Below are 72,089 nucleotides of genomic sequence, written 5' to 3' on the forward strand. Positions count from 1 at the left end.
AGTCCTGCTTCCTCAAACACCAACACTGTGGATCCTGAAGAAAGTAGTTGCAGAGACACGTGTTCTGGGGAACTGGGACCCCAGGCAGGCTGCACTGAAAAACCAGGGTGACTGTATGCTTAATCCAGGGTATAATTTTTTGAGGATGAAAATGGCTAATGTATGCAAAACTTATATGTCAACTGTAATGGTTTATAAAGATTATTTATTACACTAGGTATATGAATCTATTACTAAAACATCCCAGCATTAATTTATTGATTAGACATATTTTGATATAGGAAAACAATTATCATTGATTTTGAATATTTAGTGATGAAAAGAAATAGAGGTCCAATTAATGTGCACAGATTCTGTATCATAAGCAGCACCATTGCCGATTTCCTGCAGTTCCTCATACAGTTCTGACGTAGGAGCCAACTTCACAAGATTACGAAGTGTGCCAGGTGAGTCATAAGACTTGGAAGTTGAGAGCTGGGTACATCTCACCATCTTTTCCTTGCTGATTCAGTCCTTCACTTAATTACACAAAGTTCTAGGAAACTTCCTCAGGGTCTTCTGCTTCCTTTTCTTCTCTTTCTGCACAAGAAATCGAGGACGCTTTCTTAAATCCATCCCCTGTCCTTTCTAACCATAATTTAGGTTGCCATGATACCTTGTCTAGACTATGTATTAACTTTCTGCTTTCCCTTCTATTTTTCTCCTTAAAATCACTTCTCCACTGAGAGATCACAGATACAAGACAACCAGTCTAAAGGGTCTAAGTTCCATGACCCCAAACTACCATTTCCAGCTGCTCCAAACTCTGCCTTCCCCCTCCTTTCCAAATCTCTTGCCATCTTTGGCTTGTGCTCTGTTGCCCACTAATATCACATGGTGAGAGTGTCCAGAGAAAGTAAAAGCTTTTGTTAACACTCTTCCTGTAGTAACTGCTGCTCACCCTCCAAGACGCTCCACTCCACAAACTGGGTTACATTGTCTGAGGGCCACATTCTGCTTCCTCTATAGTTACTCTCATGACAGTGAAATGAAATGGTCTCTTTGTGAATTTCTTCCGGTCAGTATACTGCGACCTGTTTTCAGTCATGGAAGATGCCTTTCTCATCATCCTTTTACCCCCAGTACCAAATACAATGTTGTAGACACACATGAAGCATCGTGCTTTGAAATGAAACTTATGGTCCTTGATCTTGCCTTTCCAAATATGCAAGAAGTATCCACAAATGTATAAGTGACTCACACTGCAATCCCTGTGATATCTACACCCAGGGAGAGTCTACATTGCCATTTGGACTTTCCCATTTCCCCTCTATTACACTCACTTTGACACTGAACATGTTAATAAACTATACTCCTGCCACTTCCATAGATGTGGGACTGGGGGATTTCCAATCCACTGTGGACCTACTGAGCAATTTTCTGTGTTAATGTAGTTCTAGGTCGTCCTTGCTTCAACAACGGAGCTGATCACGATGCAGAATACATACTGCACGAATTGGATCTACCTTTATTTCTTTTAGTCATTAAATGTTCAAAAGTAGATGATAAATTTTCTCTACTTCAATATATTTCCCTGACATAAAAAGCACTAAAAAGGAATTAAAGTTTCATAAAATCTCTAATATGCACTGTACATATTTCCTTGTCAGACAAGCTGTTTTTAGTAAAGGCTTGTAGGATATTTGGTTTCAATCAGTGTAAATTTAAATAAATTCATTTCAATCCTCACTTTCCCTTCCAGCTGTAAATCTGGGGAGACCTACAGAATTAATCTGATCTCATTCTCAATGTAAGATCAATGGGGAAGACATTTTATTGATATTAAACAGAAAATTACGATAGGTGGTTAAATTAAATCTCTGGGTTGGAAGATATAATAATAGAATTAAATCAAATTCTGTCACCTTAAATCAAGATATTTAAGTGTAAAGTCCTGTTGTCAAGGAAAGATAAATCTACCCCAAGGATGATTTTTAATGTACTGTAAAAAAAAAAAAAAAAAAAAAGAGAGAGAGAATTTGCTGGTAAAGAGAAAGGGGAAGTTTTGCACATGTGTAGCCAATGTCACCTCTAAATGTACATCATCACATTTACTTGATTCACAAGACATAGAGTGTTGACCCAAGTAGGTAGTTTATTCTTCTGTTCATTTCACAGCAAAGACTGGGTGGTGTAGTACAAGAGATAATGATCATCAGCCTTCAGGTTTAAACCAAGCCATCTTCAGGATCCTTCCAGCTCTGACATTCTGAGATTGTAACTAACCACACCAGTACAAACATTGCAAACAATAGCTCTGCTGTGGAATCACAGGACAAACTCACACCAGTACAAACATTGCAAACAATAGCTCTGCTGTGGAATCACAGGACAAACTGAAAGTTGAAAGCAAAATCACAACCTGCAAATAAATCTGTACTACGATTTTCCAAGCAAATTAACCAAGCCAACCATGAACACATTAAGTTGAAACCCTTGGAGCAAAAGCTCATTTGCTGCCATATGTTTTAGATCAGACCACATCAAAGAGATCTGACAATATCACAGGACTGTTATAAAGATTAAATAAGCTTGTGCACCTGATACAATGTGAGTTTTAATAGTGTCAGATATTGCTACTGGGCAGTTATCAGTGTATTAACTCTGAACTCCAAAGCCACCCGTCACTGCCCTGCTTTGTGGTGTGGAGCTGGTCCCTGTCATTATTCCTCTTTGGTAGCTGGCACGATGCTGGCTCAATGGCTCGTGGGCAGGACTCCCTCTGCGTCACCCCCAACAGAAGTTTTTGTGCTCACCAGGCCCAAGGAAGCTTTCCTGCTCCTTGGTCTTGCCCCACAGCCTATGGACAGGTCCAGCCAAGGCAGCCGGCTACCTTCTCCACCAGCTCTGGGTCACAGCCACACCCTTGCCAGCAAGGTCTAAATCCAGCCTTGGGGAGGGAACCCACCTCCACACCTGCTCCTTCCTCTGGGGCTCTCTTTCAGCCTTTGGGTTTCTTCAGAGTTCTCTTTTATTCCTTCCCTTCCTAGCAGGCAGGAAGCCTCCAGCAGGAATGCTGGAAAAGTAGCTGGAGGGCGTTGTCATGGGGCCGTAGCAACCACCAAAGAGAAACGTTCCCAGTCAATAATTCTTTACATTAAAATGTCCCTGTTTAAATGACTGATGTGTTTTCTGTCTCCTGACTAAACCCTGAAAAATGCAGCTACTTGAATATTGCTTGTTCAAATGGAACCATATTTACATGGATTTACTTCCAGACTTCTTGATATCTCTTACTTTTTATGGTCCCTTGACTTCTGACCAGTGAAACCTCAACACTTAACCTGACACCTAATGTGGGGCTGTCTTAAGTTTTAATACCTTGCTACTCCCTACCTATATGATCCCTTTGCCAAGGTAAGAGTTCGGATCAGCAATTTTCCTTCAAGACTGGTTGGGGGAGTTTCTGGTAAAATGCCAAGCTCTGCTTTGACCTCATTTTCAAGAAATAATGCTTGTATTGTAATAACATCTAGGTATTGATCGCTATGTGTCTTACCCTCTGCTTGTCTGCACAAATCTCATCTTTCTTCCTAATAAAGGAATAGGTAGCCCTAATAAAGGAATAGATAGGTGATGTAAATAATAATATTAATAATAATAACAGCAGTACTTTTTTCTCAGACACTGTGCTAAATATATTTTATTTAATTTCCATAATAGTCCTGTTAGTTAGATATTATTCTATATCCATATTATAAACAGAGATAGTGAAGCTTGGAAAAATTTAGTGTCTTGGCCAAGATCAAGCACCTAATAAGTGGCAGATTTAAGACAATGTAAACCATGGGTAATTATTCAAAATTAAACTATTATTATTTAGCTCACGCTGTTCTAATAGTGGTCACAATTTCACTTCCAGGTGATTTTTAAAACCTGTTATATTTCAAATAAATATTCTATAATTACTGAATTTATTCATTGCTCATTGTATTTCAATGAGTATCACTGTTTAAATACACTGTTACAGTAATATTTGCTTTAGTAATTATTACAAAAAATGATAAAAATTTCTCAAATGTGTGTGAAACTGTTTTGATTGACTTATATAATGTCAGTGAGTGCAAATATTTTGCCCTGAGGACGCCAGCTACTAAATTTGGGTGACAGAAAGATCACTGACTACATTTTTAGTTCAATTTAATTAATTAAACTAGACTCTGTTCATTGAAATGATGAATTGTTTTTTGAAATGTAGTTCATAAGCTCATGTCTAGAGTATATTTAATCAATTTTAAAATGAACTGTTGCTGTTTGGGTAGACCAAATGAGTAAATCATTTTAAAATATAATTATACAGGGCTACCATATAAATGGGAGGAGTTGTGAGGTTACTAACCAGCAAATAGACGATAAATGCAATTAATTAGCTTTTATACAACGAAGGATACAGTTTAATTTCCATTAGATCAGGTAACACAATAGGCCAGTTTACTCTCCTTCACAGGTTTAATTGAGAATAAATTCATATTCATGCATCATTTAGGAGAAGCTCATCATTTAGGAGAATGAAAACAAGGGTCTGAAAAAGTAACATCTTCTTCATCGGCATTTTCGGTAACTTTTTCCAAGTATAATTTGAGGTGGGTATCGCAGGGCTATGGTAGGTGTCCAATGATATTATGAGCATGTGAGTGTGTATGTGTGAAAATAGAAAGCATTATACAAATATAAATGCGCAGTAGTAGCATGCTGCTGTAAACCTTCAATCTTGTTCATTTTTCCTACTGCCTCAATCTTATATTCATAACTTGCTTATTGTTGGTTTCAATTTTTCCTCAACATCTCCAGTTTTAATACACTCCAAAATCTTTAGAGCTCCTTATTTCTTCTATAAGTCTGAAGTCTACAATCTTTGTAGCTTATATAATAAACTAAAATAGAAACACTCTAAATCCTCCATATGACAGAAAGAGATATATTACATCCAAGTTTATGACATTCACAATATCTCTATTTTGAATTTACATTTGGTAAATTTCACTTTTTAAGGTTTACAATTCTGTGTTTTTAACAGCTTTATTAAGAGGTAATTGATTAAAAAATTGCACATATGCAATGTGTATAATTTGATGAGTTTGGACATAGACAAATGCCTGGGGTGCCAGCATCACAATCAAGATGACAGATGTCAAACACTTCCCAAAGTTTCCTTGTGTCCCCTTATTTTTTGATTTGTTTGTTTGTTTCGTGGCAAGAACACATAACAGGAGACAAGTGCACGACACCATATTGTTTACCATAGGTTCTGTGTCACGCGGCAGACCTCTAGGACGTACTCATCTAGCGTAGCTGAAAATTTACCCTCGTTGAATCACAACACCTGGTTTTCCCCACTCCCCAAGCCCTGGCAACTGCTACTGTATTCTCTGCTTCTATGAGTTTTACTAATTTAGATACCTTCTGTAAGTGGAATCATGCAGCATTTGTGCTTTTGTGACTGGCTTGTCTCACGGAGCATAATGTCCTCTTGGTTCATCCATGTTGTCACAAACGGCAGGATTTTCTTTTTTTAAGGCTGAATAATATCCCATTACGTGTATATACTACATTTTCTTTATCCATTAATCTCTTCAGGGACACCGGTTGCCTCTGTATCTTGGTTATCATGAATAATGCTGCAATGAACATGGGAGACCAGATATCTCCCATACGCCTGGGATTGTATAACCACCATCAACATCATTATAGAGCATGGTTTCATTTCCACAAGAATTCCCTTTGTTCTGCCCCTTCCTAGTCAAACCCACCCCTCACCTTTACCTCCTGGCAATTACGTCTGCTTTCTCTCTCTGTACTTGTGCATTTCCCAAAATGTCATGTAAATGAAATCACACCTATGTAGCCTTTTGGGTCTGACTACTTTCATTAAATATAGTGCAACTGATATTGACCACAAATTTCCAGGCGTCAATAGAACATTACTTTTTATGTTTGAGTAGTGTTTTATTATATAGATTTATCAGACTTTATTCATCTGTTGATGAATATCTGAGTTATTTCTTGTTTGGGGCAGTTATGAGTAATGCTGCTATAGTCATTTTTGTGCTTTTGTGTGGACAGAATTTCTTAGTTTTCTAGTATAAATACTTGGGGAGGGAATAGCTGAGTCCAATGGTTAGTGTAAATTTAACTTTATAAGCATCTGCACACCTCTTGTAAAATATGGGTTCACCATTTTGCATTCCCTCAAGCAATGAATGAGATTTCAAGTTGATACAAACCCTCAACAGCACTTGGAAATGTCAAAATTTTAAAATTTTTATTATTTCTAATAGATGAGAAGTGGTACTTATTGTTTTAATTTGCATTTCCCAAATAATAATGACACTAAACATCTTTTTACATGATTATTCTCCAACTATGTATCTTCTTTGGTGAAGTGTCTTTTCAAATTTTTTACCCTTTTTTAGCTAGGTTGTTTGTCTACTTATCATTGAATTTTGAGAGCTTTTTGTATATTCTAGACACAAATGATTTGTTGAATATGGGAACTGTATACCTCCTCCTGGTCTGTAGCTTGTCTTTTTATTTTCTTAGCAATGTTTTTCCACAGTGCAATGGTTTTATTTTTTGTTTTTGGTTTTTTGGGTTTTTTTGCAGTACACGGGCCTCTCACTGTTGTGGCCTCTCCCATTGCGGAGCACAGGCTCCGGATGCACAGGCTCAGTGACCATGGTTCATGGGCCCAGCCGCTCCGTGGCATGTGGGATCTTCCCAGACTGGAACACGAACCCACGTACCCTGCATCGGCAGGCAGACTCTCAACCACTGTGCCACCAGGGAAACCCCAATGGTTTTATTTTTGATACATCCAAACAATCACAGGTTTTCTTCTATATTTCCTTTAAAGTGATGTCCTTTATCAAGATAAGGGAATTCCCTTCTATTCTTAGTTTTCTGAGAGTTTTTATTATGAATAAATGTTAAATTTTTTTTCTGAATTTTTTTTTCATCTATTGAAATTATCATGTATTTTCTAATATGGAACATTTTATTGACTTTTCAAATGTTGAACCAATCTTCCACTCCCAGTATAAATTCAAATTGGTAGTGATGGGGTTTCTTCATTTTATATATTGACTATTTGATTTGTTAATATATTGTCGAGAATTTTTGTGTCTAAATTTATAAAGAATATTTGTCTATAGTTTTCTTTTCATGCACTGCTTTTCTATGGTTTTGTCATCAAGATAATGCTAGCCTCATAAAATGAGTTGTGAGTTACTCCTATTTCCTGGAAGAGATTATATAGAATTTCTATTATTTTTTCCATTTATGTTTGGTAGACTTAACTGATGAAACCAGTTTGTCCTGGAGTTATCTCTTTCAGAAGATTTTTAACTACAAATTCAATTTCTTTGATAGATATAGTAGTATTTTTGTTATCTGTTTCTCCTTGAATAAACTTTATGGTATTTATCTAATGAGTATTTTGTCCTTTTAATCTAAGTTGTCAAATTTTTGCATAGAGTTATTGGTACTATTCACTTATTATCCTTTTGATATCTTTGAGTTCTATGGTAATATCCTCTCTTTAATTTCTGGTATTGGTAATTCATGTCACATCTTTTATTCCATTATTCTTTGAAGTTTATCAATTTCACTGATTTTTCAAAAAAAGACCATTTGGTTTTATTGATTTTCTCTGTTGGTTTTATTTTTTCAATTTTATTGATTTGTACTGTAATATTTATTTTTTCAATTTCTTTGCTTTATTTTGCTCTCTCTTTTTTTAAGTTTCTCAAGGTGAAACGTAAGATTATGAATTTGAGACCTATGCTAGTTTATAAGTTTAATGTTATAAATTTCCTCCTAAACATTGCTTTAGTTTTACCTCCCGAAAGTTCATGTTTTATTTTCATTTCAATTCAGTTCAAACTATTTTCTAATTTCCACTGAGACTTGTTTGACCCATGGATTATGTGGAAGTTTGCTGTTTAAGTTCGAAATATTTGGAAGATTTTCTAGTTATCATTGTGTTACTGCTATCTAGTTAATTTTCATTATGTCAAAGAATATATATTTTCACTTTTCAATTATTTTAAATTTAAGGTTTTGTTTAAGACTGAGGATATGTCTACATAAATATTCCACATGAACCTGAAACAGTCTGTCTTCTGCTGCTGTTGGGTAGAGCATTCTAAAACTATCAGTTTGGTTTAGTTGGTTCATGTTGTTTTTTAGGTCTTCTGCCAGCTTATTTTATCACTTAATGGGATACTTTCCATTTTTCCTTTCAGTTTTACCAGTTTTTGTTGTATGTGTCATATGCTGTTATAAGCTCTGTTATGAGGTGCATGTTTATGCAGGATTTGTAGTCTTCTTGGTGAACTGACTCTTACCATGTTTAATGTCCCTTGTTATCACTGATGCTTTTTCTTCTTCTGAGGTCTGATTTGTCTGATATTAATATACCCATCACAGCCTTCTATTGATCACTGTTTCCAAAGTTGATCTTTTTTTTTTCTCTCTCCTTTTACTTTTTTATTGTATCTTTGATCCCAGTTAGTATCCAGCTGCAAGTCTGACTCACCTTCTGTAGTTACATTGTGGGTTCAGTGTTTAAAGTCTGAGCAGAGATATTCAAATGTGCTCTGTATGAGCTCTATCCAGAACACAGTCAGCTTCCTAGTTGTTGGTTTACCTCATAGTTCATTTCTCAATTTAACTTGGGTTGTTGTTTTAGGTCGATTCTATGCATCTGTACCCCAGAATGTCACACACAGCTCAACAGAATCTCTTTCTGGAGATCCCTCCCCTCTATAATTTCCTCAATTCTCCAGCACTCAGTAGCCTCTTTTTCTTGTCTACTCATTATAAACTATGGATTTGTCCATCCCCACACCCTCATCTTATCACACACTTCCTGAAACTGGGTCTACCTCTGGGCTAAAGCAGCAGGAGGACAGAAAGAAGTAAAAGGTAGCAAAAATCCTCCTTCACTGATCAGAAAACAGAGGATTCTTTTCCCAGTCAATCTGGTCAGGAAGGAGGATTTTCCTCCCAGAGTTTTAGCTGTTTTAGCAACAGATATTGTCATTAACTCCACATAAAGGTATTTTGGGGATTGAGTCTTATTTAGTGGCTAGGCTAGGAAAAAACTAAAACAACGCACAATAAACAAAGAAACAAAGCAGAGGATGTCCCTCTCTCCATCCCTTAGGCAACCTGGTCCTCGAAACAGAAAGGGTTTATCTTGGAGATTTTCTGATCGTGAGCATTGAACAGCCAGCCGTTTAAGCTGCCCTGAGTCTAAGCCAAGGGATTCAGGAGGAAAAACACAAACACCACACGTACACACACATTCACACCACATGCGCCCACACACATACATCACACAACCACACGAAACATACTGCCCTCCAATCATTGTCTTAGGTTTCCAACCAGGACTTTTGGTTGCAGTCAGCAGAAAAGATAATGTAAAATATCCTTATTCCATCCTTAGAAAAACCAAACCACTCTCTGTGTCCTTGACCTTGTTGCTTTTAAGACTGTGTATGATGCCCTTTACAGTTTATTTGACACTTCCTCCTGAAAGGTTTGGTTTTGGGGAGATACCACCACCAGCACAACCATCCCCACCTTCAGCTTCATTGTACCCACAGGAATTGGTAGACAGTCACACAGCAAAGAGCAGGGGCATTTTAATAAGCCCCAGACCAAAGTTCTAACCCAGATTCAAAGGCCTCATGCATTGGAATATCAGCCCACAGATGCCGCCCTTTCAATGCAACGGGAGTTGCCTAGGAGAGGAGGGATCCCTCACTGTGGCAGGTAAGTTGGGTCAGGAGACTTGTGCTTTATCCCAGAGAGTTTGAAGTGAATAACTAACCCTCCTGAATCTAGGCCTTGAGAAGTGGTTTCTCTTTTGCTTTGTGTCTTGAATCTAAGCTTCAGGCAACTGAAGCTTTTGTGGGGTCCTTCCTCACTCACTAGGGTTTTATAAAGGGCTGCTTTTTCAGTTGTTCATGGCTTTCTATCAAATATTTCCTTCAGGCACCTAACAGGGAGGCAGAGATCTCTAGAATGGCACCCCAGTTTCCTAACTCTGTTACCTATCTTCCACTTAATCATATGTCCTCTTTTAATGACTTCAGTGGTTGCTAAAACTAAGTGCTGTTTTCCGCACTCTTCCTCACCACGCTAACAGACCCTTAGTCATGTCGGAGCTTCTGCATTGTCCCACAGCTGAGCAGAGCCCTTCTCTGCCCTGACCAGGAGTTGCAGTCTCTCTGTCCCATCAGGGAAACCATCAGCAGACTTTAACTCAAGTCACAGCCCCACTGAACTTGACTTTGCCATGTAAGCTTTTTGAGTTGTCATGCTCACATCTGTATAAGAAAAATAGTATTCTCTGTGTCACTGATTTGGGTAGGTGCAATGAGGAAATGCATATTAAAGCACCTAACACCCATAGTTGGTACCAAATTAATCCTCAAAGAAAGCTAATTGACCTTCTCTTCCTTAAAATCTACTTCTAGGTCAGGATTTTCCAGAGTGCTCTATACAACACCCATCCTGTGAAATGGTGTTTTAGGGGGCTAGGGTAGGGGAGGAGCCAAGAATTCTAGGGTCAAAAATGTCAGAGTTCTGATAAGTACCTGCACTTAAACTTGAAGACTCATGACTCATATTGACATATTGAGGGTTCTGAAGAGTCCTCAGGTAACAAGCGCAACCACTTTATTTATTCCTGGGAAGCCCACGCCAATTCAGAGTTGCAACCTTTTTTCTCATTTGATTTCCCTTAATTTCTGGTGAAACTATGTCGCAGGTTTTCCCTCTTGAGTCACCACTGGCAGTGCTGGGGTTCAGGCTTAGCACCCCTCCACTAACTCCCAGGGCACACGGCTCGCAAAAGCCGTCCCGAGCGACTCGTGGGAATATGTGTTTGCTTCTCCTCCACCAGCCTGTGCACAGGAGTCCTCTGGGGGCTCTGCAACTTCTGCCTTTGAGCCAGTCTGCCTGCTCACCCTTCTTACCCACTGTTAATCTCCACTAATCTGCAAGGTGTTGTGATTAGCACAGTAATTATCATAGCGACAGGATGACAGCCCCAAAGCATCTGAGCTTTCAAGCGGTTTTTATGAAAATTTTGCCCAGAAAGATGATGAGAGAGATGAACGAGGAAAGGATTACTGGGCCTTCCCAAATGCCATCTGGCTCTGTTGAGTCATTCTGCAATTCTGGTTGACTCCTTCTGGGTAACGAGGTTGTTCCTTCCTTTCCATTCTAGAACTGTGGGTGTTCTTACCCTACTTCTAAATTAAGCAAATATTCATTGAGTCCTATGTAAGGGACTGCAGAAGACAGAGAAAGAATAGCATTCGTTTGTCCTTCCAAAGTCAAATTCTAGCAGACATCACAGATTATAAGTAGGCATAGTCAAAGGATGGTTTTGATGAAGGTCTCATCAGGCCCACAGGAAACAGCTAGGAGGGCGAGGGAAAGATAGACCTTACTACTTCCTGGAGGTTTGTGAACAAACTTCTTAGAAGGAGTGCGATGTGACCAAGATTGAAGGGAATTCTCTATTAGACTAATCACAGCAAGGGAATTTCCTGCTGGAGTTTCTCCAGCGTATAGCACAATGCTTGGGTCCATTGCAGATTCCTATAAAGTTTTGGGTTCTGTTATAAAATGCCCAGAATCTTGAAGATTAAGTTTGCTAACATGGAGGGCAGGGCAGAGAGAAAATCCCAAATAAAAGTACAGATACTGCAGTGTTCCGAGTGGCTGTAGGGGTCAGGTAAGACAGACCACTGGAGAAAAGTAGTAGAAGTCCCACTTTGCACACTCAAACTCTATAAATATGGTTGAGACGTATAATCTCACTATACCTCTGTTTCCTCAATTAGAAGGTAGAGACAATAATATCAACTCGTGTAGTTGTTTGTAACCACAGTTCCCTGGATCCTGACCTCTATGAAGATTATCCCAGGTGTGGACATTCCGTTGATAGAATGTGGACATTCCAAAGATGTGGACATTTGGAGCTGAGCACTCACACAGTTGATTCCAGCTTTAGTCATCTGAAATGTAGTTGTTTTTTTTGGTTGGTGGTGTTATGGTTTGTTTGTTTTCCTCATCTGTAAAAATGAAGATAATAGTATTTTCTTCATGGGGGATTCTTTTGCTAATTAAATCTGATGGTAAATGTGAGAGACTAGCAGGGAATAGAGTATTAGACCCTTAACAGAGCTCATTCCTTCCTGGCAAGATTTCCTTCCACGGCTGTCAGTTGGGGTGGCTGTTTCTTACTTTTCAGCGTAGCTTCCAGGGGAAGGGTAATGGGTTGTTTGAATTTGGATGGAAGTGAGTGAAAAGTCTTCAAAATCAATTTTGCTCCAATCCTTGTTCCCCCAAATATTCATTTTTTACCAGTTACAAAACATGGGGCAGTTTAATCCATTTTATGAGATTCTGTTTCCTCACCTTAGGAAGAAATACGTAGTACCGAACTGTTAAAATTAGCAGATGACTGTTAAGCAAAGCTCCACGGCACCTTCTAGCACCCAGAGCAGGGGCAGGAGAATCGCCTTCCTGCTCTGTCCCACACATTCCTCGAGGAATACTTTCCATCAGGGCATTGCCTGCCTGTGAGTTTCAGTAAACTGAACTATATATATGGAGATACAGTTTCTCCCTGAATGTTTAACTGGGACAAAATGAATATCTCCTAATTAGTGTGAAAAAATAAATTGGAGCACTTGAAGAGGGCCTCTGAGGCCAAGCATCAGGACGACCAAATCTACCCCTGTGAACTCCATCCCAAGCGCCTGAGAAGCATAATATCACCAGTGAGGAGAAATCACGTCCTGTCCTTTTCTTTGATTTTCTAGAAGAGTTTCAAAATTACATTCTCACTTCACAGACGAGAATAATCTGAGACTATTTTTTAACATGAAAAAGATTATCTTAATTAAAAAAAGAGGGAAAGTATTCGGTATATATACCTCTGGTGAATTCATTCACGCAAGGTAGATGTGAACAACGATTTTCAGAGATGTGGAAGAATTTTTCTCATGAGAACCAAATATAGGAGAATTTTAAATAGAAAACTAGGCCATGAGCTCCTAATTAGGGGATGTTAAGTAAGAGTTCCAGAACCTAGGACTAACCTATTCAAATTCTGCATTTGGGGAATGTGAAATTCAGCCCAGTTAGGACCATGGTCAGAAGTGACACAGCAAGGCGGCAGCCCGAGGAAGATGGGACCGGCTGCTTTGCTCTGCAGCCTCTGTGCCAACTTGGACACTTGTTAATTAAACAGATCTTTGGGCCATCATGGCAGCCATAGGCTCTGCAGAAAGAAATCTGGTTATAAAGTATGATTTTTTTAAATTTATAAGAAACATCAAAGGAATTCCATTTTTTAACAGTCCAAATTTTATCAAAAATTGGCTATGCTTTTGCTTGCTCCTGGCAAGTTCACAGCTGTAAGGCAAATCCCCAAATGATGCCCTTCCACTTCCCACCTTTGATGGAGTTAATCCAATTCCTGTTCATCCCTTCTACCAGTGGCTCAATTCCTGCCATTCTGACTCCCCCTTGTATGGCAAGATCCCTCTCTAGGACCTTCCTGCCACCTCCTGTCTGCTCCAACTGTCACGGGAGAAATATTTTATTACAGTTGCACATCTCATTCCATTCCTACTCAAAGGCCTCCTTTGTCCATATCTTCAGGATGAGTATAAGATGCTCTGCTAACACGACGCAGCTTCAGCTCTTCAAGAGATACCCCTAACTCACACTCTAGCTGTTCTCAAGACATTTCTAATTTAACACATCACCACCAAAAAATAATCATTTCTAAATATCCTTTTTCAAGTCCTTATGCCTCTCGTTTGCCTGGGAAGCCGTATGCAACTTTACCCCCTGGCAAATTTCTACCTGTGATTGGAAACCCATCTGAGGTGCAGGAGTGCTCCTTCAGGTCCTGGTCTTGGCTCAGCAGTCACACTGGACTGGAAGACACCTGAGCCCTTTCTAGAGCCTTCCACAAAGCCAGGGGCTGACACTTCTTGGCAGGTGAGGGACATGCTGGTATTTAATGAGGGAAGGCAGGAGGGGTAGATGGATCTACATTCTGACATTAGCAGGGGAAAGGCTGCAACACTGCAGACGATGCTGACATTAGAATAGCCTTCTTGCTCATTTTGGAAGAACCCTGGTTGTGTTGCATGAGTCTGATCTCTTCCACTGCAAGATTTTTCTAGAGATGCCTCATTTTAAAAGTGGGTTATTTAAAGACGCATCATTTTATTTCATGCCAAAAATAAAACATGAAGTGGTCACTGGTCTGAAACCTTTACATTTAACTTCCAAAATATCTCAGGAGAAGGGAGTTCTGGAGTTCTCAAGGCTTCCGTGTGTGTGTGTGTGTGTGTGTGTGTGTGTGTGTGTGTGTGTGTGTCTGTGTGTGTGTCTGTGTCTGTGTGTTTCATAACAAAATGTGCTAAGGACTTTCGATTGACACAGGCAAACATTTCCCCTGAGGTTTATTAACAAGCCCCTGTGGAGTTGAAAGCTGCTCAGAATAAGTAAACGAACTGCTAGGAAATATTGTCAGTAAAAACCTCATTTATAAAACACATGCTTTATTCTAAATTCTGGTAAAATCTCACTTTTGCCAGGAAGCTTATGCTACTGTAAGAGCAAATACAAACCTTAAAATAAATTTTTTAAATTTTCCTAGTGAAAAGAGGATAGAGGTCCCCCTGCTTTCTTCCTAGAGTACTTCCTTTAGACAATGTAATTGCAAATCCTTTCTCTGTCCCTTTGAGATGCATGTAGACCTTTTTAAAAGCTAAATGGGCTTCTCTCCAGTTTTACAATCAAGAATGTTTTTCTTGAGGGCCTGGAAGCCATCTCTTTGAAATAGGTGCTGTATCTCTCCTTCTCCTGGGAGGATGAGAGTTTAACCTATGTTTAACTTGGTGCCAAGCTCCAAGTTGTAAAACTACCTGCTGGTCATAGAGATAGAAGAAGTTCTAATTTTGCTCTGGATAAAGGCAATTAGCAGACACAGATGGCCATTTTAATTATCATGTTAATTTAGGATAAAGTATGTGTGACAATTTGTGCTACCATATTCTCCTGCTTGAGAACTAGTCTTCACAAGTATGCTATTTCCTCCCTTCAAGAAGCTTTTGAAACTGCAGTGAAATTTCAGAGTCCCACAATATCATTTAAGTGAAGGTAAATCTGTTACTTGTACTGTGATGAGGTGCTTTAACCAATGAGAAGATGGAAGATTAAGTGATCTAACACGATGGGTCGGATTGTCGAATCAAAGATCTCACCAAGGATTAAGCGTTACTAACAATTTCAAGGATACAGTCAGAGATCCGGGACATCTTACACGGCTTCCTAAAGCCGACCTTCCCACCCTGGACACTCACTGCCTGACTCAAGTTGAAATGAGGTCTCTAGCAGAGACTTGTGGCCACCTCACACAGTGGCAAGAATTCACATTATGAAACAGCTCCATTTTGTAGACTCTGAGAGTAATTTATCTTGTATGACATTCTCTGAAGAGCCAGCCCTCAAAAATCATATTGTTAGTTTGTTTTCCATAAACAATCCTAAACCAGAGATACCCAGGTCTTAGATAAGGCTTCTCCTTTGATCAAATATCATTGCTTTTATTTCCAAGGGGTCAAATTACCAAGTTATTTTTACAAGTTGATCAAACCAAGTCATCAACCTTCTTTTCTTTCCAGAAAAGAAGTATATAACAGATCAACAGCTTTAACTCCATCCTGCCCAGGTGGTAACCAGACTAGATGCATATCTGCGTTCTACCACTTGATGGCTGTCTGATCCGATCTGTCTTCTCTGAATCATAGCTGTGGATATCAGCATTTAACTTTCTGGATTTTCATTAATGTTAGTTGTGATAACTACCACCAGAACCAGGATATCTACATCCTTGAATTAAGTCTCAGCATCTACCACCACCCATCCATAATAGAGACACGAAGTAGAGGGGAGATTTTCAAAATTTCATCTCTCACCATCTGCGTCGTATCACCTGGAGGATTTTGTGGGGTTTTTAAATATATGGGGCTCCATCCCAGAACTATTCAATCAGGATCTTTTGTGGTAGAACCACCAGGAAACTGCATTTTAAAATTTCCCAGTGTGATTTTTACACACACAAAATCTAGACCACCTGCCTTAAATGGGCATCAGAGTGGTGCACTCTGGTGAAAAAAACAGACAGTATGTAATACATGTTCATCACAGTTCTCAGCACAGAATATACTCTGAATATATATACTCTGAACCATCACCTCTTTAGGTAGAACTGGAAGTGACAGGGATAAAACAAAAATAAAAGATTTTGGCTCAAAGAAACCTTGCAACACTTTCCTAATAATCTGTTCTCAGCAGAAATTTATTGGGACATAGAAGCTGCATACATTTAGAGCTTGCTTTATCACCCAAAGCCATGTGGACCTGAGCTAGAATGAACTAGCTGTCCCATTTTGATGGAGCGTTCTTTAATCTCACAGGGCCTGGATGTGCAGTTCCTGAAAGTTAGAGGACAGGGCAAAAAGAAATCAGTGACTCACCCACTGCATTTCTCTATGTTTAGCTTTCAGGCTGCAGTAGACACGAGGAAAGAGGACCTGGTTATAAATCTGAATCCAGGTCCTCTGGGCCTTAAACATGTATTTTTCCTTTTATCTTTCTGAAAGTTATACTTCATACGGTGCCTAAACACAAAATAAGGAAATACTCATGAAAACACCTAGCATAACGCCTGACATGGTAGGCACTCCAGAAAAATAGTTTTCAGGTGCTATTTCAGGGTTAGTTACAGCAAAATAGCATACAATAATATTCTTTCATAATTTTCTTGGCCAAAATTCATTCTCACTTGCTTAGATCTTAAAATGTAGGAAGACTCGAGTGAGAGTGATTGTTAACGCTGGTTTTAAAACTGAGTTTTGATCACAATTGACTCTTTCATCCTCTCCTCCTCCATTTATCACTGAGTGTTTTTTTTTGTCTCATCTGACATTTGGCTCTGTGACTGACCACGGCCTCGTTCACACATCAGATGTGTCCTGAGCAGCCTCCATCCACCTACTTCCCGTGGGTCCCTCACTGCCCCACCACCCTGTGACCTTGATCTTGTTGTTTCAGGGGAATACTGGGCTCCTCCAGCCTTTGCTGCCACCTGAGTTCCTAGGTTTCTGTCTGACTGATGATGTGTGTATATATATATATATACATATATATATATATATATATATGCACTTAATTTAATGCTATAACATTGTATATAGATGAATTAATCATTTGAAAGCTTTTCTGTGTACTTTAAAATCTCTGCTGATGCATATTTTATTTGTTTGTGAGAATGAATGCATCTCAAACTTATTAATATTTTATTTAAGTACTTTTTAAAAAAAACTCAATTTCTCCTTTGTTAAACTTTTAATTCTTAAACAGTTGATTCAGTCTTGATAAAGTGCCTCAGTGATGTGTTAAATGTTGCAACTAGTTTTTAAAAGTTGTACAAATAACTATACAGAAGTACATTTATGGGTGTTTGACTTTTGACAAAGATTCTAAGGTAATTCAATGGGAAAAGGACAGTTTTTCAACAAACGAAGCCAGAAAAAAATGGATATCCACAAGTAAATTAGTAAGCTGGACCTCTACCACACACACCACACACAAAAAAATAACTCAAAGTGAATCATAAAAGTAAATATAACAGCAAAAATTATAAAATTTTTAAAATAAAATATAAGAGAAAATCTTCATGACTTTGGTTTGGGCAAAAAGTTCTTAGATCTGACACCAAATTCATGATACATAAAATAATAGATTGGTAAACTGAACTATATCAAAAATATATAATCTTGTGCTTCAAAAAACATCATTAAGAAGATTAAAGGTGACAATCATCTACAGGAAGACACTGGAACTCACCAAAAACGATACCCCACATCCAAAGACAAAGGAGAAGCCACAATGAGATGGTAGGAGGGGCACAATCACAATAAAATCAAATCCCATAACTGTTGGGTTGGTGACTCACAAACTGGAGAACATTTATACTACAGAAGCCCACCCACTGGAGTGAAGGTTCTGAGCCCCATGTCAGGCTTCCCAACCTGGGGGTCCTGCAATGGGAGGAGGAATTCCTAGAGAATCAGACTTTGAAGGTTAGTGGGATTTGACTGCAGGACTTTGACAGGACTGGTGGAAAGAGAGACTCCACTCTTGGGGGGCACACACAAAGTAGTGTGCACATTGGGTTGCAGGGGAAGGAGCAGTGACTCCATAGAGACTGAACCAGACCTACCTCCTAGTGCTGGAGAGTCTCCTGCAGAGGTGGGGGGTGGTTGTGGCTCACCACATGGACAAGGACACAGGAAGCAGAAGTTCTGGGAAGTACTCTTTGGCGTGAGCCCTCCCAGAGTCTGTCATTAGCCCCACCAAAGAGCCCAGGTAGGCTCCAGTGTTGGGTTGCTTCAGTCCAAAAAACCAACAGGGAGGGAACACAGCCCCACCAATCAGCAGACAAGTGGATTAAAGTTTTACTGAGCTCTGCCCACCAAAACACAGCCAGCTCTACCCACCCAGTCCCTCCAATCAGGAAACTTGCACAAGCCTCTTAGATAGCCTCGTCCACCAGAGGACAGACAGCAGAAGCAAGAAGAACTACAATTCTGCAGCCTCTGGAACAAAAACCACATTCAAAGAAAGATAGACAAGATGAAAAGGCAGAGGACTATGTACCAGATGAAGGAACAAGATAAAACCCCAGAAAAACAACTAAATGAAGTGGAGATAGGCAACCTTCCAGAAAAAGAATTCAGAATAATAATAGTGAAGATGATCCAGGACCTTGGAAAAACAATAGAGGCAAAGATTGAGAAGATGCAAGAAATGTTTAACAAAGACCTAGAAGAATTAAAAAATAAACAAGCACGGTGCTTTGTGACCACCTGGAGGGGTCGGATAGGGAGGTTGGAAAGGAGGGAGATGCAAGAGGGAAGAGATATGGGAACATATGTATATGTATAGCTGATTCGCTTTGTTATAAAGCAGAAACTAACACACCATTGTAAAGCAATTATACTCTAATAAAGATGTAAAAAAAAAAAAAACAGAGATGAACAATAGAATAACTGAAATGAAAAATACACTAGAAGGAATCAATAGCAGAATAACAGAGGCAGAAGACAGAATAAGTGACCTGGAAGACAGAATGGTGGAATTCACAGCTACAGACCTGAATAAAGAAAGAAGAATGAAAAGAAATGAAGACAGTCTAAGAGACTTCTGGGACAAGATTAAATGCAACAATGTTCGCATTAGAGGGGTCCCAGAAGGAGAATAGAGAGAGAAAGGACCAGAGAAAATATATGAAGATATTACAGTCAAAAACTTCCCTAACATAGAAAAGGAAATAATCACGCAAGTCCAGGAAGTACAGAGACTCCCATACAGGATAAACCCAAGGAGAAACACGCCAAGACACACAGTAAACAAATTGGCAAATATTAAAGACAAAGAAAAATTACTGAAAGCAGCAAGGGGAAAATGACAAATAACATACAAGGGAACTCCCATAACAGCTGATTAAATCAGCAGAAAATCTTCAAGCCAGAAGGGAGTGGCATGACATATTTAAAGTGATGAAAAGGAAGCACCTACAACCAAGATTATTCTACCCAGCAAGGAACTCATTCAGATTCGATGGAGAAATCAAAAACTTTACAGACAAGTAAAAGCTAAGAGAATTCAGCACCACCGAACCATTTCTACAATAAATGCTAAAGGAACTTCACTAAGTGGGAAACACAAGAGAAGCAAAGAACCTACAAAAACAAATCCAAAACAATTAAGAAAATGATAATAGGAACATACATATCGATAATTACCTTAAATGTGAATGGATTAAATGCTCCAACCAAAAGACACAGGCTTGCTGAATGGATACAAAAACAAGACTCATATATATGCTGTCTACAAGAGACCCACTTCAGACCTAGGGACACATACAGACTGAAAGTGAGGGGATGGAAAAAGATACTCCATGCAAATGGAAATCAAAAGAAAGCTGGAGTAGCACTACTCATATCAGTTAAAATAGACCTTAAAATAAAGAATGTTACAAGAGACAAGGAAGGACACTACATAATGATCAAGGAATCAATACAAGAAGAAGATATAGCAATTATAAATATATATGTACCCAACATAGGACAACCTCAACACATAAGGCAACTGCTTTAGCTGCAAAAGAGGAAATCGACAGTAACACAATAATAGTGGGGGAATTTAACACCTCACTTATACCAATGGACAGATCATCCAAACAGAAAATTAATAAGGAAACAGAAGCTTACATGACACAACAGACCAGATAGATTTAATTGATATTTATAGGACATTCCATCCAAAAACAGCAGATTACACTTTCTTCTGAAGTGTGCACAAAACATCTCCAGGATAGATCACATCTTGAGTCACAAATCAAGCCTCAGTAAATTTAAGAAAACTGAAATCATATCAAGCATCTTTTCTGACCACAACACCATGAGATTAGAGATCAATTACAGGGGAAAAAATGTAAAAAAACAAACACATGGAGGCTAAACAATACGTTACTAAATAACCAAGACATCACTGAAGAAATCAAAGAGGAGATCAAAAAATACCTAGAGACAAATGACAATGAAAACACGACGATCCAAAACCTATGGGATGCAGCAAAATCAGTTCTAAGAGGGAAGTTTATAGCAATACAATCCTACCTCAAGAAACAAGAAAAATATCAAATAAACAATTTAACCTTATACCTAAAGGAACTAGAGAAAGAAGAAAAAACAAAACCCAAAGTTAGCAGAAGGAAAGAAATCATAACGATAAGAGCATAAAAAATTGAAATAGAACCAAAGAAAACAATAGCAAAGATAAATAAAACTAAAAGCTATTTCATTGAGAAGATAAACAAAATTGATAAACCATTAGCCAAACTCATCAAGAAAAAGAGGGAAAGGACTCAAATCAATAAAATTAGAAATGAAAAAGGAGAAGTTACAGCAGACACTGCAGAAATACAAAGCATCCTAAGAGACTACTACAAGCAACTCTATGCCAATAAAATGGACAACCTGGAAGAAATGGACAAATTCTTCAAAAGGTATAACCTTCTAAGACTGAACCAGGAAGAAATAGAAAATATGAACAGACCAATCACAAGTAATGAAATTGAAACTGTGATTAAAAATCTTCCAACAAACGGAAGTCCAGGACCAAATGGCTTCACAGTGAATTGTATCAAACATTTAGAGAAGAGCTAACACCCATCCTTCTCAACTCTTCCAAAAATTGTGGAGGAAGGACCACTCCCAAACTTATTCTATGAGGCCACAATCACCGATACCGAAACCAGACAAAGATACTATAAAACAAGAAAACTACAGACCAATATCACTCATGAATATAGATGCAAAATCCTCAACAAAATACTAGCAAACAGAATCCAACAACACATTAAAAGGATCATACACCATGATCAAGTGGGATTTATCCCAGGGATGCCAGGATTCTTCTATATACGCAAATCAATCAATGTGATGCACCATATTAACAAATTGAAGAATAAAAACCATATGATCATCTCAATAGATGCAGAGCAAGCTTTTGACAAAATTCAACACTGATTTATGATAAAAGCTCTCCAGAAAGTGGGCATAGAGGGAACCTACCTCAACATAATAAAGGCCATATGAGACAAACCCACAGCAAACATCATTCTCAATGGTGAAAAACTGAAAGCATTTCCTCTAAGATCAGGAAGAAGACAAGGTTGCCCACTCTCGCCACTACTATTCAACATGGTTTTGGAAGTCCTAGCCATGGCAATAAGAGAAAAAAGAGAAATAAAAGGAATACAAATTGGAAAAGAAGAAGTAAAACTGCCACTGTTTGCAGATGACATGATACTATACATAGAGAATCCTAAGGATGCCAACAGAAAACTACTAGAGCTAACCAATGAATTTGGTAAAGTTGCAGGATACAAAATTAATGCACAGAAATCTCTTGCATTCCTATACACTAATGATGAAAAATCAGAAAGAGAAATTAAGGAAACACTCCCATTTACCATTGCAAGAAAAAGAATAAAATAACTAGGAATAAACCTACCTAGGGAGACAAAAAACCTGTATGCAGAAAACTATAAGACACTGATGAAAGAAATTAAAGATGATACCAACAGGTGGAGAGATATACCATGATCTTGGATTGGAAGAATCCATTTTGTGAAAACGACTATACTACCCAAAGCAATCTACAGATTCAATGCAATTCCTTTCAAATTACCAATGGCACTTTTTATGGAACTAGAACAAAAATATCTTAAAATTTGTATGGAGACACAAAAGATCCCGAATAGTCAAAGCAGTCTTGAGGGAAAAAAAACAGAGCTGGAGGACTCAGACTCCCTGACTTCAGACTATACTACAAAGCTACAGTAATCACGACAATATGGTACTGGCACAACAACAGAAACATAGATCAATGGAACAAGATAGAAAGCTCAGAGATAAACTGACACACCTATGGTCAACTATTCTATGACAAAGGAGGCAAGGATATACAATGGAGAAAAGACATTCTCTTCAATAAGTGGTGCTGGGAAAACTGCACAGCTACATGGAAAAGAATGAAATTTGAACACTCCCTAACACCATACACAAAAATAAACTCAAAATGGAATAGAGACCTAAATGTAGCACTGGACACTATAAAACTCTTAGAGGAAAACATAGGAAGAACACTCTTTGACATAAATCACAGCAAGATCTTTTTTGATCTACCTTCCTAGAGTAATGGAAATAGAAACAAAATAAACAAATGGGACCTAATGAAACTTCAAAGCTTTTGCACAACAAAGGAAACCATAAACAAGACCAAAAGACAACCCTCAGAATGGGAGAAAATATTTGCAAACGAATCAACAGACAAAGGATTAGTCTCCAAAATATATAAACACCTCATGCAGCTCAATATTAAAAAAACAAACAACCTAATCCAAAAATGGCAGAAGACCTAAGTAGACATTTCTCCAAAGAAGACATATAGATTGCCAACAAACACATGAAAGAATGCTCAACATCATTAATCATTAGAGAAATGTGAATCAAAACTACAATGAGATATCATCTCACACCGGTTAGAATGGCCATCATCAAAAAATCTAGAAACAATAAATGCTGGAGAGGGTGTGGAGAAAAGGGAACCCTCTTGCACTGTTGGTGGGAATGTAAATTGATACAGCCACTATGGAGAACAGTATGAAGCCTCCTTAAAAAACTAAAAATAGAATTACCATATGACCCAGCAATCCCACTACTGGGCATATACCCAGAGGAAACCATAATTCAAAGAGACACATACCCCCCAGTGTTCGTTGCAGCACTATTTACAATAGCCAGGTCATGGCAGCAACCTAAATGCCCATTGACAGATGAATGGATAAAGAAGATGTGGTACATATATACAGTGGAATATTACTCAGCCATAAAAAGGAACGAAATTGGGTCATTTGTTGAGACGTGGGTGGATCTAGAGACTGTCATACAGAGTGAAGTAAGTCAGAAAGAGAAAAACAAATATTGTATATTAATGCATATATGTGGAACCTAGAAAAATGGTACAGATGAACCAGTTTGCAGGGCAGAAATTGAGATACAGATGTAGAGAACAAACGTATGGACACCAAGGGGGGAAAGTGTTGGGGGGGTGGGAGTGGTGGTGTGATGAATTGGGCGATTGGTATTGACATGTATACAGTGATGTATATAAAATGGATGACTAATAAGAACCTGCTGTATAAAAAAATAAATTAAATAAAATTCAACACAGTAAAAAGATAAAAGATTAAAGGGAAGTCATAAGCTAGAAGGAAACACTTGCAAATCATGTATTTGATAGATTGTAAAGAACTCAACTTTTCAATTATAACTAAATAAAATTCTCAATTTTAAACTGAGCATAAGTTTTAAAGCCATCTCATCAAAAAAGATATCTGAATGATAAATAAGCAAATAAAAAGATAGTTTCGTTAGTCTTTAGGAAGGTACAAATTAAATCAAATGTCCATTAGAGTATCTGTAATAAAAAGACAGACAGTACCAAGTGTTGGTAAGGACACAGAGAAACAAGAACCCCTGTGCATTGCTGATAGGAATATAAAATGGTACAGCCATCTTCAGGGGCTCCCATAGAGCAGCGTTTTAGGGAATAAATAAATGCACAAATTTTAAAAATAAAAGTTTTAATTATAAACCTAATGTTAGTCAACAGAGTGATGTGATTCAAAAATCCTTACTGTGACCCTCAGATGCACAGAAAACATGCCTTAAGAATAGGCAACAGCCCTGTCCTATACTTGGCTTTTCTTGGTCTAATTTGAGGGTCCTGTCAGTAGCACGAGCAAATCCCCTTAAGAGACACTGGTGAGTGGTCTGTGAAGTCCATTAAATGAAGAGACTGAATGGAGGAATGGAAACATTTACAGATAATTGTAGAGCTGTCACATGGATATTAACTTTTTTCTTTTCCGCAAGGTCTGTGACAAAGACCATTGAAGGGAAGTGAAGGGCATATTGGTTTTAGTTCAGGTAGCACTTTACCTCAGAACAGATGACCAAATATGAAACAGGATGATTTTGATTACCAGTCACTGGAAGTGTTGAAAATGATCAAGGTGACAGGTTACACCTCGGCAAAGCACTGGCAAATTTTAAGCATTAAATGGAAGTGTTGACTTGGGTGACTGATAACATTTCTTTGGGTCAAGAGCCTCCCTGGTAAAGCAGGACTTTGTGCCTAAATGCAAATCAATTGTTATTTAATGAAACCATCAGAAATGTGACCTAGTAACAAACTGCAACTTGCCTTAAAAAGTTAAACTTAACCTAAAGTAGATTTTATGGTGAGCCAACGATAAAAGCCACATGTAAATGCCACTATGCAAAACTCGTAGGTGGTTTATAATTTAGCACAAATCAGAGAAGAATTCTTCAATACCTTGGGGAATTAACTCAGCTAAAATAAAAATGGATTTTAGTAAGGGAAAACACAATCACTTAAGCATAAGAAAGCCTGTTCTAATAAAAAATTAATAATAAGCAAACTAACAAAGTGTATTTTGAAATTTCTTACCATGGAGTTAAATAATACGGAAAAAGAGAAATACTGATACTGTACTAGGAACAAAATGAGGAAAGGATGACCCCAAAAGAGATGTCATGTACAGATTCCCCTAGAGGTGCTGTGTCTTGAACAAGGGAGGAAATATGTAACTAAAATGACACTTATGTCAGATGTAAAGCAAAGTAAATGTGCCCAGAGACAGGGAGGTGGGGAAGAAGGGGAAACGCCTCCCCGTAAAGAGGACCTACTCCTAACACTGGGAGGGGCTCAAGTGTCAAATATCAAAATGTATCAAGTCTTCTATCCGAACCTTTGCCATTTCTCAATATTGGAGGGAAGAAGAAAGAAAGGAAAGAATGAGAGTGAGTCATCTTTGTGCAAAGTGGGGGATGGTTGGGCTCCCTTAGGCTTTACATAGGAGATAGTCCCAGAAAATGAACAGTTAAGGCTTTCATGTTCACAAGGATTTAACCAATGACTGTTGACAAGCTCATGAGCACGACATCAGCTCAGGCCCCCATGCCCTTCCAGGCCCCAGGTGTGCGGTGGTCTCCCATGTGCATTCATCTCCAAGGCTCCCTCATCCTAGGCCCTCAGCTATGCTTCCCACAGCCTAAGTGAAATTCTGCAAGTATCTGCCCTAAACCCCTGCAGCTCATAGCTCCTTTCTGCGGGCCCTCAACACCTGCTCGTTTTTATCTGTTGAACATACTCACCTCTGGGTCTGCTCGCAGTTATTCACTTACATCCACAACTTATTAACTCTGTTATAGTCACAGGCATAAAGAATTTGGATGCGATTCCAGAATTTGCTGTTCTTTTTGAGATTTATTTCCAGGCACTTTGTGACCCTGTAACTTTGAAAGGCCCATATGAAAGAAAGTTTATTATTAGAGCTACAACCAGCAGGGTGTCTTTCGTTACAGGCCTGGCAGCAAGCGGTATGATGAAAGATTTCTCTTTTTAGCTCAGTTAAAATTTAACAAGTGCAAATTCAAGCAAGCAGAGATTTTGTGTTAACAAAATGTCATTCTATGAGTTTGTTTCTTCTGAGATAAAGTCAAGTTTCATAAAAAAGTAAAGCATGCCAGATGTCTAATAGTTCTATCGTCCTTTTCTATAGTTTAAAATTTAGCTGTAACTTCCTAAGGATCAGTATAAAAATGGTGGGATAGAATAATGACAATGAATTATTCATAATAAAAATCTGGGGCCTTAATTTTGCAGGTTATTTATAATTTCCTTTCTTCTTATGGAAACATCATCTTTAGAATTATAGAAGATGTGGGACAATTAAATTGAAAATCATCTGTCGTTGACACAATGACATGTACCTGTACTAAGCACTAAGTGACGGCAACAGTGGAATTCATTATCAGTATTCAGTTCCCATGAGGGTGGCCAGTTTTGCCAAAGGCATTATATGACCATCGCATGTCAATCCTTTGAAAGCTATTTTATCAACGCTAAGGAAATGCACCCTTTTCCTCTTACTGTGGAAATGCAGCTTTCTTTTGTTCACACAATAGCAATTATATCTAATAGTGAATCATCCAGATTTTTGCAAAATCAAATCCATCTGCTTTTATCAGAAAGTAAGTTATTGGCATAGATATTTATGATTGAGTCAGGAACCTTAGACTTCAGTCCTGGCAATTAGCAAAATTCCTAACTGTACTAAACTCTTCTATCAAACAGGAGAATGACTGCACTCAGACGATTTCATTAAGATGCTGAAGGAGAAAATAACGTGCTCCTTGGTTCAGGCCTCTCAAGGAATCTAGGGGTCCCAAGATCACCACCAATCTCACAGTCCTGCACCCAGAAACACATCTGAAACCGTGCAACTTCTTCAACACTTGTGCAGTAGGTTAAAAAAACCCTGAAATCCATAGATACCTTCCTAAGTTCTGTGAGTTTCCCATGAGTACTGTCTCATTCTGTGTTTCCATTTTGATGAGGATAATAAAAACAGATCTTAAAGCGTTTAAAGCCACCACACAATGCTGTACTGTTATATAATTAAGTGCCTCACATTTGTATGTGTTTGTGATCAAATTCATTACAAAACTTACTTTAATTTTAATGTACTAATAAGTGAAGAATGAAGGTAGATTTAACATGCAAATTGTGCATTCTTCCCAAATTACTTTTTGTATGCTGTTCAAATAACTGTCTCACATTTCTCAATTCAACACATTTTTTTTGGAGTGGTTTCTCATCATCAGCCACTCCTCTGTACCCAGAACTGAAGAAATAATGTTGAATGAGAAAACATACTCTTGGGGAATATACATCCTCTCAAGTCAGACAGAGAGGAAGTAAGTGAATCAATACATAAATAATGCCCTTCTTTCATTGATCAGAAAGCTAAAAGATGGTGCTATCTGGTAAGAAGGGGATGGAACCGTTCGGTTGGAACCATCTGGCCAGAAAGCTGCCTCTGATTTCTGATTGTTGGGAAGGAACCTGCAGTGTGAATGTCATTGGAAAGAGGATGCCAGGCTGGGAGCACCTCCAGGTATGAAGCCCTTACCTCGGAAACACGGAATTCCACATACAAAAAGTCCGTATGGCTGGTGTGTCAGTGACTGGCTTACGGCTGCTGTGGGATGAAGCTGGAGCAGTAGCAAGGGGAGGCATGCAGAGCTGTGTAAATCTGGGCAAAAAGGTAGAATATTATGTCAAATGTGATGGGAAACATTCGGATAGCTTTATTATTTTTAAGGTTTATTTTTAAATTTTTATTGAGGTACAATAAGCACATAAAATTGTAAGATATGAAAATATACATTGTGATCACTTGATATGTATAACTTATGAAAGGATTCCTCCCATCTAGCTATTTAAGACCTCCATCACCTCACATAATTATTTTTCTTTTTAGTGAGAACATTTAAGTTTGACTCTCCTAGAAAATTTTAATTCTAGAATACAGTGTTATAAGCATAATACATATAACACATTATTGTGTATGTTTTATTACTGTTTTGGCTTGACATCTTTGGGCTCGTAAATGTGGTTGGAACAATGCCATAGAACCTGGGTTCAAATCCTGTCTCCAGCACTTAATTATGTGATCTGAGTCTGTAACCTTGGTATATATGAATCTTCAATAATTTCATGAAGAGATTTTCTAATTCAACACATATTTGTGAAAAACACCTGTCTACCAGACATTGTGTGTGCTAGGGATTTCCTTACATCATACTAGTAACTCTTTCAGCCAGTTCCATGAGGTAGGCATTGTTATTCCCATTTCATTCACCTGGCAAATGGTGGGGCAGGGATTTATTTACACATCGATTACATGAAATCCAGCATCCTCCAAATTATAGAAATAAAATAATGAATTTAACCATACTCAAGCTGGGGAAGAAACTACTAAGTAAGGGATATGAGGCCAAAGAAAAAGGGCTAAAAAATGATGTTTTAAAACTATATGTTGTTGGGACTTCCCTGGTGGTCCAGTGGTTACGAATATGTACTCCCAATGCAGGGGGCCCAGGTTCAACCCCTGGTCAGGGAACTAGATCCCACATGCATGCCACAACTAAGAGTTCGCATGACACAACTAAGGAGCCCATGTGCCACAACTAAGGAGCCTGCCTGCCACAACTAAGACCCTGTGCAACCAAATAAATAGGTAGATAAAAATATGTATATATAAAAAACTATATGTTGTTCATAAAATTGAAGACCCATAGTGTGAAATTAACAAGAAATCATCTTTTGTGATAAAGTGGAGCAGTCATTTTCTTATCACCCTAAACTGCAAAGGTGTTCAACTCCTACAAACTAATCAAAACTATCAAGGAAAAAATGTATGAGTTCATGGTTTTGGTTAATTCTTCTCTTTGCTGTCTTCCCTGATGTCTTTAGATTCTTGCTCTGCTCATTTCTCTTCTCACTCATACATCTTTAAAAGATGCTTTCGTAAGCAAAGAAGATAAAAACCAGTTATGAGACATGTCATTTAGCTTGAATGAGCTTTAGTCTGGACTGATTTAGGATGTCATCGACCTGGAGTTTGAGATGATGCTCACATTCAACTACTAATTTAGAATCCTCATGGCTGGGAAGGTGTCTAGTCTCCCCTGTAAATAAGAATCAATGAAATGAAGTAAAATAAAATGAAATTGGAGTATGGACTATCATTCTGTTGAGAACACAGTTGACTCTACTTCCACATTTAAATTAGTTAATACATCATCTTTCCAAAAGAAATAAAAGCATGTTAACAACTCCGTAAGAAGAGGTCCTGATAAAATCAATCTGTGTTTACAAAACACAGATGAAAGTCAGTGAGGACAACTCTTGACACAACGTGAAAGGGGAATCGAACGATGTTTCCAGGATGATTTCTAAGGTCCCGTTAGCAATCATGCCAAGACCTAAAATCATCTTAAATGGAGTTTAGCTACTGAATTAAAAGAGACATCTCCAATCTTTTGGAAGTTAATCTAAGTCTGCTTCAAGTTTAAAGACAATTAAAAAGGGAAAATCCTTTGTGAGTTCTGAAAACTTCAAACAAATGTTACCGTTGGTCGTCAGGCATCTCATGCATTAAATAAACTAAGTTAGAATGTATATATTTGGGCCCATGATCACAGCCAACTTCATCTCTCAGTTGGGTCACACGAACAAGGCTACATCAGCTGACTTCAGCCACTAAAAATGTCTTATGCTTAGGCTAAAAATAGTTAATTCACAGGCAGTGCAAACGATCCTGGATCCTGAAATTTGTTTTGACGTTTCCCTATTCTGAGTTGAATGACTGTGCTGTAATTTTTGTGTTGGGAGGGAGGGAGAGAATGTACAAGGAAATTATTTATATTTAATGAAACTGTCATGCAAATGAATCTAGCATCATTCAAAACATGCAAAAATACATTTTCTATATTTTGAATAAACCCTCGGAAAATGATAGGAAAATCCACAAAGGTAACAACTGAGCTTTTCTGTAGGGGGTTATTCTTCAGAGTATAAGCACTGCCAATTTAGCACTCACCTGTCTCCATGCCCAGTGTTGCTGAACAGAGAAAGCATCTGATGATTCCAGCTTGCTGACATGAAACACAAAATAAGCTGGAGTTTAGGAACCGTTTGTATGTTTAATGGCCTCCATGAAAAGTGCTCTCTGGAGGCCCAAGCCCGGCCAGCAGATGTTACCTGCAAATGAGGCTTTTCCCCTCAGACACCAACACACTGTCGCTGAGTTTGCTGCCCACTCTAGACCCTGAGTTGTTGACTGGATGATATGACTAGGTTCAAAAGCAGAGGTTTGAATTTAGGGGAAAATATGCTGTGCTTGGACTTAAAACACGCGGTGGCCTTTTAGTGATGTAAGTGAAAAGAATTGCTCAATGACTCACACCCGCTTAGCTCCGTGTAAATTCTCTTAGAGCAGTTTGATGCCAGGGGTCATGCAATCCGGCCCCTGTGGTTGCTCCAGCATCTGCAAAAGCCTCGGGGCAGCTTTCTGGGACACGTTCTCTGTCCTGGGAGATTCTGCCCTTTCCATGCTCTCCCTGGGCCCCTTGGACGTGGGTGTCGGAGGGCACACAGCTTTGCAACCCAGTCAATACCGTCAAAGACATTTTTATTCCAGTGCTAGGCTTGTTCTTTTTTGATTTTGCTCTTGTTTTCCTTTGCTTTCCACACAGTTCCCTTAGATAATCCTGCCCTGTCATCTGTTGTAAGAATCATCATTATTTTATGTACCACTAAGAAAATGAAAAAAAAAAAGCCAATTATACACTGACATCTGTTCCTTATTTTATACATGCTAAAATGTGGGGAAACAAAAGCGTATCAGAATTGGGAGAATTCAGTATTTTCCAAACAATTCTGTGTCAATAACCATACTCCACATTCTTTTTGAGATAGTTCTCAAATTTGCTGTCTTTCTTTGATTTCTCGCTGCCAGATTTTCCCTCTGAACTTACAGGCTACACCAGAGTGGCCTGCAGCAAGATGTAGGGAGTTTGTCGACAATCTGGTAATGAGGTTTTTGTCTTGATTCCTTGTAGCCTGCAGAGGTTTTATCAGGTCTTTGTCATTCAAGGCCTTTTCTCAGACTCATGCCTTAATATGGGAACTACCCAGCAATTGGTTTTTCCCACCATCTAAAGCTACAAATTTTTAGACTTCTCTGTTCGTTTGGGTTTTTTTCTGCTTGAAAATCAGTTATTCTTTCCTGAGACTTCTCCCTCTCTCTGCAACCTCTCTCTCTCATCCCTCTCCCCTTACTCTCTCCAATACCTTGACAAATAAATACCGCTCACAGCAACAAACACACAACAAAACTCTCCTATTATCAACTGCTTCCACTGCAGCTACAATTTCAGCCAGCAATTTCCAAGCTATTGAAGGTGACAGCTCTACCAGGCATCCTCGCATGCCATGAATCTCAATCGTTTAAATCTCCAAGAAGTTTTCTCACTGCATGTCATTCAAACATGCAGCCAGTGGCTTTATTTCATTTTCACTTTTGAGTTTGTTCTTTTTTTTTAACTTCTTAAATTACAGTTTATTTTTTAAATTAATCTTTATTGGAGTATAGCTGCTTTACAATGTTGTGTTAGCTTCTACTGCACAGCAATGAATCAGCCATACATATACATATATCCCCTCCCTTTTGTATTTCCCTCCCATTTAGGACACCACAGTGCATTAACGCTTTTGAGTTTTTGATGTACATATATACAGAGGGGGGTGAGAATTAAGAGAGATATGAGGGTTTCAGCACAGAGTATGGTCTCCAAGTCAGCTTTCCTGGGTCGGAATGTCCATTCTGTCCACTTTTATTAGCTGGAAACCTTGGATAAGTTACTTAAGCAGCATTTCCTCAAGCGTAAAAATGCATTGCCTGGTTGCGTAAATGGTTGCACATATCTAAAGCCCTTAAAGCAATGCCTGGGATCGAATGTCAAATAAAGGTGCCTGAACAGTGTGGCTGGTCACTGAGAGCTTGTGTGCAGCATGTGTCCCAGCTGTGGATGATGGACTCTTGTCCGCAACAGATTTGTCCCATTGGGTTCTTTAGAGTAAGGCATGGCACTGTTGTGGCATTGTCATCTCCTAGAACAAAATGCTTGTTTGCATTAACAATTATGCAGGAAATGGGCAAATTCTGGAATTATTGCAGAGGACAAAGTTAAAGAAATATATCAGGCTAAGAAAAACTATTTTTTTCTTTAAACTGTTCATTAGTGAGACGAACACACAATATTTGTACCTTTGTTCTGGGAAGAAAATAGTATTTTTACAGAGTCTATTGATTTTGATCTTTGGTACTAAAAATGGAACGTAGCCAACCTCTTCCTACTGAAAATTATGTCCTGGGATCTCCCATTAGGCTCATGTTCTCACATTTGGTGTGTTTTAGTTGTAGTTGGCAGGTCCCAGCCAGTCAAAATTCCTACGTTGAGATATGGACCAGACCGCAGGGCCATTTCAAATTGCATCCTTTGCATAAGGATGCCTCTTAGTTCATCCACGTGACTGGAGCAGAGGGGGCAGGGGGAATATATCAAAGTTATTTTTAAGTCCTCAGAGCACAGACACATAAAAGAGCTCATTTTCTAAACAATTTAACTCAGGAAATCCCCAACCTGGATGCAGAACTCTGACCGGACCTGCTCCTGGGAACCCAAGTGTCTATATCATAAGACACTCAGAGAAGGACTTTGTAATTTTCTGAAATCTAAATGAAAAACATTGAAACTAGAGTTTTGTATTTTAAAATTTAATTTATTCATTTTTACATATTTAGTCACCCTTTTAGTTTTATTGCATAACATATTTTTTCATGGTGAAAGTAATTCAAGCATTTAAAAAATCATAGAATAAAACATATAAAATAAAAAGTCAAAGCACCCCTCCCCAATCAGCACCCCTCCCCGTCATGGAGGGAACCAGTTAGCAGAGTTTCCCAGATAGTTTCTACGCATTTATGGGTCACTTTATTGTGTCGTGTTTTTAAAGAAATGGAATCATACTGTACATAAAGTTCTATAAAATATTTCACCTTCGAGTAGTGATAAAAGCCAAAGAGAAATCAGGAGAGAGAGAGAGTTCTTTAGGACTAGGAATATATTGTAACTGCCAGTCTCCCTGGGAGACCAGCAAACCCATCCAGGGCTGGTGGAGACAAAACCGACGGGCTTGTGACCAGCCTAAAATCACCGGTTCTGCAAGGAAACTCCTGTTGAATTGGTCAATCAATGCTGACATTAAAATGGTAAACAACTCTTAAGGGGATTGGGGTAGGCGTGTGATACCAAGGATGCTAAGCGTGTTATTTCCCTTTGTCTTTTCTTGTCTCTTGCATACATCTCTGCTCCTGCTTGGGTGCCATAAGATTCTAACATTTTAAAATTAACTGAATTTGCATTGCTCCTCAGCTGGAGGCCGGTTTCCGGATGTGCTTTGCAGTCGCTGACTGCGTAAGACTTTCCGCTAGTGGCCTCTGGGCTCACAGAGCCTCGCCCAGCTCCCCACCCCCAAACTGCCATGCCCCCTCTTTCAGGACCTTCTTCCCAAGGATTCCCCACAATCTGATAGTTCTCACCACTCAGTGACCATAACTGAAGAGGCCTCAAAGCTCCCCCAGAAGGAGGGTGGTGTCCCTAGGAGCCCCTGGGTGTGCCGGCCCAGAAGCTGTAAATCCACATTCAGGATCCACCGTCTGCCAGCTCCTGGGCTGAGCAAGTCTGCCTCTGTTCCCTTAGCCTCTGTTTCCCCAGCTATTAAATGGGGTTAGCACTGCGGCCTCCAAGTACAGGGTGTCATGAACCCCAAATGAGAAGAATGCAATAAAATGCTATTTCTTATTATTGGAGGGACAGACTGCAGGTGAGTTATTCGCAGGCTTCAAGTCTCTCCCCCAAGTATGTATCTGCCCAGATCTCCTGGGCCAGCAGCTAGGATTGGGACCGCCTTGCAGTAACTTGGCCTCAACCTCCAGCTCCCTTGGTGAAATGTGCCCCTGAATTTTAGCAAGCCTGCCAAAGGCCCCAAGGACCTCTTTTCCCACAAACTATTTCCTCAGTGGCACCATTCCCTGCATTTCATACCATTCACTTACTTTATTTTTGTTTCCATTTTTAGTGCCCACGGAATCATATATGAGCAAATCAAAAGAGAGTGTTGGGCACAGAGGCAGTGGGGGTTTTTTTCCAACAAAAGTGCCTGGTGGAAAGGCACACACTTGGGGACATTCAGTTTATTCATCATCCTTCCCAGTAACTGGCTCTGCTCTGGACTCCCAGGCTCTGATGACCATGAACATCAGGTGGGCTCACGTGTTCACAGGGGAAAGGATGTACCCCTAACCTGAAAAGCGGAACGGCTCCTATTACTCCTGGGAAGAAAAGACTTAGTTCACAAACTCACCTGCAATGGAAAATGCCACTGGGGGAACTTAATAACCCCATGGTCTGTCCAAGGGTGGGGAAGCATGGGCGAATCACAGCGCGATTTTTTAAATTAAGTGTAGTTGATTTACACTGTGTGTTAGTTTCAGATGTACAGCACAATGATTCAGTTATACATACATATATATTCTTTTTCAAATTCTTTTCCCTTATAGGTTCTTACAAAATATTGAGTATAGTTCCCCATGTTATACAGTAGGTCCTTGTTGATTATCTGTTTTATATATAGCAGTGTGTATATGTTAATCCCAATCTCCTAATTTATACCTCCCCTTCCCCTTTGGTAAATGCCATAAGTTTGTTACGTCTGTGGGTCTGTTTCTGTTTTGTCAATAAGTTCATTTGACAAAACATTTGTATTATTGTTTTAGGTTCCATATATAGGTGATATCATAAGATAGTTGTTATTGTCTGGCTCACCTCACTGAGCATGATCATCTCCAGGTCCATGACAACCCTTCATCCCATGTTAGCTCCCCCAAGCCCCTCTTCACTGAGGGTCTCCACCCTGCAAGGGGCTTCAGGTAAACAAACAAAAGATTCCCCTGGGGAAGCCGAGGAGCAGAGGTTCATTCCCTTGCCCAGGAGGACAGGTCCAGGGCAAGGTCACTTTGTCATGAATTCTGCTTCCCCTGCGCAGCCCTTTCCCCACGTTTCATTGCTCCCAGTGCGGTTTCTATGGTAACCAGTATGGCACCATTACCCAGTTCTGGTTCCCTCCCCAGGCTGCCTTTCACCATCCCTCCCCACCCCCCAGGGCCAGCCGCAGGATGACACCCCTCCTCTCCTCTCTCACCTGTTTCTGTTGTGCTCCTGTTGTGCACCTGCCCTTCCTTCTATTTCTTCTCTGTTCTCTCTGCCAGGACATGTTCACCGTTCTTCAGGACACACTCAATGGGCACCTCCCCCGACTTAGCCCTCCCGGACACTATTCCTCACCCATACCTTCCACATCACACCCCCAGCCCCATAAATACACCTCCGATAGCATAGGACCCATTCAGGGTTATCCATGCAAAAGCTCCTAACTTCTCACTTATCTGTAGTTTCGTGTTGTTGACACCCCTATGCCAACACACACTACAAACATTGAGTGAAGGTGTGATGGGATGATGGGGAAGTGGACCACGGTGCTTGCACCCCCCTCTACCCCCCTTCCTGAGGTCTTCGACTCCAGGACCCAGTGTCTCAGTGTCTAGCAGAATCCCTGCCTTTAAATAAACCTCTATAAGATGTTGAGAACCAACTTACGGATACCAGAAGGTGAAGGGGGGTGGTGGAATGAATTGGGAGAGTGGGATTGACATATATACACTACTGATACAATGTATAAAATAGATAATAATGAGAACCTACTGTAGAGCACAGGGAAATCTCAATACTCTGTGGTAACCGAAATGGGAAGGTAATTCAAAAAAGAGGAGATATATGTATACATGTAACTGATTCACTTTTCTGTACAGCAGAAACTAACACAACATTGTAAAACAACTCTATACACCAATAAAAATTAATTTTACAAAAGCCTCTATAAACACCTAATTAAGGAGTCATCTGCGTGTGGGAAGTGTTTGCGTATGTGACAGGGAGCCTTGTGCCTTGTGCATATTTTAAATCAAATAGTTAAATGAAATGATCAGTTGTTTCTTCTATGGTTCATTATTCCTTATTGACAAGTCTGCCTTATCCATCACTGGGGATCTCCTGAGGCCAGATTGCTTACGCTGCTTCTGTGTGATAATTTGGCCAAGGAAATATAAGATATATTCCATAATAGATGATTCTGTTAAATAAAATACTGTGCAACTTAGCAAACACTTTAAATATCAGCATCAGTGAACTAAGAAAATAATGCTAATATGGAGTTTTAATCAATGGTTTCCCTGGATAATATAAAAGTATTCACCCAAATATCAGATCCACCCTCCCTCTGGGCTTAATTAGCATCCTTGCATGACTAAATAACCTCGGCTCAATGGCTTAAAAACTCAAATGTTCTTGAAACTGGAAAAATGTATTTAAACCATTGTTGACTGACAAAATAATGCACAACATGAGAGTTGTGAGTTAAGTTTTATTGGCGGCAAAATGAGGACTATAGCCCAGGAGACAGCATCTCAGCTCTGAGAAACTGCTCCAGAGAGGCAGGGGAGAAGGTCAGTAAACGTGTGATTTTGGTGAAGGGGGAGTACCTGCACTGAAGCACATACTTTCTGCAGGTTTCCGCTAGTCTCGTGCAGGTTACTGCTAGTCGTGAGGAGTAGACATCACCATGAGGGATTTCAGTGCTTTTCTAGACATGAGGAGATACAAGAATTAGGTTCATAAAATCTTCTCCTGAAACTAATCTAACTGTCTGAAGATGTGTTCTGCCAGTTTTCCCCAGAGCACAGTGCCTCATTTCTGCTCTCCACCTGAATGCCTTTCAGGGGGTGTTGAAAGTCAGCAGCTGCCGCAGCGCGTGATTTAACCCTTGTAGAGGGAGATGGCAAGTGCCAGTTTGTAGCTGGCACCACGATGTTTATTTGTAATAAATACTGAAAATTGTTTTACAAAATTATAGGAATTTTAAGGCCTGTATTATTTTCAAATTGAATTGCAGACTTTCTATTGGTGGAAAAAAAATTAAATCTAATTCCAACTTCCAGAACAAATGAAATTAGTTATTTTTCAAGCAATTATTTTTAGTCATTAAAATTTTAATTTATGTATTTTAAGTATAGTACTGCTTATGAAAAATAGAGACTGTCTTTCAAAACAAATAGATATAATAGAGACTTTCAGTATTTGAGGACTTAGTTTTTCATGAAGAAATATTTTCAAAATATTGATCAAAAATAAAGATATAAAACCACAGCTTAAAAGGATGAGCAAAGTAGAATTAACATTGTTAAGTCAAAAATGGTTGAATAGGGCTTCCCTGGTGGCGCAGTGGTTGAGAGTCCACCTGCCGATGCAGGGGACACGGGTTCTTGCCCGGTCCGGAAAGATCCCACATGCCGCGGAGCGGCTGGGCCCGTGAGCCATGGCCGCTGAGCCTGCGCGTCCGGAGCCTGTGCTCCGCAAAGGGAGAGGCCACAACAGTGAGAGGCCCGCGTACCGCAAAAAAAAAAAAAAAAAAGGTTGAATACTGGCTTTTGCAAACGGCACAACCTATAAGTATGTAAATTGAAATAGTTGGTAAGCTATTAACACTAAGGAAAGCACTTGATTAATTAACATCCGGGCTATATTTGGACTCGGGAGAATCAGACTTAGCTCATATACTATAAGTATGACCATTTCCAAGTTACATCTCTCCTTGACCTTTGTTTTCCCACATGAAAATATCTAACTTTCTAATTTCTGTTTCAGCTCTGAACTTCTGCAATTCAATTTACACGTTTTCCCTTGCCATTAAAGATATTTGCACTGAGATATCATTAGAACACTATTTTGTTACAAATATTTACTGATGTCATTAATAAAGCATCTTTATTCATTAATGTGACAAATATTAATTGAGTGCTTGCTATGCTCCGGGTCCTTTCCATCAAGTGCAGGTGCATGAAACAAACAGAAGTCCTTCCCTCCTGGAGCTTACATACTAGTGGATGAGAAAGATAATAAACAAATAAGTATAAAATGTTGTATGCTATAGAAGTGCTGGGGGGGGTGGGAAGGAGGGGGACAGGAGGGAGGCAGGAAGACCTGGGATGGGGGGGCTACATTAAATAGGGTGGAGAGGGAAAAATGGAAATAGAAACGTTGCCATTATAATATCAATTATATATATATATTATTATATTATTATATAATATATATATATTATATATAAAATATATATATTATATATATATTATATATATTATATATTATTATATATATTATATATATTATATATATTATATATAATATATATATAATATAATATATATTGCCAATATAATATCTTTAGCACAAAAACCCTGTTCAACAGTGACTTGACGAAATAGGCATTATTGTTCTAACTGAAGAGGCAACAAAGAAGTAAAGGCTTCCCTGAGATTGATTCAGCTATGTCAATGTACCTTCAAGTCCTCAGATTTTTCATCTTTTTGCTATTCTATCTTTGGCATTTGCTATTCCTCCTAACTCTTGGGACCTCATGGTCACAAGATGGCTGCTGTTTTCCCATACATCACAAATGTGGAATAGCAACAGATAATTCTCTCTCTCTTTTTTGAACCTTTGCAAACACTTGTGTCCCCAGAACACTAATCTCTGCAACCACCACAGCTGTCTTCCCCTTGCACAACTGTATTCCCCATGTCTTCTTTCCTGTATTTTGATGCTTTGACTGCGCTGTAGGGTAGGATAGTTCCTGGCACCTTTCAAATTTACACCAACCAGTGCAGAGCTGACATCTCAACCACCTCTTCTCTCAGGCTCTCATACTCTGGGCCACTATCCCCCTGCCCTAATTACCCCAGGGCCAGGTACCAGAACACTAGGGCAGTCCCTGAGCCCCAGAGCCCACTGAAATTGTTCAAACCAGCCTGTTTATCCTGTGTCTGTTTCTTCTCACAGAAACCACCATAAAGGCCCTTGCCCACATTCTCCCCTCCCTCCCTCTGCCTCCTGACTGACCCTGATGCTTCCCTGTGTGCCCCCCACCCAGGGTGTGGCATGACCCCTCGTCTTGGGAACTGTGAATATAATTATTTAAAGCGATCTTCTCAGTGGCAACTGTCTCCTGACCTGTGGGTGTTCTCATACCTAAATACTAATGAAACCTGTATCAGAAAAATAGCATTGATCACAGGACAAACCCTAGCTGTAAAGGGGGAGTCGGGTTGTAATGAGTGGCCTCACACAATCAATTCAGGTTTCGGTATTGGTCATGTTGTGATCACAGGAGAACAGCTCTTAGGTATGACCTACAAGTCCCTCGTCAACAGGATGAGGAGGTGTTTTCTTTGGCCCAGGAGGACCACAGCCCCCTGACACTCCTAAGCGTTGACTGGATTACAGGTGAAGGCTCCTTCCCTAAATTCTCAGAAATCCCCTGACTATAAAATTCCACCTAGAAACACCCTTCCCAAAAATGTAAAGCGTCTCTTCTTTTTTCTGGTCTTCAGAGACATTTGTTGTTCCTCAGTACAAATGCTTTTATGTCTTTCTGTACCATTTCTATGTGCTTTGAACTGAAGAGCACCTCCTCTTGGCAAAAGAAGGATGATGAGGGAGCGTTTGCTCACAGTGTGGACCAAGAGGTGCCCTGTGCTGTCATCATCACAGGGTCTGGAAGTGCTGTCCAGCAGACCTTCCCTGAGGCTGTGGACACACCAGCACCGCCCAGCACAGTAGCATGAGCCATGGGGGCAGCCCAGCCCTTGGAATGCACCTGCTGTGAAGGAGGGACGGATTCTTCTTCGTTGCACTTTATTTTAACTAATTTATATTTGAATACCCGTCTAGGGTTTCCGGCTACTATATTAGACAACATTCTAGAGTCTCCACAGGGTGCGAGCAAAAGGTGTTTCTTTAGTTATGAGGATGGAGAATGTGACTGCAGTGTAACCCTCTGTATACGTTTTGAATAAACACTTTCCTTTCATTGCCCTGCCTGCTGAGAACAAGGATGAGAAGGCTTGGCGGACAGCTGTTCTCAGGCACCTGTCCCGTCCAAGCTTTAGCCAGGGGCTGTCTTGTGCTTCCCCTAGAGCTGAGCCCACCAACCCCAGCCAGCCTTGAGGGGCCGGGCGCTGAGTAGGGGGCAGGCCTCCTGCACTCCAGCCTCCTTCCTGCTGATAAGAGGGACGTTCCCATATTGAGGTATGGGGCCGCCGTTCTGGCTCTTAGAGTTAACTTGAATATTATGTCTGTCTGTGGCCTATCAGACACTCACTGTACATCTGCTTTAATTATTAAGAAAAGGGTGCATTGGCCAGAAATAAAGCATGTCCGTGACAAAAATAAGGATTAACTGCCTCCCTTCCTGGGACACCAGTTCTGGTCCTCCCATGATGATGAACCTCCCTTCCCAGGCGCCAAGGCCTTACTGACTCACTGTGTACCTGCTGATCTGTTTTTCTGAAACCTCGAAGGAATGTATCCCTGACTTGTTTGATGTTCTTTGTTCAGAAAAGATATAAAACTGTGCTGAAAGCCATGCTTCTGTGGTGCAGCTCTTCAGAGTTATCTGAGAGACTGTCTTCTGGGCTTTAGTCCTCAGCGTGGCACAAATAAAACTTTCTATTCCTATTATAGATTGTTTATTGATTATTTTCGTGAGCACTGCCCATCGCATTGATATAAGCAGCGCCACTGAGATCTCCTGCCTGATTCCTCGGTGATAATTATTCTCCTACTAAGAATGGGTCCTGCCCCTAAACTGTCACAGTTCTGTGGGGCTTCTGACCATCTGCTTGGGTCTTGGTGGCCCCTTCTAGGCGCTGGCTCTAGCCCCTGGGATGACGTCGGCCAGTGCCAGGCGAGGCAGCCAAACTGCTTGTCACACGGGGCACATTTCTCTTCCAGTGGAAAAGTTGCCTCTGAGCCAAACCCCACCTCATGCCCTTAGGACCCGCAGACCCAATCAGTCCATCACCCGCCAGCACATCTTGCTTGGTGCCTCTGCTGGTCCTGCTGCCCTGTATTTTGGAGGCCAATTGACACTCCACTGGGAAGCACCCCCGACCAGCCTGGGGACGCCCCCTCCTTCCCACCCCGGTTTGTCTCCTGTGACTCAAATGAGTAACTGCTTTGACGTCTCAGGGTTTGTTTCAAATTACAAAAACCCTGTTTTGCTGAAGTGCTTTTACTTTCTTAACAAATTATCCTATTTTCCCTTCTTGAAAATATCCTGAGTAGTTCTTAGGGTATTGGCTGAAAACTGAAAGAAATCTGTAGTATGTTTGTTTCTTCATTCCCTTTACCCATATTTGTCTGTAGTTCAGAATGGAGTGAAATCTGCACCCTTACATTCACCCTCGTTTGCAGAGTGAATATGTACAAACTGTCGGATGTGTTTGTTCATAGTTATCAAGCCCTTAAAAAAATTAGAAATCTGGCATGTGTGACAAGAAAATTTTTTACAGTAATGAAAATCATAAACAAGCCAGGCCCAACGCTAGGAAAATACTTCTGTAAATTATGATTTATTCTAACAATTGGATAATACATATTCTATAAAATTGTGTTTAAATATATTTTGAGGACATGGGAAATAACTGTTATTATGTAAAATCAATTTTAGAGGATTTTTTTAAAAGATGGCAAATAATTTTTAAAAATAATAGTATATAATGGATAGACAATGAGAAACTTGTTATTTTCTAGATGTTTCTATGCTTTCCAAATATCAGAGATAAGCATGCCACCTTTAAAATATCTATGTGGGCATGTATGTGTGCATACTCATACAATATCCAACAAGTATGGAAAGGCTGGCAAGAGTGTGTAAACTGGGTGGGCTACAAGGTAACTACTGAGAATGATGTTTTGATAAATTTGGGAAAACGTTCATGAAACAAGGGCAAGTGAAAAGTTGGAATATAAATTGTAAAAAGGATGTGCTCTTGGCTTTATTTAGTTTAGTAAAAGAATTAACTATATAGAGAGAAAATAGTTTAATAAAGTATAGAAAATGACTGAGATTATTGATATTTTGGGTACACCTTTCTACTTTGGCAGTGTTTCCTGCCTTGATTTCAATGAGTACACACTTCTTTTAGAATTAGATGTAAATCTCACAGGGTAGGTGGCCCCTTTCATTACAGACATAGCAACAGCTCTGTCCTCATGGGAGCTCACCTTCTCCTGCTGTACATGTGCTATAGCCTTTACAATACGCTTGCAAATGTGCTTTGATTACGCTTGCCAAACTGTGCCATTTCTTGCTTCCCCTCATTGGTTAAACTTTATAACAAAATATTCTTAACATAGAAATGTGTCAATTTGGATGGTTTGGAGATTTCATCATGATTAAACATTTAAACAGAACATTTTTACATTTTTTAAATTGAAGTATAGTTGATTTACAATGTTGTGTTAATTTCAGTTGTACAGCAAAGTGATTCAGTTGTTCATATATATACATTCTTTTTTAACTATTTTTTTCCATTATGATTTATCATAGGATACTGAATATAGTTCCCTGTGCTATACAGTAGGACCTTGTTGTTTATCCATTCTATATGTAATAGTTTGCATCTGCTAACCCCAAACTCCCAGTCCATCCCTCCCCCATCCCCATCCCCATCCCCCTCCCCCTTGGCAACCACAAGTCTGTTCTCTATGTCTATGAGTCTGTTTCTGTTTTGTAGATATGTGCATTTGTGTCATGTTTTAGATTCCACATATAAGTGATATCATATGATATTAGTCTTTCTCTTCCTGACTTGCTTCACTCAGTATGATAATCTCTAGTTGCACCCATGGTGCTGCAAATGGCATTATTTCATTCTTTTTTATGGCTGAGTAATATTCCATTGTATATACGTACCACACCTTCTTTATCCATTCATCTGTCGATGGACGTTTAGGTTGTTTCCATGTCTTGGCCATTGTGAATAGTGCTGCTATGAACATAGGGGTGCATGTAACTTTCTGGATTAGAGTTTCATCTGGATATATGCCTAGGACTGGAATTGCTAGATTATATGGTAATTCTATTTTTAGTTTTCTGAGGAACCTCTATACTGTTCTCCATAGTAGCTGCATCAATTTACATTCCCACCAACAGTGTAGGAGAGTTTCCTTTTCTCCACATCCTCTCCAGCATTTAAACAAAACATTTTTAATATCATATATATGATTCTTTTTCCTTTTCCCAAATTAATTTTTCAAATAGTAAAGTAAGTGTGTTGGTATGATTTGGGGATTTGATTTTTTTTTCACTTTATTGCTACAGAAAAGTAAAAAAAGAATAGAAGCACTTGGGATATACACACCTCCAGAAAATAAGAGGTATCTAGCAAATCCACTAAATAATACAACATCTCTGGGTTAGATTTTTTCTTCCCCGTCTCTCTATAATCTTCTTCCATGTTCCCCTTTATTAAACTGAAAGAAGCTTTTAAAAGCCCTGGGTTTAAGTTTGTTTTGTCCCCTTGGAGAAAAGAAAATGGTTTTTGTTTTGTATTTTGTAAATTGGTCTCTCAAGCTCCTGATAGCTAGCTGTTTCTAGGAGAAGATGCAAATCTTACATTCTAAAATTCTGCTTTCTTACATGTTCAGAATTCCCAGACCCTGCTGTGATCCTTCACAACAATGAGAATCCAGACAGAGAACAGAAGTCCTCTGAGACAATCAACTCATATTTCCTTCATGTGAGAAAACAGCAATTCCACAAGACCAGACCAGACAACACCAGGGTCAAAAAATCCAAATGCCTTGCAGGGGCAGGGCAGAAATCCTAGAGCAGGCGACTCCCTGGGGCTAAGTGGAGAGGGCAGCCTGCCCGGAAGCAGTCACATCCCCCTCTAGAGGCTCAAAACCTGGGCTCTGAGATAAGAGAACAGGTCAGGGAGAGCAGACTCCAGGGTCCCTGAGGAGGAAGGTCTACGTACAACACATGCATTGAGTTTTGGGAAAGAAGTTTTTTGTAAATCTGTGGAGATATCCCAATCGTTTTGTGTTCAGACAAAAAATAAATAAAAAATTTAAAAAGATCACTGTTTTCTCACAATCATTAATTTTCATGTAACTGCTATTATTATAAATAACTGAAACACCACTTCAGGCATCCACTCATGGAATCAAATCCACATTGTCACTGTAAAGACATCTTTTCAAACATTTCTAATACACTTCTTTATCTAGGTTGACTTTATGTCAGGAAACAGGATTTCAACAGATTGGAGACATGTGTATGCATTTCAAAATCTTTAACAGTTTTCTCACTTTCTGAAAGTCTCTGGGGTAAGAGAGTGGGAGGAAAGTATATGGAGATTCAAATTAAGCACAGGTAGTGCTCAAAGGGGAAAGCAGCTCTACATTCAAGCCACAAAACAGGGATAGCAGGAAACAAGGGGCTAAGGGTATTTGATCTTATTTGCGGAAGGCGACTGGGCATGTTAGAAGTGGCATCCATCCGTCTGACGGTGGTTAGTGAAGCCCTTTGTCAGGGTGCAACAGGGCAGATGGCCTGTGAGGAGAACCAGGGAAGAGAAGACAGAGGCAGGGGACAGTGTCCTGCCCACAGACAGCCGGGTGGGTGAGTGACAGGAAGGACGCCAGCCAGGGATGGAGAAATCAAATGCATGCGATTCTCATATTTGCAAAACTTAGAAGGACCACATTTCTTGTAAAAATGAGATTGTGATATGCACTCCAGATAAAAAATACTCTGATTATTGGTGACAGTCAGGCAAGCTTAACCTTATGCATTTTTAATAAGCTGGTTTTCCTGACACGCTCACTTTTTAAAATATAGCAACTAGGTTTCTAAAGGAAAAGAACAAAAAGAGATTGTATTTTCATAGTGATCCTATTGCCTGTGAATTATATGATTGTCCCTGTGTCTTCTTGACTTCCATCTAATTTGCCTCTGAATCTAAAGAGTACATCCTTCTTAGCTTATGAGGAAAGGTTACAGATTTTGTCTCATCCATATTAAAAAGAAACAAATGTGAAAGAAAGCAGTTTGGAGTAGGTGACCTAGACCATTTAGGCTGCTGCTCCCTTTGCCCTGGGGGAGCCAGCTCGCAGCAGTGTGACTCCTGGCACCGTGCCAGCCTAGGAATGAAGCCGGTGCTACAGGAAGAGACTGCATGAACCCACGTCGCAAGGTGTATGTAGAGACCTAGCATCCACTGACTAAACATCTTCTTAACCATCAGGCATACGTTGAGCACATAATTTGCTCTAGGATTACACTAAAGTTAGAAAGGTGAAAATCTCTCTCTCTCTCTCCACAAATATTGTATCTAGCTAGCTAGCTAGCTACCTATAACCTATCTATCTATGTAGATACTGATATACATAGATATACATAGATATCATTCTGTTTCTCTAGCTATCCATACACAGATAGATTGATTAATCAATAGATCTATGAATATATTTGTGTTTCAATCTATCTCTCTATATCTGTCTATATCTCTATCCATCTCACATCTTTATGTATCAATTCATCGTTATGTATCTATGCCTCTGTATCTATCATCTATCTATATCTATGTATGTACTGTGTGTTTTTATGTATCTATATATGTATGCGCCTATCTATTATCTATCTATCTATTCAGGTAGTGATGTATCCATCCATTCATCCATCATCTATCTATTTATCTATCGTCTGTCTACCTATCTACATCTATGTATCCATATATCTATCAATCCATCCATCCATCCATCTAGCAACTATCTCTCAATCTATCCATCCATTCTTCTATCATCCGTCTACCTATCCACCTACCTATTGTCTACCTATCTACCGTGTATCTATCCATCTGTTTGCGTATCTACTCTGCACGTATCAGGAATCTCTGGAGCCAGGCACCATGAGAGATGCTAAGGGACAGAAGAAAAATCTCCCGCCCTCAAGGCAGGCAGGGTCCTATTTGGCAACTTTGCGGGAAGGTACCTGTGCTCACCAATTGCCTCCCCACCTTTCCATACACCTGGACCCTCAGATCCCACAGAGGTGTTATCACTATTCAGAAACTACATCTAGCTCACCTCCCACCCAGAGAACTGGCAAGTGTTCCTCTTCTTGCATCTAATGGCAGTCATCACATTTTATTAAAATTTTTGGTTTTACTGTCTGCTCTCACACATGACCACAAATGCTTTTTTTGTCAGGACCCTCATAGTGGCTGGAACAAAAGAGGGTCCCAATGCACATGAATTGTCCCCATCGGTTTGGGCATTACCTCAACTGTGCATAAGTCCCATTGGGCATGTGTAAGACAAGAAATAATTAGTATTTAACTAAGACAATTGTCCCATCGAAGTCATATGGATCTGAATTACCCACAGTGAAGAAGACCAAGGGACATTTATATTATAGGGATTATATATACTTGGAACTTTTTTATAAGACATTAATGCCAACCATGAGGGCTCCACTCTCATGAACAAAGCACTTCCCAAAGCGCCCAATACCATCACCTGGTATCCTCATTAAGATTCCAACAAATGAATTTGGGAGGTATTCATTCAGACCATAGCAATAATAGTATCAAACACTAAAAATTAAAACTGGAAAGAAAAGATTGCCCAAGTGAGGGGCTACTCAATTACATTGTGGTAGAATTGGCCAAAGAAGTAATATGCAGCCAATTAAAATGTTTATCACATGGAGTACTGAGCTCATCATGCCAAGTGGAAAAGCAAGATGCACAACTTTATTCAAGCGTGATAACAGCAATGCTCTACAACTATATTTAGAGAGAACGGAAAGGAATATAATGAAGGGCTGACATGGATTGCATGGCTAAAGGGCATCTGGGAAATCGCTTTCTTCTTATACTGTATTTTTAAATTTCTACAATTAGCACATTCACATTTAAAATGAATATACAAGGTACTTATTGCTATGCTAAAAGCATGTCAGCACATGCATTTGCTTTAGAAATGTTATTTCTGTGTTGCTGTGGACAGTTACTAAACCTAGACTAGTGAGTATCAGGAAATAAACACTGAAGGAAACATCCCTGCTGGCGGATGCAAACACGGACATAATGGAAGGGATTTCTTACAGAACCCTCGTGGCAGTGGCAGTTGGACCCACCATAGACTAAGTCCATTTATATCTGCTCATATAAATTCTTCATTTCCTCCCGGGGGACCAATTACGGAGGAAGCCGAAGTCTGGCCTGACGTTTTCTTCTCTGTGATTGTGATCCCGTGTCTTTACTGTCTGGGCTGATACTGACTGAACCCCTTATTTGCTGCTGTGTGGAGCAAGCCCTCAAGGCATCCAAGTGTTCCCAGTTTCTGTAGGGCAGAGCAGGCTCCGAGCTGCCGGGGAACATTTAAAAAATCCTTAACTGTAGCGGAATTTTTGTGTCCAATCACATCCTCTGGGTCCAGAAACCCAATGGCAAGTAATTTGTGATAATGGGATGCATTTGGAGTTTGAGTGTAGACAAACATAGAACATCTGGCAGCCAGACAACTTCTAGAAATACCAGATTCATGGGGAAACAGAGACACCTCTTGGAGAAAATCATTGTGTATCAAAATATCTTGCTCAGACGGCCAGATGGGGTCTCTTGGGGTCAATGAAGCTGTGCTTAGTTGTGCCCTAACCCAGCCTCCCCAGGGCTATGGTTGAACAATAGGTGGAGGACACTCTTCTACTGCTAGAATTATCTTTGAGCTACTCAGAAGGAGTGGAAGGAATTCTCCTGCTGCACCCAGAGGGAGAAAAGCACTGGCATTCAGGGTTTGCAAGCTGGTGCCCGGTGGAGGTCAGCAGCTGCAAATACGATCGCCAGTGTCACAGGCACTGCAACTGTCAATTACCGAGAAAGATCACAGCTGGTACAGATGGGGGCTAAGAGAGACCAAAACCTCAGAGCTGAGAGCCCGGGGAGCTGATGGCCATGGTCCCTACGTCCAGCCCCTGAAAGAGGCAAGTTTAGAGGTGTATTGCGAAGGGGCAGGGAGCGTAAGTTCTTACATCAGTGCCGTTATCAGAGTTTGAGATACATCAACAAACACAATTGACACAGTGCCTTCAAGGAGTTGGCATTTCACTAGAGGAGAGATAAAGCAAACAAATACACAATATGTAATATAATGTAAGGTACATGGAGAACAGACCAACGAGGAGCGCAGTTATGAATGGGGTGTTTACAGAGACATTCCTAAAGCAGAGACCTGACATTTTACGAATCTGACAAGTTGAAGCCATTTAACAGAGGTTCACATAATAAAGTTACATTGGGAGGAAATCTAGAGCAAAATTTCCCTTCATTCTGAACACATTCTGTTACAATATAAAGTATATTCACTGTGTTGGTTTAAAATACACTATTGATTCCAAATCACTTATTTCACAGCAGGGCATCATGCAGAAACTTCGAAAGGTCATTAATTACTCATAGAAAAAGTGTAAAGTATTTATGGCAAATTGTGTTAATACTACAATGATTGTACTATGTGCAATCTCTTTAATTTTATATTTTACTTCCAGAAAATCTGTGGGGTTTTATTGCTTTGGGGTTGCAAAATGATTGTGTAAGCCTGTCCTCTAAAAGCCTTTTATTCAACATTTTCTTTTTGAGTCCTTGAAAAATGCCTGGGAGTTTACTAGATGCTGAGATAGAAAATGTGAGGTGAGACCTGGTAGCTGCTCCAAGCACTTCACAATAGGGTATCAGATCTGAAATCTCAGCAGTTGATTTCTTTGAGTCCGTTTGTAAGAGTGTAAGTGAGACCAAAAAACAAACAAAAAAACAGAGTCTTCTAACAACAAGCTCTCATAACAAAATTAATCTCTCTCCCTCCATGTCATTAAGAGTCATGTTGAAGCGTCATGCTCTGTGAAATAAATTTCCTCAAAGGATTAGCGACTAGCTGTTTCCTCCTGGAGACTGGCATCTGTCCCAGCGAATGCATTTTGCTGGCTGAACACAGGTCTGGGGGACATTGCTGCTCAAGGGAGGATGATACTCAGTCTCCTTGGATACAGCAGAGTTTCCTAAAGGGTTTTCATCAGTTTGTTCTCCCCGAGCCACATGGACAATTCCTGTTGATCAGTGTCCTCATCAACTGTTAGCATTCTGAGACTTTTAATTTTTGCCAATCTGGCGACTTTCCTCATCTTCCCCTTACTCCCCTCCCCACACCATCATGACTGGTACCCCAGGCATCTATTGTGGGCCACTTCCTTCATTCTTCTCCCTCTTAGAAGCTGTTCCCCAGGATCTCTGAGCAGGAAAGGATACGATGATCAAATCTTTAAAAAACATTCACGATTGAAAATTGCTTCATGGGCTATTTTCTATCTTAGGTATTGGGATGCTGCCCTACCGGTGTAGATAAAGTCAGACACCAGGCTGACTAATGCAGACGCAGAATATGATATGAGCCCCACTGCATGTATTTAAATTCTCTTTCCACATTTTCTTTTTCATACTGTATTAATTAAGCTTCCCATTCTTTTTATTTTCCTCTACGTAATAATTAATGATTACTTTTCTTAGTCTTTCCATTGTAGTTCTTCTAAAAATTAGTGACAAAAGGGAAAAAAAAGACCAATAAGAATAAAAATATTTCTATTTCCCTGCAACTAAAGAAAAGCATATATTCCATTGACCCTAAAAGGGCCCTTGCAAACATTATTTTAGTAAAGTTGTCTTACTGCAATCACTACATAAGAGATGGCTGTTAAGTTTTGTGCAAGTAAATGTTACCTCTAAAATCTGTAATTTGTTTTGTGCAAGTAAATGTTACCTCTAAAATCTGTAATTTTATTGAATAATTTGTGAGCCTGGCAGTACTAAATAAGTTTTAGTTTCTCTGTTCTAGTTGTAAAAAGGCATTTATTCAGTTTTTGTTGTTTTTTGCCATTTCCCTTCTCTCTCATATGGCTCTGTTGGATTTATTGTTTAAAGAAATAGTTTAGGGGTTTTACCTACTTAATTAAACACTGGTGGTTTCCTGTGATAAAGAACTATAAATAAAATCTGAAATAGAAGTCATAAAACATTAAAACAAAATTGAAAGCAAGCAGCAATTTAGAATATAACATATGCAATATGTGACAAGTGATTAAAATCATTGATTTATGAAATGCTCCTAGGGCTTAATAACAGAAAAAGTTTTATTATACAAAAAAATGAGTAAAAGTTTGAAAAGGCAATTTAAAAAAATATATAAAGAATAGCTAACAGGAAAAACTCTCAGGCACAAAAGTAATCAAAGAAACTCAAATTAAAAAACAATGAAATACATTTTTAAAAATCAATAATCTTTGAAAATATTAGACCAAATAAAGAAGTATTGACAAAAAGATGACGATCACATATTGGTAAACACTGGTGGAAAATTACAAACTTACTTGCTGATAAGGAAGCCCAGCTTTGAACTTGCCTTCCTTCCTTTTTCCCTGTGGAATTATTAGTAGAGGGTACACTCTTTGCCCTACTGTATTTTCCCATTGTACATTCTGTTACTTTGTCATTCTTTGGGAGAAAGTTTGACTCTCAGTGACCCCAGGGACCTCCTTGGCAGAAACATTCAAGGAGGTAGAGTTCAGTCAAGCTCCCCAGCTCATTTTTGTATAACAGCTTTATTGAGATAATAATTCAAATGCCATAAAATTCACCCTTTTATAGTCTGCAATTTAGTGGCTTTTAGTATAGTCACAGAGCTATACAATCACCACAGCCATCTCACTTTAGAACAATTCGTACCCCCCAAAACCTGTACTTATCAGCAGCCATCCCATTGCTTCTCAGGTGTTTGCACCACAAAAACAAATTCTGCCTAGAGGAAACCACCCTCAATGCAGGTGATACGGATTCCCAAAGATTTAGATGAGTTAAAAATTAACTCTAAAATAAAAAGTTAACAAAACAAAACAGAAGAAAACAAGCCACTATGAGAGAATAAATAGAGCAATAAAAAATTTTAAAACATTTTTACATATAACGGTTTATTTTTTAATTAATTTTTATTGGACTGTAGTTGATTTACAATGTTGTGTTAATTTCTGCTGTATAGCAAAGTGAATCAGTTTTATTGGGTTGGCCAAAAAGTTCATTCAGTTTTAAGTAAAAATAAAAGACGCATTTTTCGTTTTCACCAAGAACTTTATTGAACAACATATTCATTAACTGAACAAACTTTTTGGCTGGCCCAATAAATATACATATATCCACTATTTTCCAGATTATTTTCCCATATAGGTCATTACAGAGTATTGAGATTTCTGTGTGCTATATAGTAGGTTCTTATTAGTTATCTATTTTATCTATAGTAGTGTGTATATGTCAATCCCAATCTTCCAATTTATCCCTCTCTGTCCCCCCCCCCAGTAACCATAAGTTTATTTTCTACCTCTGTGACTCTATTTCTGTTTTGTAAATAAGTTCATTTATACCAATTTTTTAAATTCCACATAGAAGCAATATCATGTGATATTTGTCTTTCTCTGTCTGATAACAGTTTATCTTAAGCTGATAACAACTTAACCTCCATCACATACAAAAACTCTAACCTTTTACTCTCCCCTTATATATTGTATTTTATGCTTTTCATGTCACAATTTACACTTTTCATATTGTGTATCCATTAACAAATTATTGTAGGATAGCTATTTTTCATACTTTTGACCTTTAACCTTTATGCTATAGTTAACTGGTTAGCACACTACCATATTACACTATTAGAGTACTCTGAACCTGACTACTTACCTATACCTGCTGTAAATTTTCATATGTTGTTATGTTAGTAATTAATGCCCTTTTGTTTCAGCTTGAAGAACTGCTTTCAGTATTTCTTGTAATGCAGGTCTAATGGTGATGAACTACCTAGGCTTTTGTTATTTTCAAAGGGTCACTTTGCTGGGTAAATTATTCTTGATTGGCAGGGTTTTTTTCCCTTTCAGCACTTTGAATATACATTGCATTCTCCCCTTGATTGCAAGGTTTCTGCTGAGAAATCAGCTGATAGCCTTATGAGGGCTCCCTTTTATGAGATCTTTTTTTTTTTTTTTTTGCTGCTATAAAATTTATTTTTGTCTTTGACTTTAGACACTTTTATTATAATGTGTCTTAGAGAAGATTGTTTTGGATTGAAATTTTGGAGTGACCAGTAGCTTCACGAACTTGGATGTACAAATCTCTTCCCAGGTTTGGGAAAGTTTGGGAAAATACAGCCATTATATCTTTGAAAAAGCTCTCCACCCCTTTCTCCTTTTCTTCTCCATCTTGGACTTTAATGATGGGTAGATTATTTCTTTTAATGGAATCCCTTAAATCCTGTAGACTTTCTTCATTCTTTTTCATTCCTTTTTTTCTTTTTGCTCCTCTGACCTGATCATTTCAAATGATCTGTCTTTGAGCTCATTGATTTTTTCTTCTCTTTTGTCAAGTCTGTTGTTGAAGTCCTCTATGGAATTCTTCAGCTCATTCATTATATTCTTCAGCTCCAACATTTTTGTTTGGTTCTTTTTTATGTTTTCTATCACCTTGGAGAACATCTCCTTTTGTTCTTGTTTTTCTGACTTCATTAAGTTGTTTGTGTTCTCTTGTAGCTCTCTAAGAATCTTTAGAACAATTATTTTGCATTTGTTGTTGAACTATTCCTGTAGCTCCATTTCTCTGGGGCAGTAACTGGCATTTTACTGTGTTTCTTGGATGGAGTCATGTTTCCTTGATTCTTCATGATCCCTGTAGCCTTGCATAGGTGTCTATGCATTTGAAGAAGCAATCATCTCTTCCAAAGTTTATGGAGTGACTTCAGTAAGAAAAGACCTTGACCTACAGGTAAGGACACCCTAGAGCATGCTGTGACCCTGGCCCCAATGTGTGGGTGCATGGTGGCTCCAGGTCTGGGGGGAATGATGTCTCTTTGGCTCAGGTCACTGAGGCCCATGGCACTGACAACCACATGGTCTTTGGCAAGCACTGTGGGCTCTGCAGAGGCTGCAAAGACTTTTGAAGTACTCAGTGGTGCCTTCAGTTCCAGCCGCTGGGGACCAGAGCAGTCAGCCGTGGTGGTCAGAGCCTATGGTGTGCACACACTCAACCACAGGGCCATTTGCAGTGCCTGTGTAGTGGCAGGGGTCAGCTGCAAACACACACGTCGTGGTGGAGGACAGAGCAAGCAGGAAGAGTTGGAGCCAACTGCAGGTCCACTGGCAGCTGTGGGGGCCCTGTCTGTCCATGTGCACTAACCTGGCTTCTGAGTCTCACCCCAGGCATATGGCAATAGAGGTCAGTATCAGGAAGTGGGCAGGGCAAGGGCAGGCATAGAGCCAGAGAGACCAGCTACAGGGGAGCCCAGATGTATAGACCAGTGACTGGAGACAGAGCTGAATCTGGGCCCACAAGCAGCTGGGGGACCCTGGCTGTCAGCATGTACTCCAGTGGTTGCAGGGCCTCACTGTGGGTGCACAGCAGCCAAGGCCAGTGATGAAGGCTGGGATGGGCCCATGCCATTGCTCAGCTGCAGGGGAGCCAATGACAGAAGACAGAGCTGCATCTGTGGGACCTTGGCCATCAGTGTTCACTTCTGCCATGGCAATGGCAGCCCAGGACATGGGTGATTGGAGGCTGGTGATGTGTGTCAAGCCAGCAATGTGTAAGTGCACAGCTAGAGGGGCTAGCCTAAGGGTGTACATGGTGATGGGGTCAGCAGCAGGGGTTTAGGCTGGTGTCATGACTCCTGCAGTTGCGGTGGCCTTGGCTGGCTGTTGGTGTGGTCCCAGGCTCTGACAAGGGCAGGAGGTAGGAAGCATGGAGGAACTCATGTGGCTGGCGGCAGTGAACGTGAATACTTGTGGGGCTAAAGCTGGGGAAATCTGCAGGGGTCTTCAGTGGCTGTGTTGGTCATAGGTTTCTTCAGTGGTAAAAGCTGCTGGTGTTGTCTGCAGAACAGGTGACTGAGAACAATGGTCTCTCCTACTGAATCCTGAGTGTGGCAGCTCCTGCTTTTCTTCTTTGTTCCTAGTCTCTGTAGGTCTCAGCTTTACCAGTCTGGGGTAAAACCAAAGGGGAACCTTCACATGGTACCCCAAAAGCCTGGGGAAACTGGTCCTCACTTTTTTCTTCCTTTCCTGGTGAGGGGAACTCTTTCTAGCTGAGCAGTGCCCACCTGGGGCTGGGATGATGAAGAGAAGATGATCCTGTCTTCCTGCTCTTTTGTGCAGTTATTCCCATGATTTTCCTTTACTGTAATGCTGAAGTTTCTTAAGAACCCCAGAAGTGATTTTGTTGGTGGGTACCTGTCTGATTGTTGATCTCTGTAGGAGAATGGAGACCAAGGTCTCCTACTCTGCCATCTTGGTGATTTCACCAAATTCTTAAAATCCATTTTGATTTTTTTCCAGTAAATATTTATTTTGATGGAAAAGTAGCCAAATTTTCCTGATGGCCAGTTCCCCAACACAATTCATTAAATAACTTACATTTTCACCATTGATGTAAGATGCTTGTTTATCAGTTATCAACTTTTATAGGTTCTTTTTCTGGGCTTCTCATTCTGAGCTACTGGTCTATTTATCTCTCTTTTGCAAAATGACCTCAGTTTTATAACTACCATTATGATTTAAATACATTTTGTTATCTTGTAAGTCATGTCCTCTCAACACTTTTTTATATCAAAGATTTCCTAGCTATTTTTGTTTATATACATATATATACATACGTATAATGTATGTACAGATACATTCATATATATACATATATATATACAGAAAGAGACATACATATACAGAAAGAGAAGAAAGACCAATTGTGAGAACAAGACAAGAATTTGTTGGAATATTAAAGAAGAAGAAGTAATATTCTATAGCACACTCTGAACTCCACCACAGCCATTTTCTGACCTACTTCCAATCACTGCTGAGCCAAGCTGGATCAATTATAATCCTGAGGCTGTCAAACCTCACTCTTCTCTTCTGACTTGTAGCTGAAGCTCAAAGCTGCCTTTCCCCTCTGCCACCTCACTCTGCATGCAAAAGAGATTGATCCAGAGAATAGGCAACTCACCCAGGGGCAAATAAATGTTTTGTGGAAGTTTCCAGCGCCCATGCAGATCTTGCAATTATAGAGCTGAACCCAAGAGAGAAGACAGATTTTTTTTCCTGTCTAAATCTTACTTGGAGATCTAGGTAATACTATGTAAATTGTTTAGGATAAAAGGCAACTTGAAAGCCAGAGGATTGGGGAAGGGCATAGCTGTAGGGACTGCTGATATTAAAGAGGAAGATTGATTGGGGCAAGGTCTCTGAAGTGTTCTAAGGACTCAAAACCATCACTTTTTTTTTAATGCTTTCAAATATCCAATCAATGCAGATCAAATACTTTTTTTTAAAAGTACTTTCAAATACTTATTATGGAAGCCTATTTTCTGTTGAAAAGGTTACTGAGAAAAAATATTCATTTTTTCACATAGCAAATGTTTATAATGTCCACGAGCAAAAAATATAGTTCCATATGAGAACCATGATGAAACAGAAACAGACTCACAGACATAGAAAACAGAGTTGTGCTTGCCAATGGGAGTGGGAGGTGAGAGAGGGAAGGACTGAAAGTTTGAGATTAGCAGATGCAAACTATTATATATAGAGTGGATAAACAACGAGGTCCTACTGTATAGCACGGGGAACTATATTTAATACCCTCTGATAAACCATAAGGGAAAATAATATGAAAAAGAATATATATACATATAATTGAATCACTTTGCTGTGCAGCTATAATTAATACCACATTGTAATTCAACTATACTTCAATAAAAAATAAATTTAAAAAATCTCCCTTTAGGAGCTCAAATAGGTGTCTTTCAAGTACTCTACTTCATTAGAACATGTGACTTTCTTTCTTGATGTTAAATACTCTGTGCTAAACTCACTAACTTTATCCCCTAAGTTAGGGGCTGAGGCGCCCATTGTGTAGGATCAAGCAAACTTCAGGAACCGAATGGATGGCAAGTTTGGTGAGGCTGGTGAGGATGCAAAACTCCAGCCACAAAACCAGTTCTGCTCCTTCGTTTCCCATCAGCTCTGCTGCGGAGCTGCCCTTGGGGTCCTTCCCTCTATGAGTCTGCACCTTCTCCCCACTTCCACATACTTGACTCCAGCTGTTCATAGTGACTAATTTTTCTGTGTGTTTCTAGAGCCACACACTGTCTGATACACTGGAACATCTTAGACAATCACAAATGTCATGCGAATATGATGGCAGCATGTGAACAAGGGTGTAGGTTTGAGCATTGTCTCTGCTCCCTTCACCATAGTTTTGGAAAATTGAGACGATGTGATTGCACAAGGAAACTGTTGCTTCTTTTCCTTCCCTCAAATGAATGTTCATGTGTATTTTGGTGGGTTTTGGCTAATGTCACCCTTACCTCTGCACCTACAATCTGAGGATCTCAGGGTTACTTCTATATAACCGCTGAAGATGGGCCTTTATCCACTCAACTTGATCTCCTGCAAACAAGTCCCATATCCCTTATCGCTCTGCTGTCATGGTCTGCATTTTTTTCCAACAGTCACTCAAAGGATGACCCTGAAACTCTGGCCTCAAAAGGCTTAACAACATCCTAAACTTATTTTAGCACCTGATTCCTTCTCTAATACAACTTCTTAGATTTCTGCTTCTCCCAGGTCCTCATTCCTTTGGCCCATGCTTGTTTTCAATGCTACTGTGAGCTCGGGGGTGCAGGTATCTCTTCGGGATCCTGATTTCATTTCCTTCCAATACATACCCCGAAGTGGGATTGCGGAATCATATGGTAGTTCTATTTTTAATTTTTTGAGGGAACTCGATACTATTTTCCATAGTGGAAAATAGTGAATTATCCAATTTACATTCCCACCAACAGTGCAGGAGGGTCCCCTCTGCGTGACACTCAGCATCATATTTATCCCCAGGCTCCTGTCCCGGGCACGTCTCCAGGCCAGCAGAATCATTCTAATTTCTTGCCCTTGCCTTCCAGTTCAGATACACCTTTCAAAACTCACCTGATACCTCAGTTTCCCTTTCTACCTACCCTCTGCCAAAGGCATCCTATGAGTTTCCATCTTGGTGAAATCCCTTTCTACATCCCTGCTTCCCTGTAAGGAGACTGGCCCTACCTAGTGAAGGATCATTTTTCATCCTCTGAGAACATTGTTGACTTTGCATATCAAAGAATCATTTGATGAAGTACACCGAGATTTTATGACTAGGATAGTTTCTGATTGTGTAATGTCCACACTTCATTAGCCCTGTATGAGGACAACCGGAACCATTCATTTCCAAGATGGATGGATGCCCTTACCTGGAGACCTGACACATGCATATTCATAAGGAAAACTGACAGCTCCCTAGTACTTACTTGATTTTCTTTACACTTCTGTAGTAAAAATGACCAGAAGTTCAGAGAATATGGTCAGGCCCTGGATCACTGCCATTCTTCAGTGTGAAAAACAGACCTGTGGTATCTGTGTGACCTGGAATGTGGCTTAGTTTCATTTATAAATTCAGAATATGAATATATATGTAATAGTTTTGGGGAAGACAAAATAATATCAATATGTACACCATTCTGTATATAATTCTGTTACACTCAGCACTGTATTGGATGTATGGTAGGTGCTTAATTTCCTTTCCCCCAAAGCAGCTCATCTCTACTGGTGCTTGTTTCATAAAGTTGGAGAAATGAATTTAAGTCACTTTATTTTTCCATATACGAAGGATTTAAGCACTGTGCTCCAGACAAGTCACTGGTGAGACATGTCCTCTGTGTGAGGAACCTTGGAAAGTTCACCCGAAAGGATCTCCCTTTAGCAGGAACCTGCGCTGGACCAAGGGCATTCTGGGTCCTTATATGCCCCTCCCCAGACGGAATGAAACCAGAGAAGGTCACCCTCACCCATGTTATTATTTGCTTCACATTCTGGCTTCTGAGATCATTCCTTTCTTTCTCATTTCACTTCACAAATGACCTTCCACATGAAGCAATATAGTATATCCAATTTCATAATGTGTTGATATTTGAAATTATATGCAACGTTCGTGTTTGGATCACATTTGTAAACCTCGTGCTATGAGCTTGGTTTACAAATTAAAAGGGGAGCTTGGAAACAGGAGCTCATATTTTTGTACTGAATATGTGCCATTATGCCTAATTGAGTTTGTTCATCTTCCAAATAAATTGCTTTTCAGCAGAAATCCGGACAGTCTTTCATGAGGACCTTTAGAGGCCAATGTCCCATCCCTGTCTTTCTGTTTTATTCAACTGTCCCCACTTGAAGTCAGGATTAGGACTGTGTGTGGTACACTCTGCCCACCTCACCCAGCTCAGAGCCTAGAGCACAAAGGGAGTTCGAGGAGCATGTGGGAGACCAGAACAAAGCTGGGTGTTAATCACAAGGCCTTGACAGCAGTGTCCACGGGCCAAAACATCCATTTGTTAACACTGCATTGTGCTGTTATTTTCTTCTTTGAATTCCCCGTGTGTTAACGAGATGCACTTCAGTTAAGTGGGCGATGAAGAGGCAATTACTGAACAGGCATTTAAAGGCCAGTCCTGGCTCTATTATTGTCTTTAAGGTCCAAGTAAAACCCCAGCATTTACAGATGGTGACAAGCTACCAGAGATAGCGTGCCAATACTGTTGTTACCTGTTCAACAGTTGTGCACTTTGCTGATTGACTGGAGTGATACATGAAAGATTAATATAAAATACCTCTTCTTAAGGCTGACTGTCAATAAGGAAGCCACACAGCCCTGGACTGACTGATTTTGCAAAGTACCTTGTTATCCTTTGTTGTTGTTTTTTTTTAATATATATATATATATACATGGATATATACATGGATTTGTTAAGCTATTCAAACTAAACAAATGGCCTGGGAGGGGCTTTAATATCAGGGTCTTGGGCTCACTTTCCTTAACAGCTGGGTGACTCTTCTATCAGGTCATCTATTTATCCTGATGGAAGCCCCCTGACCCTGCCCCCTGCTGTCCAGTGGGACTTGGATCACTTTCCTTGCAGCCAGTTAGAACCTGGACACTGGCCCACAGCTGTTGGTCTCCAGACCTTGGAGGTGATCTCTGGACAACATTTTGCCTCAAGTCGCCGCTGTCCCTGCCCTACCTCCCAGAGGGAGTTGCAAAGAGATGGACCCAGAAGCCGGACAGATGTGGCTACAGGCCTGGCTCTTTGGAGAGAGGCAGACCCTCTCTCCCTCCTGCTCTCCTACTTTGCACTGTCGCTACCATCGGGGCTACCATTTGCTAAGAGAGACAGATGTCACTTTCAATTATATCAATTGAAATTTAAGTTTCTCAAGTATGAATTTTGTTGACTTAATAAATACGTTTGCAGAAAAGTTAGCCAGAAAAGTCTTAAGAGCAATCAAGCTATCACATTAATAAAGCATTGTTATTCTCGACTTATAAAAATTATCACACAAAGATATCATTTTTTGTTTCTTGTAATTTGTAAGGGCATGTTATTATTTTTGTATCACTATTTTCTCTATTATGTTTCATGAGAATAAAATATAATAAAAAGAAAAGACTTATATTTGAGTACCTTTATATGAAGATTTTCCCCCTAAATTTTATACAAGTTCCCTTTTTTAATTTTGCACTGGGCCCCAAGAATTATGTAGGCAGCACTGGCAGTGCACCAAGCTCATATTAAACTGATAAGCATTTCCAGAGGCAGTAGTCATAGGCTCAGCTATTAGGAAAAAATGAAAAAAGAAAAAAAAAAAAACAGCAACACACTTTTATGGGTTATATATATTAACTTTGCAGTTTTTAAAGGTACAGTTTTCTAATTAGCTGAAAAATTTTAGACTCTATCAGCAATAAAAATGTTTTTAGATTCCAAGTAACTGTATTTTTATTATAATTAGACCTCACAAATGCAAACAGAAATGTGTTTAGAAGAGGTGCCTATCACAGCTGACCTTGTTAGGCTATTATGTTCTGTTAGACCAGAAAATGTACCTGCGACGCTAAAGCTGGTATGAGAGAAAATAGGATGTTTTCTTGAACACTGTGAGCCTACTCAATTTTTCGTGAGTTTTCTAGCAACTTTCACATTAAAAAAATTTTGATCTGTGATTTTCACCACCAGATAATTTGAGTTGGAGCTGGCATTACAATGTCTGTTTTCTCAGTGTCTTCTAACAGCAAAAAAGACTCAGAAAAACAGACTGAAGGGAGAAAAGAGGGTTTCAGAAAAGAAATGAGAATGGGCTCAATTCAATTTTGCACACAGCCTTGGCTCTGTAAAGTTTGGACCATCCTGGAGACATTTAACAGATTGATCTTTTTTTTTTTTTTTAATATCCTTATTGGAGTAGAATTGCTTCACAATGGTGTGTTAGTTTCTGCTGTATAACAAAGTGAATCAACTATACATATACATACATCCCCATATCTCTTCCCTCTTTCGTCTCCCTCCCACCCTCCCTATCCCACCCCTCTAGGTGGACACAAAGCACTGAGCTGCAGATCACTCTTTAAACCTTCTTCTGGTTGTCCCTATGTACCTGCTCCAGCAGAAATGGCAGTCAAGGTGGCAACTAGTTTTCAATGAGCAGTAAACTTTCTCCATGCCCAACACCCTCCATGCAGATTAAACAGTAAATCTGTCAGGTGAAAAAGGGATTCAACAATGGAAAAGAAAGAACCTGTTTAAGAAGAGTAGAGCCCTGGGGTCCCTCATTAGAGAAGTAGCCATAAACACTCCTTGGCCAAAGAAACTGTTCCCTGGTTATCAGAATAATAAAAAAAAAAAAAAAAAAAAAAAAAAAAAAAAGGAGGAGTCATTGTTCTACAGCACAGAACTATCCCAAACTGGCCAAACAATAAAAGGGGGATTTGGGGAGGAAGTGTTGAAAAACAAAATTCAACTGAGTAAATTTTAGAGATCTTTTTGGCTTTATTCAACAAATCATGAATCAGACAGCATCCAAACCAGCATATAGAAAGGGAATTTGAAGACCTGTACAAGGCAAGAGATTTTATAAGCAGAAGGGAGCAGGAACAAGGAAGGTACTCTAGGAAAAAGAGAGGGTTGGTTATTGCAAGGATAATCTCCTTTAGAGCACGACAGGGTCTTTCTGGCAGGTTACCTGATTAGTGCTGACCAGGTGATTCCTGATTGACTGGTTTAAGATTTCATTTCTGTAATTAAGTCTCAGCTTAATGACATGGGGCTTAGCATAAGCGACTCCATTTTGGGTTGGTTGTCTTGTGTACAACAGAAGGAAACAAGAGTGTCTCTGGAACTTCAGGACAGGAAGACCTCTTTAGAGGCAGGTGTCAATCACTGGAAAGGAACTACCTCAAGACAGAGGATAGATGATCATCTGCATGTTCTCTATCCGGTGCCATGGGCCCATTCATTGTCCTTTGTTCTAGGGGTTCACTTTCTTTTTTTTCTCTTCCTCAGAAGCCAGAGTTTCTCTGGCTTTCTCTGTTCACCTTACAGCTGTCTCCAGTATGACTGCCCAGATCAAATTGTACATGAGCACTCCACGCAGGGGTCCAACAGACAATTGCAGGGGACTCTGAGGCTTCATAGGGGAGAGAATCTAGTTGGCCCAAGCTGGATGTGGTGCCCAAACCATTTCCAGTTGCTGTGAGTAGGAAGGATTTCCAAGGCTCTGGAGGTTCTGGAGTGGTGACTGGGCAACCCCCCAAAGCAGAACCAACTTGTACCCTTAATAAGCAGCCCATATAGAGCAAGGAGGAAACACTCAGGGAATTGTTTCAGAATCAATTAAGAAATGATAATGAAATGCAGGGAAAATCAACCTCTCCAATGCGTACCTTCAGAAATAGTATGTTTCCTACCAGAGGTGAGTATTTCAACAGAAACCAGGAAGATAAAACACATGCACTTGCTAGAGAGACAGTGGAAGGGAAGCAGGCATTGGGACTGTGGTGGTAAAGGGAGTTTTGAGGTCTCCAACCAATCTAAATATTTATGATATGCCAGAAATTTGAATTCTTTAAGGCCAAACATGAGTCTTTACCTATCTCCTTTTTCTCTTCCCTCTCTTCTCCTAATCTTATTATCGTGTATGCATTTACTTTTAACAATCCCATGAAGTCTATCTAATCTGGTAATTTTCCCTATTCTTTCCTCCATCATCCAGAACTTAAGGGCACAGCTCTCTTCATCAGAGAGGGAGCCTGTTCCATTTACAAGGAGAACAAATTTTCACTTCAGCCTCAGGGAAACACCAAGTGGGTAGAAAGGCCACTTATTCATGTGTGACCTTCTAGGACACATTGTTTAGTTTTTCCACACCTTTTCTCTGGAAAGCCACATCGAAGGCAAAAGAAAACCCTCTATTTAACTGCTATATGTTCCAATTTTATAAAGTTTTTAAGCTTGAGGTATTGGGAGAGCTCATGAAGTGGTGATATTTTAACATTGACTTACCTATCTCCAAGCAGTAATGACATTCAGTACCAAATGGGCACCATCTCCAACTCCAAATGCATCCTAAATGGTGTTTCAAAAAGACTGTTATTTGGTAATGGAGTCGCACCCAAAGTAGCACCTGTTCAGCTGAACTCCCCAGAAACTGAGGGGACTGCAGGATCCAGGCGCTACTATGACAACAGCATCACAACCTGTCCATCCCCCTCTGGGTGGCTGCCCATACAGTACCATCCTTCAGCACTGGCTCAGAGAAGCAAAGGCAGCAACAGCAAAGCCCTTGAAAATACTCTTGTTCATAAAATCACAACAAGGACATGTCCATCACAACTGCTTTGAAACAGCCAGCATCTCCACAACAGCTGATGTCACCCCGGAGGCTTCTTGCATTCAGACCTCTACTTACAAGGAGAAAAATGCGCATAGATTCAGGTGCACTGATGGGACAGAGGATGGAAACATAGTTGAAGCACTAGCAGGGTTAAAAGGATGCACCTGGCACCTGGCTTGGTGGATATCTTGTGCTTAATAAACATGTGTTAGGTGAGTGAAAAACAAAAACATACCAGTATGCCCTGTTCTGTTTTTACTGGTAGATTTTGACCTGAGGATTCACAATGTTGCTGTGAAGTATTGGAAGAAAGAAACCACATGGGCTTCCAGCCCCCAAGCCCAGCACAAGAGGAAACTGTATGTGTTGAACCTGGCCTCAGTTAGGAATGCATTGGTGATAAGAAACAGAAAGAACACTTGGATAAAATGACATTTTCCTCCCATAACAAGAAACCCATGCGGAGACAGCTGTCTGTGCTCTGGGCTGGCATTGGGGTGATATGGGGGTATTTATGTTGCCAAACCCTGCTGTGGCTTCATGCCCACAGTCACATGCAAAGTCAGGGGACCAGGACCAGGACAGGTCAGAAGCAACCTTCCTCAGCCTTCTTTTTTATTAAAGAGAAACTGCATTTAGAGAGCTTCCACCAGCAAGAATTCACCCGACATCATGCTGCCCCATCTCTCCCCCAGCTCTGGGAGGTTGGTGTCTGGCTTTGTGAACCTTTGTGGAGGAAGACAGCAAGCACACAAGGAGTGAGGACAGGTGTGTCAACAACGCTTTGTTAGTATAAACTACAGAGACACTCAGTGTGGAAGTTTCTAGAACTCATGGGAAACTGCAGAACTTCTCCCTCATTGGTGTTCACAGAAACCACTTCATCTGCGGCAGGTCCTGAATTACACCCTAAGATTATGAAATAAAACTGGTGAGTGTGTGTCCTGGAGTAGAGTTTACAGTCTAACCAAAGTCCAGGGCACCAATGGCTCTGGGAACATCTCAACAAGGGTCTCAGTTGGTGGTGCTCTGCCTGCCCCCCACCCCTCAGCCATGCACTCCAGGAAGGAGAGCCTTTGGGAGCTGCCCCTCGTAGGACCTTGTCATGCACAGAGGACACTTCATTCCTCCCTCTCCCACTGCCTGAATGTAACTCCTTACAATACCTCTCTGCTGCTACCAGCAGCCTTAAACGCCTCTCTGTCTGTCCCTATTCAACACTCAGTCCCTCCTCCATGGTTGGGATGAAATGACATTTCTAAAGAAGCAGAGAAGTTGCCTGCAAACCACCTGATATATATGAAGTGACCGTTTGTCCCTGACTTTGCTCTTGTTTAGGGTGAAATCAAAGTGAAGGTTTGATTGGGATGAGATGCTAGTGTCTGAAAGAAAGAGATTTTCACTGATTGAAGAAAAGATCTGAAAAAGGGAAAATAACACTTCAGTCATGCACATCTGGATTTACATATTTTTTTTAAAAAATTAAATAGTGAGGAAAACAGGAAGAAAGTAGTTGTCTACAGTAGAGAAATGATTTTATGAAACTATACCCATGTATCCCAATACTTTACATCGAAGAGATCATCATCAGAAACAAAGTTAGACAGATAGATGGTAAATAGATAGATGAGAGATAGATGGATAGATAGAGACAGAGAGTTAGATATAGATAGATGATAGATAGATAGGGACAGGAATGGTAGATAGACAAATAGATAGAGACAGGGATGATAAGTAGATAGATAGATGATAGATAGAAAATAGAGATAGATAGATAGATAGAGACAGAGATAGATAGATAGATGATAGATATAGGGAGACAAAGATAGATAAATATATTTAGATAGATCATAGAGAGGTAGAGATAGAGAAATATATTTGAGGGCAATTCAGTGAAGAAGCATGGGGAGAACAGAGTAGGTAAACTAAATCCAGATCCTGTAAAAGGTAAAAATCCAAGGGCACTATATTAGTGGGAAGCAAACTATACCAGTAGAGAAGACGCCATGAAAGACTCCTCAACCATTTAGCCAAACAGAGTTTCAAAGCATGTCCACAAAGACAGAAATGGAGGGAACACATATTTATCTCCCCTTTGATGTATTTATTGACTTGGTGACTATTACATCTTATTGCCTATTGATTAAGTTCCTACTTGGATAGTTTTGTGGTAAGAGTTTTGGCAAGAAGTTAAGCAGAAGTGCCTTACCCGCATTGCAGCTGTTCCCAAAAGCATCAAGAAGACTTTGCCAACAAAGACAACCTGCACTACAGCTCTCCCTCCTGAGAAACCAGTACCTAAGCACAGCTGAGCAAATACCAACCCTGTACAAAATGGTTTAGTCATTTCCTACAATATCAAAGACGTGCCAGAATGCTTTGTCGACATTTATCTGATCTTAAAAATAGTACATGATTTTGGTAGAATGTCTGGGAAGAAGATAGTAATATCTAAAGAGGAATATAACAACCACTCCATGCTCAAATTTGTGATAGTATATCCTTGCTTTGTCCTTGACTGTGAGATGTGAATATTTCCTACATCACAGTATTTTTTTAAGTAACTGCAAAAATTTTCTCTGTATGGATGTACCATGTTTTAAGTAAACTATCCACAGCTTTTGAACACGTGTAATCTTTGCACTTCCTTTTTTGTGTATGTGATGTACTTTCCCACAAGAAATCCCAAGCAGTGAAATTTATGACCAAAAGTACGAATATGTCTATTATGCTTAAGGAATATTGAAGTTTACCTGTACTGAGTGTTTATCTATTTGACTATATTTTTTTCCCAAAAGTGGGTATTATCATTTTTCAAAACTAAACTGAAGGTAAAAATGAATGCTGTAGTTATAATATTCATCATTTGAATACTAGTAAGTTTAGATTTCAGTATATTCATTAATCACTTTCCTTTTTTAATTTAATTTTTATTTTATATTGGAGTATAGTTGATTTATTGATACAATGCTGTGTTAGTTTCAGGAGTACAGCAAAGTGATTCAGTTATACATACACGTATATCCATTACTTTTCAGATTTATTTCCCATATAGGTTATTACAAAATATTGAGTAGAGTTCCCTGAATCACTTTCAGTTTTTATCTTATGTGTTACCTTTTGATACACAAGACTTTGCCTGGGTTATATGTTTCCCTTACTAATATCGATCTTGGTATATTTACTAATCTAATATTTTAGGAAGTGGTGGGTAACTAAGGATGGGAGAGTAGAGGTCTGGCAGTCAAACTATGGATGGAGGATGCAGAACTACTGACATCATTTTGTGAAAGTCTTACTGTGAATCCCATGTTTGGAGTTGTTGAGAGTAGCTTCTTCACATCTCCTCATGTTCCTATTACAAGAGAGCCCTGAATATGCATCTCACTATAATTTTAATGAGTCCAGGACAGGGTTCAGGACATGGTGAAGCTGTGGGTGGGCCTCCACATGTAGGGTTGTATGGAAGGTTTACAGTGGAGTGGGCAGCTCCCAGCAAGAACAAATGTCACGGGGCAGTCTCCACGGCACTGTTTTACCAGGATCGGCCTTGGTGCTTTGCTTCACAGAGAGAATGATCTTGTTCAACTAACAAGAATAATATGAACTTATAGAAAGTTAAACAAAATTTAATGAAGTACTTTCAGATACATCTGATTTCCTCTCAAACTGCATGCCAGGGGACACGGGGGCTCTTTCTCCTCTCTACTCTTTGCTCTGACATCCTTAACACTGATGTAACCATGCAGTGTGGTTCTTCTATCATAGAGAATGAACCCGCATCTGAAAATGTGAGGATTCACCACCTCAGGGCTCAATCATGAAAGCAAGAAAGTGCATCTTCCCAACCTAGTTCCAAGGGCCAGCTAGTCTCTGAGGACCATCAAAGGGCTTCCCAGGATGTGTGTGATTCTTGTGTGAACGCAGTGCACCCCAAAAGGAGAGAGATGAGCAGGGAAGAAGCTTCCAGATCTGTAGCCAATGCGTTATGGCTGGTAGGGAGCTGGCCTGGGCTGCAAGGTGTCTTGACTGATCACAAATGAGATTGCATTCTTCTTGGTTATTCACTCTGCCTGCACATGTATGCAGAATTTCAGAGCAAGGGGGCAGAGGTTACAGTGTGATGGGCATTCCTCTCCCTGACCAGTGTTCAGCCCACTGGCTCCTCCCCATCTGCTCATTTACCTGATGCTGAAGTAGACACATGACTTGCTTTGGCCAATGAAATGGGAGCAGAAATGATGTACCTCCCTTCTGTGTGGAAGCATTTAATTTCTGGTACAGGCAGCCCTCGTTTTTTGTGTGCTTTGTTATATTGTGTCTTGTAGATATTGTGTTTTTTTTTTACAGGTTGATAGTTTGTGGCACGCCTGCATCAAGCAAGTCTATGGGCACCATTTTTCCAAAAGCATTTGCTCACTTTGTGTGTTTGTGTCACATTTTGATAATTCTTGCAATATTTCAAACTTTTCTATTTTTATTATTTTTGTTGTGGTGATCTTTGGTGTCACTATAGTCATTGTTTTGGGGTGCCTCAAACCACTCCCATGTAAGACTTCGAACTTAATCAAAAAATGTGTGTGTTCTGACTGCTCCACTGACCAGCCATTCCCCCATCTCTCTCCCCGTCCTCAGGTCTCCTTATTCCCTAAGACACAATATTGAAACTAGGCCAATCAGTTACCCTACAGTAACCTCTAACTGTTCAAGTGAAAGGGAGTCTTCCACTTTAAATTAAAAAAACTAGAAATGACTAAGCATAGTGAGGAAGGCATGGAGAAAGCTGAGTAGGATAAAAGCAAGGCCTCTTACACCAAACACCAAGCTGTGAATGCAAAGGAAAAGTTCTTGATGGAAACTAAACAAGTTACTTCCCTGAACACACAAGTGATGAGAAACTGAAACAGCCTTATTGCTGATATAGAGACTGTTTTAGTGTCTGGATAGACACTGGATAAACCAGCCACATCAGTCCCTTAGCCAAAGTCTTATCCAGAGCAAGGCCCTAACTCTCTTCAATTCTGCGAAGGCTGAGAGAGGTGAGGAAGCTGCATAAGAAAAGTGTGAAGCCAGCAGAGGTTGGTTCATGAGGCTTGAGGTAGGAAGTCATCTCCATAACATAAAAGTGCAAGGTGAAGCAGCAGGTGCTGATGTAGAAGCTGTAGCAAGTTATCTAGGAGATCTGGCTCAGATCATTCACGAAGGTGGCTATACTGTAAAACAGATTGTCAGGGGAGATGAAACAACCTTAAACTGGAAGGAGATGTCATGTAGCACTTTCATAGCTAGAGAAGAGAAGTCACTGCCTGGCTTCAAATCTTCAAATGACAGGCTGACTCTTGTTAGGGGCTAATGCAGCTGGTGACTTTATGTTAAAGCCAATGCTCAGGATTCCAAAACTTCTAAGGTCCTTAAGAATTACGCTAAATCTAATCTGCATGTGCTCCCTAAATGGAACAAAGCCTGGAAGACAGCACATCTGTTTATAACATGTTTTCATGAACATTTTAAGCCCATTCTTGAGACCTATCTCTCAGGGAAAAAAAAAAATTCCTTTCAAAATATTACTGCTTCTTGACAATGAACCTAGCCACTCAAGAGCTCTGATGGAGACGAACAATGAGCTTAATGTTGATTTCGTGCCTTCAAACACAACATCCATTCTGCAGCTCATGAATCAAACAGTATATTTTTTTTAAATTCTATCGGTATGTATGTATGTATGTATGTATTTTTGGCTGCGTTTGGTCTTCGTTGCTGCACGGGGGCTTTCTCTAGTTGTGGCAAGCAGGGGCTACTCTTCGTTGAGGTGCATGGGCTTCTCATTGCGGTGGCTTCTCTTGTTGCAGAGCACGGGCTCTAGGCGTGTGGACTTCAGTAGTTGTGGCATGCGGGTTTCAGTAGTTGTGGCTTGTGGGCTCTAGAGTGCAGGCTCAGTAGTTGTAGCGCACGGGCTTAGTTGCTCTGTGGCATGTAGGATCTTCCCGGACCAGGGCTCAAACCCATGTCCCCTGCATTGGCAGGTGGATTCTTAACGACTGTGCCACCAGGGAAGTCCCTCAAACAGTAATTTTGACTGTCAAGTCTTGTTATTTAAGAAATAACTTTAGTAAGACCATAACTGCCATAGAGAGTGATTCCTCTGGTGGATCTGTGCAAAGTCAATTGAAAACTTTCTGGAAAGGATTCATCATTTTAGATGCCATCAAGAACATTTGTGATTCATAGAAGCAGGTCAAAATATCAACAGTAACAGAAGTTTGGAAGAAGTTGATTCCAACCTTCCTGGATGACTCTGAGGAGTTCAAGACTTCAGTGGAGGAAGTCACTGCCGATGTGGTAGAAACAGCAAGAGAACTAGAATTAAAAGTGGGGCCTGAAGATGTGATTGAATTGCTGCAATCTCAGGATAAAACTGGAAGGATGAGGAGTTGCTTCTTATGGATGAGCAAAGAAGTGGTTTCTTGAGATGAATTCTACTCCTGGTGAAGAAGATGTGAAGATTGTTGAAATGACAACAAAACATTTAGAATATTACATAAACTTAGTGGATAAAGCAGTGGCAGGATCTGAGAGGATTGACTTTAGTTTTGAAAGAAATTCTGCTGTGGGTAAAATGCTACCAAACAGCATTGCCTGCCCCAGAGAAATCATCCGTGAAAGAAAGGGTAATTGATGTGCCCATCTTCGTTGTTGTCCTAGGAAATTTCCACAGTCACCCCAACCTTTAGCAATCACCACCCTGATCAGTCTTGAGCTGCCAACATCAAGGCAAAAAGATTACCCGACTCACTGAAGGCTCAGATGATGGTTAGCATTTTTTTAGCAATAAAACATACTTCAATTAACGTATGTACGCTGTTTTTTTCTAAGACATGATGCTATTGCACACTTAATAGACTACTGTATAGTGTAAACATAACTTTTTTGTGAACTGGGAAATCAAAAATTCCTGTGACTCGCCTTATTGCAATGTTTTCTTTATTGCAGTAGTCTGGAACCAAATCTGGAATACTTCTGAGTTGTGCCTGCACTCACCTCTTTATTCTGGTTTCTCCCTTCTAGAAAAAAAATATGTATATTGACTCACAGGTTGCCATGAGATGAAAATAAGCTGGATTTCCGAGCTGGCTCTTGGAATATAGCTGCCCAGTCCACTTGCCCATGTCCACGGGGCTTTGACAGATACATCAATGTAACTGAGATTGCGGTTATTTGTAATTGTAACATTATACATCTGACTAGTTACCAATTCCACTCAAAGATATGGAAATATCTACATCAATTTTATAATTTTTTGTGAGCCAGAAAGTAAATTCCACACTAAGGTAACTCCAAATGGGCTTCAAACTCTTTTTCACACACCCTCATGGTTTATGTGACACTTTGGGCCTGCCTGTGAAATGGATGCTCCAGTGAAAGATGCTTAGAAGCACAGATGTACAAAACCCGGCATGGTTGCAGGGTCAGAATTACTACACCTAATTCACTCATGAGAAGCTAAGGCTCAAATCTCTAAGGACCTGACCCCAAAGCATCAAGCCAATACACGGTGGAGATGAGATTTCAATCAGGCTTGAGACTCCAGTACATCATGATGAAAACGTTATGGAGATTGAAATTTTGTCAGCCGGTCCCTGTTCTCTTTATAGTTAAAAAATAGATCAAAAATAAAATTTCTTCAAGATTTATGTCTCTTTGTTAACCTAAAAATATTTTAAGAAAAATTAGGTTACCTTTGAACAGAAGGACACCTGTCATGCTGCACTGCCCTTCTGAATTCTTAACATTATCCTCAATAATGTTTAAAAGCCCTCAGTGGATTCCAAGCAAAGCTGACACTTTGTAGCTGAAAATCCTGCTTGACCACATGGCCTCCCAGCATCTCAAGACCAGGACTAGACACTTTGTTTCCAAAGCCTTTACCCTGAGTTTCAAAACCTAAAACCTAATCCAGTATTAGGAAGCTCTGTGCATCATACAGAGAGTATCCTTGCTCAAAAGACTGGAAAGTGAAAAGAGACCCAGTTGGCTCTTTGAGAAGCAAAGTCAAGCCAGGGGGAAGGAGGCCAAGCCAGGATGGACTTTCCAGGAAACCTTTGCGAGGCTTCTCCTTACAGCGCTGTTCTCGCCATCTGTTATGCAGTACGTGCTCAAGCTGCCCCGTGCCTTCTTCTTCCTTGAGGAGTGCACATGTCCATCCAATTTCAGATGCTTTTGCCCTATATTATAAAGAATGATTTATCATTTTGGCCTTCAGATTGGCATGACCTCACCTATGGTGGCACTTAGAATTTTTTTTTTGAAACATACAAATAGAGGAAATCACACCATAGAATGATCTGACACTATTTTAGAAGACAGGTTATATGGCTGGGGGGCAGTTACTAATATTTTTCTCTTATACTTGCCTTTAAATAATTTTAATAATAATAATAATATAATTGATAATGAATTGTTCATTAATTTAACCCAATGCTAAGTCCACATTTCTTATTTTATTATTTTTATTCATTCATAGACATGATAGTTAACAAAATCAATAGACTTTTAAAATCCCATCTTGGCCACAATTTTATTTTTAATTACTCTTTCTCAAAATTCTCATTTTTCTTTGACCTTTAAGAAAATATATACTTCTACTTTTTCTTATAACTTTTGACTATTATTTCCCAGCCTCTTTGTAGATGTCTTGCTCTTTTTCTAACTAATACATAAATACCATTGTCCTCAGAACTACATTTCTTTTTACTATATGCACTAATATTTCTGAGTATTGAATTACTATATTTATGATAATAATTTTAAGTATTTAGCTCAAGTTTATCCTGGGAAGCTCCAGTCGGGTGTTTTATAGGCACCTCAAACCCCTATATCTAAAGTTGAACTTATATCATTTTCTTCAGCAAAGCTTATCCACCACCATGGTGAGATAACAGAAAAAACCTGTTGGTCTCTGCCCATTGTTCCTGGCACAGAGTTCCTGAAAACCCTGTGAATTCCTGAGTGACAAGAGTACCAGA

The 72,089-nt window shown here is 39.8% G+C and overlaps 1 long non-coding RNA gene across 1 annotated transcript; it reads right to left on the reverse strand.

Moving 5' to 3' along the window:
- Positions 1–23,481: 23,481 nt before the first annotated feature.
- LOC117195913 (uncharacterized) lies at positions 23,482–30,523 on the reverse strand. Its single transcript, XR_007479415.1, has 3 exons — positions 30,421–30,523; positions 30,260–30,314; positions 23,482–27,907 (listed from the first exon to the last, which is right to left on the reverse strand). It is a non-coding gene; the product is annotated as an uncharacterized LOC117195913 (long non-coding RNA).
- Positions 30,524–72,089: the final 41,566 nt, after the last annotated feature.

The sequence above is a fragment of the Orcinus orca genome, chromosome 9 (genome assembly GCF_937001465.1).
Source record: "Orcinus orca chromosome 9, mOrcOrc1.1, whole genome shotgun sequence".
Classification (NCBI taxonomy): Eukaryota; Metazoa; Chordata; class Mammalia; order Artiodactyla; family Delphinidae; genus Orcinus; species Orcinus orca.